This window comes from Mustela lutreola, chromosome 18, assembly GCF_030435805.1.
Source record: "Mustela lutreola isolate mMusLut2 chromosome 18, mMusLut2.pri, whole genome shotgun sequence".
In the NCBI taxonomy this organism is placed as follows: domain Eukaryota; kingdom Metazoa; phylum Chordata; class Mammalia; order Carnivora; family Mustelidae; genus Mustela; species Mustela lutreola.
This window is the reverse complement of record NC_081307.1, coordinates 17993741-18065829: the sequence shown is the minus strand read 5'-3', so window position 1 is coordinate 18065829 and position 72089 is coordinate 17993741. Positions and strand designations below refer to the sequence as shown.

At 36.6% G+C, this 72089-nt stretch overlaps 1 pseudogene; it reads left to right on the top strand.

Annotated features, from left to right (window-relative positions):
• Positions 1-42819: 42819 nt before the first annotated feature.
• Positions 42820-43581, top strand: LOC131820676 (nascent polypeptide-associated complex subunit alpha-like; annotated as a pseudogene).
• The last annotated feature ends 28508 nt before the right edge of the window (positions 43582-72089 follow it).

Genomic DNA, 72089 nt, shown 5'->3' with positions numbered 1-72089 from the left:
AGAATTGCAGCCTGTTAATAGATTGAGTTTTAATGGCCATTGTCCACTATTCAGCTTCTGGGAGGAGTCTGACAACACTGAGAGCACAGCTTTGATTCTAAGTCTTAAGAAAACTTATGCCCTCTGAAACATGTGCATTACCATAATGTCCACTTTTAGTTCTTCACACGCTGCCTTTCAGGATAATTGTATCACACCACATTGATTATCCAGTTGGTGGATTATCCAGCCCTTGTATCAGACTTGGTCTTCTTAAATGTTGTTTCTTCCATTTCGTGATCCTACATTGGAAAGCGCTGTGGAATAGGGGGCAAAAGAAACTGAAATAAGTTACTTTTACAATAATTTGCTGTATTTCAACATTATATATCAAAGGCTTAATTAGGTAGAAGTGAAACGTTGTAGTAACTTCTGATTATCTATTGCATACCACCCCAAAACGTTGTGGCCCAAAGCTACAACAATCATTTATACTGCTCATGAATTTGCAAAATGGGCAGGGCATGGTAGAGATGGTTTGGTTTTTTTCCAAGAGTCATCTGTTGGGACATCCTGACTGGGAACTGGAGGATTCACTTCCAAGATGGCTCATTCATGTAGTTATCACATTGGACTTTCTCTTACTTCATAGTGGCTGGGTTCTGAGAGTGAGTTTTCCTAGAGCAGAAAGTGGAAGCTGCCCGTTTCTTATGGACCAGGTCATTATCAACTGTACACTATTTTATTAATCAAGCAGTAATAGCTTGGATTCAAGAAGAATGAAGTAGGATGCTTACCGTGAAGTAAGAGAATTATCAAATATAAGTGGCAGTTTAGGGGAGTAAGAAGATGTATGATTTTTGCATAGTCTAGTTCACTTGTGGAACTCATTACTTAGGGTAAAATATAAATTTATGTAATAAGGGTATGATAACAGATACCCCTAATTGTATCATATGAGTATGATACCCATAAGGAAAGTGGGATGTGATCACAGATATTTCTCTAAGCTTTAAAAAGAGATACACGGTGAGACACAATTCTATGTATCACATTAGATCCCTTAGACATTTCTAAGACTAGGTATAGAATTTGAATGGCCATTCCTCTAAAAATACTAAAAATAACTAAGATTAATTACATTCTTAAATCTGGGGGACAGTTTATTGTTCATAGGGTATTACTTATTATTTATCGTCATCGTGGTTTTTACTCATGAAACTTTTCTCTAAATACTCAGCCTTTGAAATTCATAATCAGGTCCGCAATTGTCAAATTTGTTTAATATAATGAATTGCTTATACTGCACATTTGCATGTTGGATACACAATTTAGTTTCTAAATTAGAACATTCTGGGAAATCTCAAAAAAAGGCACTAAATTTTAAAGTTTCCTGGCCTTCTGAAATCTTTTATGAGCTTTATTTCAGCAAAAAGTGCCATTTAAGCCTTGGACCCAACACATTTGTATTCTTTGAAAATGTTCCCTAAGTCTATATCAGTATATTATGTGTACATTTGAAATGAGGTTCCACACTTCATAAACCTATGTTCTGTATTAAACTTCATCTGGGGAAGTCTGTATCAGTTTTCTAGGGTGTAAAGTGATGGAAAAAATGAATCTTGTTTGAATTGATGTTAGCTTGCTTATGAAATGGCCTCTTGGGGCCTGAAGGAGAGTGGCTGGAAATTTGTGTCTGCAAAGTAGGCTGGAATCTGTTAAAAATTACCTCCAGATAAGAGGAATGAGCTGGGTAATGAAATGATTTCAATAGTATGAAACATTTGTTTTTAATGTAGAAGTCATTGGACATAAGGATTGTCTGCCTATAGTTTTGCCCCCCCTCCCTGACAAGGGATTTCCTGCTCTTAAAATACCCTTTCTAAATTTCTGTTCAATTGTTTGCCAATGCAATCCAGAAATCTTGTTAGTCTAAGGTGAGAAAAATCAGTATTAACTTTCCTTGTGCTAACATTTCCACTATTGACCTAGGATTAAAAAGCCAAAGGGGTTCAATCCTGAAGACATACTTGAAAATGAGTGACACCTGTGTCCAGAGGAAGAGCTATTTTCGTAAATGCTAGGTACCAAAATCCAGCTAAAGTGTGAATACTTGATTTGATTATCATTGTGAACATCATGGGTTTTCTTTCATAGCCTAAATTTAAAGCATGCAATATTGTCACTCTACACAAAATACAGGTAACACTGTCAATGCACTATAAATGTACTTTTCTTTCCAGCATGTACATTAAAGAAATCACTGATCTCTGAAAGAAATAGATTGATTTCAAGACCTATAACTTTACCTTCTGTGTCATTCCTTTATACTATTTCCCAATGATTCTTTGTAACATGGCCTTTATTGGTTTAGAATCTGGTTAAATTTAAATAGAAAAAAAATGCCTCAGTTATCACAGGAATATTTTAAAAATATTTTGAAGTCTAACTGGCAGCTTCATTTGCAATTAAATTTCATTTTTCTTTCCTCTGTATAATAAATTCAGAAGTTGGCTAGTAAAAATATTTTTATGTACCATTTACATATAATTTACATTATGTGTAAATTATAATTTACATTATATGTAAATTATAATATATAATATATTTATATATAATATAAATTATATGTAAATACCATTTACATATAATATTTCTTAATATTCACAGTGATTTTATGTTGAAAACATCACCAGCAAATGAAAAATAGGCAACTTCCAGTACTAGTGTTTAGAAATCATTTTGTTGGGGGCACCTGGGTGGCTCAGTTGGTTAAGCAGCTGCCTTCCACTCAGGTCGTGATCCCAGCGTCCTGGGATCGAGTCCCACATCAGGCTCCTTGCTTAGCCTGCTTCTCCCTCTGCCTCTGCCAGCCGCTCTGTCTGCCTGTGCTCGCTCTCTCCCCCTCTCTCTCTGATAAATAAATAAAAATCTTGATTTTTATTTATTTTGTTCATCATTTCATCATTTCTTTTCCTTTTCAGAAGAATCCAAATGGCATCACCTGGCATTGTAGATACATTGCTTTCCCCTGTAGGCTTGCCCAGGAATAAAATCTTTTATTTCTACTTTCTTAAGTTGGAGAGCTATAATCACTAACTCAATTTCAAGCTCACACTAAAGGATCTTGCCAGAAAATTACAATTGTCAGCCAAAATCTTACCATTAACATGATCTTTCTATACCAATAAAGGTACTTCTGATACGAGTTTGTTTTTAGAGAGAGGGAAGAGGAGGGAAGGAAGGCAGGGAGCAGGAGCGAGCAGTGAAGAGAGAAGGAGAGGAAGAAGGAAGGAAGGGGGAAAAGACAAGAGAAGAGAAGAAAGAAGGGCAGAGAGTTAGAGAGAAGGAAGAAAGGAAGGAAGGAAGACTGTGTCTGAGTTGAAAAGGACATAAGAACAGCATTTCGATATAATAAAGGAAACAATAGTAAAAGAAATCATAGAGAACCCAAAAGAGACTCCATAAAGCATTTGTTCCTTAAATATTGAATTCTCTACATTTGACCCTAAAAATCTTTCCTTCGCTAGTGTGGGTTTGTGGGACAGGCTAGTTGTTTGTTTGGTTTTGTTTCTTTAAGACTTTATTTACTTGACACAAAGAGAGGGACTGAGAGGGAACACAAGCAGGTGGAGTAGGAGAGGGAGAAGCATGTTCCCCACCTAGCAGAGATCCTGACACAGGGCTCAATCCCAGGACCTGGGATCATGACCTGAGCCCAGAGCAGAAGCTTAACAAGTAAGCCACCCAGGCACCCCAGGACACATTGGATTTTTAGGCTATTTCATGCCAACTTTCTTTGTGCTCTGAGTGCTTAAAGCAAAATACTAATCAGGGTGCTATATCTGTCAGTTAGCTTGTATTGCTCCTTGGTGTTTATTTAGGTGTCATAACTGATTTTTTAAAAAGAGTTCCTTTTCAAAGGGACATACACTATTTTTTTTTTAAAATTTCTTTTCAGCAAAACAGAATTCATTGTTTATGCACCACACCCAGTGCTTCATGCAATACGTGCTTTTTTATTTATTTATTTATTTATTTATTTATTTATTTATTTGACAGAGAGAAATCACAAGTAGATGGAGAGGCAGGCAGAGAGAGAGAGGGAAGCAGGCTCCCTGCCGAGCAGAGAGCCCGATGCGGGACTCGATCCCAGGACCCTGAGATCATGACCTGAGCCGAAGGCAGCGGCTTAACCCACTGAGCCACCCAGGCGCCCCACAATACGTGCTTTTAAATTAGATGGAGTATTTGAGTAACATTGAAGGTCTCATGACCTTTTCTTTGAACTTCCAGTGTTCAATAAAATGACAGTGGTTCTGAAACTTTGTAGCTACATCAACATCTGATTAGTTGTGCCTTTTATTCTGAAGCCCCAGCAAACTCCTTTGCTTATCCAGCAAACTCCTTTCCTATCTTCTTCAATTAGTTCTAGCCTCTGTCCTTGATGGCTAGGGTGTTTGCCAGGGTCAAAGATGGAAAGCTTGAAAGATATTTTAACCATAAGGACCTAACACTGCAGTTTCTGGCTAACCCTTTCATAAAGCTACCGTTCATTATACTTCATTTGTCTCTCACTCTCTCTCTAGCACAGAACTTTCATTTGCCAAACATGTTCATATTTTCTCAGCTGCACTTACTGATTTGGGTTCTATTGATTCCTTCTCTTGTAATAAAAAAAAAAAGGAAAGCCTCCTAATTATTATAAATTGATTTTTTTTTCTTCTTAAGAAAGACCCTTGTTTGATTTAGGGCACTCAGGCTGCTAAAATTATTTGCTTTTCTCTATTCTTTATGCCTTACCTTCCAAAATCGCAAGGATTTTTTCATGATCATAAATGTTTGGACACTATATTGTCATATATTCCTTTTCAAGTCCCAGTGTTTAGCTTGATTATTCTTTGGGCATCAGACATGCCAAACTCATAATAGTTTTCACAAATACTTTTTTTTTGAGAGCGGCTTTTACTACTTATCATCTCAGTATGTGATTATTTTGTTTAGCTGACTCACTCGAAAGTGTATAAAAGGAAATTAACAACTTCCAAAAAGGAACAATAAAATGTGTTACAAAAGAAATGATAATAACACATTTTGACAGGAGAAGCTTGTCTGATTGTATCTGAGCTTAAAAATATATAAATGCCTTTGTAAAAAAAAAAATCAAACAATCAATCAGTTCTGAAAAATAACAAATATTTTCCACATAGGGCCACTTTTTCCTTAAGTTTTTTTTTTTTTTTATAGAAGATGTTTTTCAAAAATATTTGCATGGATTAAATGGCTCAGTTGCAGGCTTCCTGATAAAGAGAGACTTTAGAAAAAAGTAGCAAGAGGATTAATGTGTGAACAAAGGTGGAAACAAACAAAGGCCCGATGAAAGGAAAATGGCTAAAAAATGATGATATAACCAAACAATAGAGGTAAGGCAGCCATTAGAAATGTTATTTTCAAAAAATCAAATGTCAATGGAAAATGCAAATAAAAAGATCACATTTTAAAGAAGTGCAGATACACACACACACACACACACACACAAAGAGGGACAAAGCAGGTATAAAATGTTAACAGTGATGTTATCTGCATAGTAGCATTACCAGTGGTTTCTCTGTGGTGCTACTTTCCCTAATTTTTCTAGCATAGCTATTTTTCTTTTAATAATCAGAAAAAAATATCATTTGAAATGGGGAAAATAGGGGGGCCTGGGTGGCTCAGTGGGTTAAGCCACTGCCTTTGGCTCGGGTCATGATCTCAGGGTCCTGGGATCGAGTCCTGCGTCGGGCTCTCTGCTCAGCGGGGAGCCTGCTTCCTCCTCTCTCTCTCTCTCTCTCTGCCTGCCTCTCTGCCTACTTGTGATCTCTGTCTGTCAAATAAATAAATAAAATCTTTAAAAAAAAATAAATGGGGAAAATAGTAAGAGAAGAAACTTAACATATTCTTGGTATTTCTGTTAGCCTTAAAACTAAGCCAAGACAAAGTAAAACAAACCCAAACTGCTCAACCACTATTTCGAGGATGAGGAACAAAGTATGGCTTGATTGAGTGACTTTGGATTTTGTCCTTACCTTTGCAGACCTCATGTGACAGCCCAATTCTTCCATCTTTCCTTGTATGGTCTTGCCTGAGGTGTACTTAACATTTCTGAATCTTGGTTGCTTTGAATATTAGTGAGTCGGGAGTGGTAATTCTTGTTTTTCAAATTGTATTTTGGGGGGTAGTAATTCTTTATGTTTCATTTTGGAAATGGACCATGCTACAGCTGTCTCTTCCCAAAGCAGTTCTACCTCTTTTGTCCCTTCCTAACATTTGCTGAGTAATGACTGAAAGCTTCGTTTGTTTAGCAAAGTTATGTGCTCAATTAATTGCTTTTCTCTGCTGGTAAAATATTTTATAGTATATTTTGCTATATGCAACTTAAATAGTGCAAAAAAGATTATTTTTATATATGCCTTATAACTTTGAAAGTCTCTTACTAAAACATACTTGCTAATTTCACAACCTGAGGCACAGCATATTTCCTATATTATAATTTTAATATACACTTATTTTAGTAATTTATGCCTTAAGGAATTAATGCCATCATACTTCTGTTACTGGTATCATAATCTTAAACTATTATTTTGTTTATTAAATCAAAGAGTTCATCTTGCCTAGAATTGAAATATTTAGCTAACAGGTAGGAAAGATGGAGGAGACAAAGAAAGGAAAAGGGCTCAGAGTTCTTTAATCCCTCGTATTACACCATCTTGGTGGCTAAATATTTTACCTTATATAAATTAGCATGTGAATATTTCTACCACTGTCTATAGGAAATATTTTATAAGTATCATCGATTTTCCCTCTGCCTGTAAAAGTGTCTGTGTACTCATTATTTAGGATTATTTGCCAATATTTGAACTAATCTGTTGTATAATAAAAATAATGTGGTGCCATTAATTACCATTAAAATATCTTGACCAGACATTATTTTCTCAGTAATCAATACATTAATTGATTTCACAAATACCTATAAACTGTCTACTCTGTTATAGACACTATACTACTTCTATATCTTGATTAAACCAAAACAGAGAAATATGGTCATTTTATCAATATATTAATAACTAATAAACTCTCCTATTCTTACTCTTACTACTTATATTTGGTAATAGTTGACAGTAAAATATATATGTTACTTAACTTTGATTAAAAATTATGAACTGACATTAGTGTCAGAGGCAAGGTCAAGTAGACCAGGCTTTGATAAAAATTCCATTTTTGGGCATTTCCAACTTGTAGCAATGCTTTATTTATTCTTAGACACTCCTCTACTTTCACATTTTCTTACACACTGAAAGGCTCTTACGTGTCATGTGAGTGAACTTACTCTTCACAGATGTTTTAACCAATGGTTGGTATTCTGGAATCTGTTGTCTGTCACTGCCATGGAAGAAATCTCTTGTGCAAACTTAGATTCCTGTAATAGACAGCACTTGGACTCGTGGGAGTCAAGCATGACCTTATAAATAACAGTCAGATGATGAATAGTTGAGTGAAGTATCTCCAAGGAATAGATCTGTTGAAAGAAAGAGAGAGAGAGAGAGAGAGAGAGAGAGAAAAGTGAAAAGAAAGAGAAAGGAGGAAGAAGAAAGAAAGAGAACACAAGGTAGGTAGACGAGAGCATTTTTTTTGATTTAGGAGAAAAAAAATTTGGCTTTTAGGTATTGGTCTTTAATAATGTAGATGATTTAATATTAGGTTTTGATCCCACAGTTTACTTTGTGAGTTTGTGGGTATAGGGCATCTTAAACCACAATTAGAGCCATGGATTGGGTCATGGAAACTAATATATTCAATTCTCGTGTTCTAGCACATTTTCACCAGGTTGACCTCCTTTGAATGCAAATGAGAAATTAGTGTAAAAGTAATGGTGATATTAATGTATTTTTGTTTACTTAATTAGCATCTCTTTTTAAAGTGTTTATTTCCTGGAATGCAGTTAACCACAATTTAAATATAGTAGAATTTAAATTAGGTCCATAAATAGAAATATACCTTTTTATAAAGCTTATAGGGATAGAATTATTTTATTGCAATGAACCTATTTCACATAGTATAATTCTTGAAAGAAAAGAATTAACTCATTATAGCATAGGCATAGTGACACTATATAACTCTTTGATATAACTAGCAATATTTTTCTCTTAAACTTGCAGACATAATAATAATAACAACCTAAATGCCATTCTTTAACTTTTTAATATTATTTAGAGATTAAAATGTATCCATATAAATTTTAAAATAATTCTCTAACACTTTAAGGCGTATGTGTTTAAGTCTTTATTTTGGTGGTGAGGAAGCTGAGATCTCAGAGATTAATAAACGTCCCTATGACCACATAGCTTGTAGTGAGAGAGTCAAAACTTATTCTGTTTGGTCAGAGTTTTCAGCCTGTTCTACTTCTTGAATTAATGCTGTCCAAGTTGGGAGGGTTTCCAGAAAAAGGCAGCCCAATGGGATCACTATCCATGTAAATCACTATCCACATTTCACTATTGATGGAATGGATAGTGATTAAGTCTGGTACTTTGCCTGCTAAAGCAGCAGGGAAATCTTGATATTTTTTTCCTTTGATACTTTGTGCACTACGTAGAGTGATGGCAGATTGGTTAATATAAGTACAGGGAGGTCAAGTGTTGCTATTTGTTCTGCAGTTTCCAATGACAATTTATCTGCTAGGATTCTCTGGCAAAGTGTAAATTAGTGAGAAGGACTTGCCGAAAAAGTTTCCATGGAGACTTATCAATCAGCCTTGGTTTAATATATTAATAAGGAAGTAATTCTTTCAAGCCTTTTGATTAATTCCTAATAGACAGGGAAAGGAAGAGTAAAGTGAAGCCCAGAATTCATTAATATGACTAATATCTGATATACTGTTGGCCATTGATATGTCTGAAAGTTAATTTAAGAGCTTCTTCTATTTAGAAAATGATTTTAACACATGGTTCACTTAAAATGAAGAATTTGAAATGTGTTTTGATTTCACAAAACTATTGAATAATATCAGTTGGGCAAAACCAATGTACATATATAAATATAGGTAAAAATAGGTTAATTGCATAGAAATAATAATCTATTTTTAAGAGAACATAAATACAAATATATTCTTTTTATTATTGTATTCAAGGTTGAAAACTTTTGTGCCTAGATTTTATTTCACTCTAGTTCTAGAGGAAATTTATTTGTGCCCCAAGCCCTCTGCTTAGTCTGAGAATGAACCAGGTAGATTATTTACTTTTAAGTGAAACATGGATGAAATTTATCATTTTTATTTGTGTAGGGACCATTAACTATCCAATACACTTAGTTTTGCTGCTAACAAGAAGTAAGGCAAAGGAATTCTGATAACAAAGCATATTAAATTGTATTTCAATATTTAATTCCAATCAGAAAAGATTTTACAGCCAAAAAGGATTAAACCAGTACATCACGATTTGTTGTAGTGAAGTTAGTGTATATCATGGAAGTTGATAGTACGTATCTGGAGGTTTTCTGGGATGGAACAGGATACAGAAGGTTTGCTTCTATCTCTGGTTCCATTGATATGCAGGTTTTCCTAAACAAGACAGCATGTAATAATTTTTTCACTTATGTAGTGATAACATTTTATCCTTTTACCTTATCTTCAAATGTAGAGGATGGGTGGAAAAAATCCAAACTCCTCCATTTGTTCATGTTGCTGACCAAGAAAAGGCCATTTTCATGAATAAAGCAATATTTAAATATGATAAAGCCTTTCACTTTTAGCTATGATGAGTAGCATATAATGTATTAATGGTCTTTCTGAGAATAACTAAAGAACCTGAATAAATTATTAAAGTCCATCTTTCTGAAGGTACAGGGTGTGGCTGAGAAGCCAGACTTTGAGGAACAAGGATCCAGACAAAAAAGCTCTTTGAACATAAATTCAACATCCCATATACTTCTTTCTCTCTTTGGGCCATTTGCTAATGGAGATGGGGATGGGGAGATAGCGGGATGAAAAGTCATGAAGAGAGTGGTTGCTAAGAGATTGAAAAGTTAGTATGGCTTTAGGCAACCTCATGGAAATGAAATGAAGAAATGATAACTGAAGTTTCAGGTTGCCAAGGTAGCCAGAAATAGAGATGCCAAGAGCCCTGAGAGAAAGAAACATAAAGAACTAAGTTTGACACTTGTTTTCTCCATTGATGCACTTGCTGAATTTTAAACATGTAGGAGAGGGGGGAGAAAGCCAGTAATAAAGGACAGGAACGTGGAACAGAGTTTTTGTAATCTCAGGGTACTGAGAGAACTAAAATTGGAATTCAGAAACTTCTGAGGAGAAATACATTAGGAAACACTCAGGCTCTTATTTGGGATCTCTGTGGAGTTCCGTAAAGAGACTGAAACCGTATCTTAAGATAGTGTGATCTGCCTGTGATAAAGTTGGTGTAGTATGTTCTATGTCAGCTCTCTGCCAAGGTGAATGCTCTCTGGTGGAAAATTTCCAAAACTTTGACTGTTTTCTAACATAAAAGATCTACAGTGAATAAACAGCACAGTTCAATGAACACAATGAGATTAAAAAAAATAGACAGAAATATATTGAAAGGTGATAAAAATATTAGCATATTAGACATGAACTTTAAAATAACTGTGATTGACATGTTCCAGAAAAGAAGAAATAAGATGGAGAGTTTTACATGAGAACCTGAATTATTTAAAAGGATCAAATAGAAATTCTATAACTGAAAAATACAGTAACTGAAATTGAGACCACCAGAGATAGATTTAATAACAGATTGGATACAACTAAAGAGAGAAATAGTGACTTGGAAGATAGGTTAATTAGAAAAGAAAATCCAGACTCAAGCAAGGAGAGCAAGAAGAGATGATTCTAAGGGATATATATGAGACATGGTAGAAAAGTCTAAAATATAAGTAATTGAAGCATCAAATGGGGAGGAATGAATATGTGGCAAAATCAGAATATTAGGCAAAATGCCTAATAATTTTCAGAACTGGTAAATTGAAAAATTAGTCACAGATTCAAGAAATTCTGTGTGCCTCAGGCAATATAAGCAGGAGTCTCAGCCTTCGCAGGTTAGTGAACTACTGAAAAGCAAAACAGTTTTAATGAGCAATCAGAGAATATGAGTGACATCATCAAAAGGACAAGATTGACAGTTAACTTTTTAATAGAAATGAAAATGTGTTTTATTCTAAAGAGATTAAAGAGAACAACTGTCAACATAAAATTCAGTCTCTAGCAAATATTCTTTAAAAGTGGGAATAAAATCAATACATTTCCTGAGAAGCAAAAATGAAGGGGCTTTCTCACTACTGGATTGGTGTTAAAAGGAGTTCTTAAAGCAAGGGGTTTTCCTTAGCCGAACAGTAAACAGGAAGGAAGGAATTAAGAGCAACAAAAATTGTAACCCTGTGTACAAATAAAAGACTATTGACTATATTAAACAATAATAATTATGCCTTGTGAAAACATTGTAATACATCCCAGTATTGTAGACCATCTCTGGTATCAAACTGAGTGGCAAAATTACACAACAGAGGGGAATGCATTGATCTGTGAAAGAATTTTAAGAACTCAGACGTGTCTGAGAAGTGGTAGAAGCACTAATTTGTAGTTGATCCTAACAAGGTGGGGATGTCTGTTATCTCTAGGGTAACCAATGAAAGAATAGTGGAAGAATTTATAATTCTTGTATTATAATGTATTTGAAAATTAGATAAAAGAAGAAAACCTGATTAGGAAAACCAATGGTGCTAATCGGGGTAGGACAAAATACAGGAGAAAAAGAACAACAACGAAGTTGTACAATAATAGATATAAGTCCACAAACAGCCATCATTACAGGCATATTAATGGTTAAAAATACAAATTACAAAATAAAATTGTCAGATTAAAAAAACCTCAATTATTACATTTTACAAGAAGCAGATAAAAAAATATAAGGATCACATTTAGGGGTGAATAACAGATCATCTTTGTTAGTGAGTTACAGATAAGCTGAAGAAGCAGTGCCTTATAAATACTGGAGAAGTTTTTTCCCCCCAAGTATCAAGTGTCTTGAAAGGATGGTTGGTAGCCTTATTTCAGAAGATTGAGGATGTCAACACTGTCATACCTGTGTTTTGGTCTATTTATTTATTTATTTATTTAAGCTTTTCCCTTATGATAAGTTGGTGGTTGCAGTTCCAGCCAAACGTCTGACTGCAGGCAGCAAGCAGGAGGAGAGAGTGGTATCCGAGTCAGGAATAATGACATACTAAGGTAGGGGGGAAGGTGGCTCTGTGGCGCAATGGATAGCACATTGGACTTCTAGTGACGCAGGTAGGGGGGAGTAGTGGAAGTTGTCTGCCTATGTGCAATAAGGGGTACATTGCATAAATGTAAACAATAATAAATCTGACTACAAGCCTCTTGGCTTTCATTATCACCGTGAGCCAGCCATTCAAAAAAAGAAATTGTTGGTAATAAAATATCCTCTCTCATATTCCCTGTTCTCCATCCCCACCCCCATGGTATTTATCAGAAAAGTGAAATCTTTCACAGAAATTTCCAGATGTTTACATAGATCTCATTGGTAACACTTATATCACACAGCCAGTATAAGGAGTCTGGGGAGGTGTATTTTCAGCTTTCCAGTCTTGACAAATGAGGAAGAAGGACAAAGGGGATTTGTCTGGATGTTGAATTGGGTATTTGCCATGGACAGGAGGGGCAGGACAGAAGGATTCACTCTCCATGATACCAAGGTGCCTGGGGGCTTGTTTAGCTACATCTAAACCTGGCATAAATATTTTGTTGAGGGTTTGCTGAGATGGTGCATGTGTAAAAGTTTTAAAGAATTGGCCAACATTTCAGACTTCTGAGTTCTTCAGTAGGAGGAGGTAATCTGAGAGTTTAAGTAGAGAAGAGTTATTATTACAGAGCAGATTTAAGAGATAAAAATGAAAATGCTTATCATCCATGTTCATATTAGCATAGATGGATATTTTGAAAAAAAATTTAAAGCAGGATATTTCCCTTATTAACCAAAATAGTTGTGAAATGATCCATCAAGATCCTTTCCAATGTAGAATTTGTCTTAGTCTTACTTTTTTTCGTTGATACCAAATAGAGTCCTGACTCGTCTTCCTTACCTTGCATGCGTACCTGTGTTCCTTTTCTCTGTGATTTCTGGGAACCTGTTTCTACTCTGTCCATTCATTCTTATCTGTTGTGTTTCACAGATCAGCCTGTACCTTGTGCCAGGGGTTGGTTCCAAACTGAGCTGCTTTAACAAGTACATGCTCTTTATTTTGCCATTGTGGGCTGTGGGCTGTAGGAACCAATTATCTACCCCTGAAGTCCCTGCTTCTATTTAGTGGAACTTATTAAAACTGAAAATGTATGTTTTTACGGGGGTGTAGAATCTAGAATATGTAGTCACAGAGACCACATAACACATGGGAGAGAGCTTGAGAGATAAAGTCCTCTGTATTTGAAAGTTTCCTTACAAGGCTTCACAACTCAGGAGCTGTAATTAAACAAATAGAAAACAATGCCAGACCCCCTTCTGCCCAAGAGAAGAATGTTCACATTTCACGGTCATTCAGAATTTGCTTGAAATCATTTAATACACTTGACAGAAGTAATGAGTTATTCCCTTCACTAAGTTAACCTATTCCTTTTCTGTATGGAGAAACATTACTTATGATCAGAAACTGTTATTTTAAGGTCAAAAATAAATATGGATGGACATGGACTGAACATCCTGAATTTGCACACAAATAGATCTGAGCTTTTGCAAGGGCATGCCATTGACTCATTAGGTCTTGGATGGTCTCAATCAGGGCTTTGATGTGATACTTCTCAGAGGAAGGTCTGAGTGGAATGGTATGTGGTTTATATTCCATGGTCCTCTCCAGCAACAAATATGATGAGTAATATTGCCCTTCCCTGTTTCATTGTGTCATGCTGAACGTAGCCAAGGAGACATCCTGCCCATGTAGATGTGGGCCCATCAAGTCCACAGGAGACTGGGTTTGAGATCCTTAAGGTGTTCATGGTATATTTAGTGGCATTCTTTTGGGTGTAGTGGGATTGGATGAAGCACTGAATCTCTGCCTCTCCATGAGTGAGGTAATCACATCTGTTTGTGGCTGATGTTCATGTTTAATGGTGTCCAGTCTAGCTTCCATGGGACTGCCCTCCCAGTGCATGCATATTCTAGAATGTACAATGTCTGTGTATTATTTTAAATACTTGACATGAAAAGAATTGACTGTATTAGATATCCATTTGTCCTATCACATTTGCCTTCTTTAGAATTAATACAGATCTCTGGTCATTCTTTTGTCTCCATATTAGCTTTGTCATAATACATTTTCTTATTTTATTGGCTATCTCCATTTATTCAAATCTACTTCTTAATTTTTTATGTTTTAAACCACACAAGATGCTTATCATCATTGTTTTGTACAGTCAATATTTATATCCATCCACACATTTATTCTTTCCATCTTATTCCTTTCTTCCAGAATTTCAGTGTTTCTCTTTGAGATAATTTTTCTTTAGCTTGAACGCTCACCCATGTGTGTATGTATGTGTGTGTATTGTCTGAAAGCATCTTTATTTCACTTTCATATTTAAGAAATATTTTTATTTTTATTGGATGCTAAATAACAATAATGTAGGTTTTTTTTTTTTAACAAAGCATTTCAAATACTCTGTTCTTTTCTGATTTCTATTAACTTCTATTGAGAAAGCAGCTATAGTCTTTTTAAAAATTTTTTAATTTTTTCATTAACATATAATGTAGTATTAGCCCCAGGGGTGCAGGTCTGGGAATCACCAGGTTTACACACTTCACAGCACATAGCACATACCTTCCCCAATGTCCATAACCCAACCACCCTCTCCCTACTACCCTACCCCTGGAAACCCTCAGTTTTCTTTGTGAGATTAAGAGTCTCTTATCATTTGTCTCCCTCCTGATCCCATCTTGTTTCATTTTTTCCTTTCCTACCCCCAAACCCTCCATGTTGCCTCTCAGCTTCTTCATATCAGGGAGATCATATGATAGTTGTTTTTCTCTGATTGACTTATTTCGCTAAGCATGATACCCTCTAGTTCCATCCACATCATCACAAATGGCAAGATTTCATTTCTTTTGATGGCTGCATAGTATTCCATTGTGTATATACACCACATCTTCTTTATCCATTCATCTGTTGATGGACATTTAGGCTCTTTCCATAGTTTGGCTATTGTGGACATTGGAGAAAGCAGCTATAGTCTTATGTTTCTCTTTGAGAGTAATGCATCTTTTTTCTTTTGCTGTTTAAAACTCCTCCCACCCTTCTGTTCAGCCATTTTAGTGTGATCTAAGGGTGCTTCTGTTGAATCTGTCCTACCTGTTCTTCCTGGATCTGTGAGCAGATATCTTTTTTCCAGTTTTGGAAAATTCGTGGCCTTCTCTTTAAATACTGCTTTTTCCTCATTCTCGCCCTGACCCTTCCTTGAATTTTTTTCATGTTGTCTTATTTGTCTCTTATTCTCAGTCCCATTTGTCTTTCCCCTTTCTCATTGTATTTTAGCTTAGTTTCTAATGGCCAGTGTTCCAGTTTACGAATTCTGTTTTCTTCTATATCAAATACACAAATGCATTGATTCAAGTGTTCCATTAGTTATAGTATTTTTCAATCCTAGAACTTCTATTGTATACTTTACAAGTGACTCCTGCAGTCTTAAGAGATTCTCCATCCTTCAATTTATTCCTGTCATATTTTCCGTGCATAACATTCAGTGATTTTAGATTTCTCATCTTCTTTAAAGTCTAGTATCCCATTTGCCTGTAGCTCTGTTTCTCTTGTCTGTTTTTATTTCATTTGATTTTAGTGAAAATATTCTGTTCTTTGCTAGTTTTTTTTTAATTGAATGCCCTTTATTACACATAAATCTTGGCTCTATATGATGTTATATTCCTCTAGAGATGGTTATTTCTTCTGCTAGGTGAAGTGGACTGAGATAGTGGCAAGAAAAACCTTGATTCAGGATATTTGCTAGTCACAGGGTCAGCCAAATTTGAGGATACATGGATGATGATTGGGAGTCCAGGAGTGAAGGAATGTGAGGAACCAAACCTGATGGCCAAAATTTTGGCTAAGCCAGTGTGGTAGTTTGTGATGCCTTTGCCTGAACCTGGAACATGGAGGAATAAACTTGTTTGAAAGGTGATGTGAGCAGGAGTTTACTTCTGTATGTGTGAATTTTATGTGGACTTCTCTACATGTGCCTGTATCAACTTGCAGTGAATTGTGTTTTGCTTCCCAAAGTTGCTTATCTCTTTCAGTCTTCCATCTGAGGAAGGGTAAATAGTGCAACAATTAAAAGTTGCTATATTTTAGCAAGTATGTCTTCCTTCAGTTAGTGCAATCTGGCTCCTTGCCCTCATTTTAATGTTTATAGGGGAATCTGTTAACTACTACCATCTGTGTCCTCACATGAAGGCATGAAGACTGTTGTTTGATTTAAAATAAGGATCTTACTGTCCACCTCTATTATCTGAGTTTGCAGTTCTTATATTTGTCTTACCTGATGTTGAAAGCTGTGTCTGTGCAATAAGCTTGGTTCAGCTATCCATGGGTATAGCATAATCACTCTGGGTCATACGGTTTCTTGGATGGACCAGCTTGTGTTTTAATGATGCCCCCACAGCTTCTAAGGAACCTGAAGGCTTTCTCTTTGACATTTGTCTCTGCAGGAATAACCATGAAAACACTCCCCAGATTTCAGTGAACTTATCACATTTTACGGATAAATAACAATCTACCTCATGCTGACACCTATCTGTTGATAGAATACTGCTTATTGTTTTAGAAACTTTATTGAAGAAAATAGTTCTCAATTCATTAAAATCAGTAATATTGAACATGTTTCAAATACTAAATCTCGTAGTGTTTAGCCTACTCCTGAGCTATTATCTTTATGGATAGTATTCTGATTGAGGCTATTTATTCCTTATAAAATGTAGAATTGGCTTACCCCCAATACGATTTTTTTCTTTTTTGTGTTTTTGTGCGTTCCATTTTCTTAGAGTTTCTTTTTGCCATTGTTACTCTTTTACTTGGAAGAAGAAATCCTGTCTGCTTCTCCTTTCCAAGCTCTTTTTTCTATTTTTTTTTTTTTTCCTGTCTGGTAAGCCCCAAACTTCTTAGAATTTTTTAAGAGCTTAAACATCAGGTCCATAAAACTCTGTTCTTCAAGGCACAGTGTATTAAAAAGCCAAACCTCCTTTTTTATTTACTGTGTATCCCCAGCCCTCATGGCAGTGCTGATCACATAGTAGACATTCAATTTCTGAATGAGTGAGTAAATGGGCAAGTGTATCTACTGCTTTTTGATTGCTTGTTAATGGAGGGAAAGCTTCATACTCAGGTAGACCTCCCAGATCTGAACCAACGAGTTCCACCAGCTCACACTTAGTCTATTTTTAATCCAATTACTTGCAAAAGACAGGAGATGAATCTGTCTTCAAGTTTAGAGTGAAGAGTTCCTGGAGCATAAAGATAGTGACAGAGATTACAGGCTAGTTCAGGACGGCGTTATTCTGTTTGTTTGTTTTTTTTTATTGCACATATAATCTGGGAAAAGAAGCATGCTTGGGCCACCATCTACATGGAAAATATGTTTTTCAGTCCCACTCTTGACAGGTTACAGGCTTCCCCTGAATCAACCAGAATCTCTGGGGTAGGGAATCATTTTTGGGGCAGTTAAGGCAAACACTTCTCTGACAGTTTTGCCTCATACGTATTAAATTCTGAGTAAACTGTCAGCTGAGAGGTATTGCTTGGGATCAAAGGTGTGTGATTTAAAAAAAAAAAAAAAATTCTCTAAAATGTGGCCCAGTGCCCTTGACTGGGTTAATGGCCCAGATTCTCTATTCTTTGTCAGGGAAGGCACTTATAGGGATTAGTAAAAACTGCAGGAGCAAATCTGACAAGGAATGAAGGCCACAGTCAAAGTACACACAGAAATACTCAAAAGAGAAGTTATTTTACTGCTGAGTGGAGAAGCCCGTGCTCTGAGAAAAACCAGGAAAAATAAAAATGTACTTTGAAAACCAGGGTTTTTTGATTTAAGCTTCTTGGTGTGGCTTGTAAATGATGCCTCCTTGATCACAATATTAAAGGAAATAATGGCTGAAAACAAGAATGTTTCTATATGATCAAGATTCCACTCAACATGTCTGATTGAAACATAAGGATTAGCAAGTTGTTTATTTAATATTGTTTATTACATACAACTGTAAATGATGGGCTCTTTTCCATATTAACCAAAGTTAAATAAAGACAAAATGACCAAACAGCATTTACTCTTTCATTCCTTCTCTAGCTAAGCAAGGGGTACAGCGAATCTAATACTTAATGCCAATAATATTAATAATGCTAATTTGCTGAAGACTCAGTATGTCACTATCTTCATGGACTGATCCTTACAGTAACTGGTATGGTAGGCACTCTTTTTTATTTGTTTGTTTTTTTATAAAAAGATTTTATTCATTTATTCATGAGAGACAAAGGGAGGTAGAGGCAGGCTCCCCATAGAGCAGGGAGCCTGATGCAGGACACAATCCTAGGACTCTAAGATCACTACCAGAGCCCAAGGTAGATCCTTAACCAACTGAGAGACCCAAGTCCCCCAAGGCAGGTATTATTTTAACCACTTCACAGATAAGAAAACCAAGGCAGCCTTAGTAACTTGTCTAAGGATTCACAGCTATGCAAGTCAGAGTAGAGATTCCAATCTAATCTTAACTGTGGAGCCCAAACTCTCAACAAGCAAGTTATAGATCTTTTGGCCTCCGTGTTACCTTTTCTTTCTTTTCTTTTCTTTTCTTTTCTTTTTTTTTTTTTTTTGCAGGGGTAGGGAGGATGCTAACTTAAAATACTTATTGTGAGTCGCAATAATCTTGAAAACTTCAAGTCATCAATCGAAAGACATACTGCTATCTTTGCTAGAAAAATGGCCCCATATCTGGCATAATATCAGTGGATGGGGAAAGAGAGCCTTATAACTTTTGGATTTCTGCTTGTTTCTAGAACATGCACCTGTCAGATCTGAAGTCTATTATTAACTAGGTTCTATAAAAGATTCATTAATTTGCCAGTGTTGCTACTTCGGGGCTCAGCCTAAATGATTATTTATTCAACTACAGGCTGTTTATTATGGAGTCATTAATTGGCAATATTTATATATTATTCAGTGTTTATTTGTTTGTTCCTAAAGCTAAGTATAATTGTTAGCTATTTTAAATCATTTTCTAAGGGATACAAATTTAGGTTTTAAAGAAATAAGTCCTTAAAAAATGTATCCTTATATAACACTGGAGCCTCCTTGCCTGTTAAAGCTTTTCTTGCAAAGTAAGTCTGTAACCTAACTCCTCTAGAGCCTTTTCTTCCCATCTAGCAGTCACAAAGGCTTTGCAGTTGCCTTTTGTGTGGGGTTTAAAATTGGAAATATCTGGGCTGTAAAAGACTGAGGCACTTTTTTTTTTTTTTCTTTTTAAATTCATGGTCACATCCCCTAGTCTAGACCAGTTTTTGAAGAGCAGTTTTAGATTCACAGCAAATAGAAGGAAGGTACAGATTTTCCATATACCCGGAGCCTCTACACATGCTTATCTTTCCTCATTATCAACATCACCATAGTAGTATCTTTGTTCCAATTGATGAACATATGTTGACACACCATAATCACCCGAAGTCTGTAGCTTATACTACTGGTCACCCTTAGTGTTGAACGTTCTGTGGGTTTGGATAAATGTATGAATGTACTTATCATTATGGTATCACAGAGAGCATTTTCACTGCCTTAAAAAAATCCTCTACGCTCTATTTATCCTTCCCTCCCTCCAAACTCTAACAACAAATGACTTTTTTTTTAAACTGTGTTCAGAGTTTTGCCATTTTAGAAAGTCACATATTTGGAAATGTACTATATGTAGCTTCCACTCACTTAGTAATATAAATTGAAACTTCCTCCATGACTTTTCATGACTTGATAGCCCATTTCCTTTTGGTGCCAAATAATACTCCATTATCTGCTTGCGTAACAGTTTGTTTATCCATTCACCTACTAAAGGGCATATTGGCTGCTTCCAAGTTTTGGAAATTATGAGAAAAGCTGCCTCAGACATCTGTGTGCAGGTTTTTGCATGGACATAAAATTTTAACGCTTTTGCCTAAATTCTAAAGACTGTGATTGATGGGTCGAATGGTAAGAATCTATTTAGTTTAGTAAGAAACCACCAAACTGTCTTCCAAAGTAATTGTATCACTCTGCAGTCTCACCAGCTCAACCTTCTCAGGCAGGACCTCTTTGTTCCTTTTTTCTTGTGCTGTGCTTTGTTGAGGCTGACAGGCAACTTCTCTGCCTGGGCTCATACAGATCCTCTTGTTAGGCTTATGGAGGTACCACAGAGGGTTCCCATTCCATATCAGTGTGAATCAGAGAGTCGACTCCTAGGAGCAGTGGGGGCACTTGCCTCCCATTATTAATGAGATGGGCACTTGGATCACCTTTAGTAGCTTTCATCTGTCTCTTCTCTTCCAATTAGGTCCAAGCAGATTGGACAATGTTTTGGCTATCTGGATCCCCATAAATCTTAGAAACTCCTCTTAAGCAGTAGTATGGGTCCTTATTTAAGGCTGCTATAAATTCCTTGTGGGCTAGGATATGTAGCCCACAAAGTCTCCTGAAACACTTTGTGCCCTGTTCACTGTAGGTATTTGATCTATTCAACTGAATAATAGTAGCCTACACATGCTGAGTTCTTACTATATGCCGGCCACTGTTTTAAAGGCTTGATTATGCCACTTTATAGATGAGGACACACAGGCTCAGAGAAGTTAAGTAACTTCCTCAAGGTCATCAAGTTAGTAAATGACACAGCCCACATTATAAAATTAGACAGCCTGGCTTCAGAGTGCAGACCATAGATAGGGCCTTCAAAGAACAAAATAAAATTGGAGATAGCAAAATAACACTTGAAAAGTACTTTCCATTTAGTCTTTTAAAATAATGAATTCTTAGTAAAAGATCATTTAATGAATGGTTGGAAGAGGTCTTGAGAGACCATTTAGTCAGGTTATTTTCAAAATGGATCTTTTGGACCTCCTCAGGAATTATGGTGTGTGTGGGGTGTGTGTGTGTAGGGAGTCCATTACAAAACTGAGAGGAGAATGGGGTGCTTTGGGCTCTGATCTTATTTTAATCAGTTCTACAGAGTGCATTCCTGTGTGTGATTCCAACTGAAGAAAAGACTAAAGGGAGTGTTTAAAAGCTCAACAGAACAACACCCAAATTGCTTAGAGGGATTGGAATTTTAGTTGTTTAATGACTTTTTAAGGTGAATATTTTAATTCTCTATTCTAAGTATACAAAGAGATTGAAAAGCACTGTGTTGTTTCTTTAATAGCTATATAACTTAAAAATTAAAAAAAAAATTAGGTTGGATCCTTTTCCTAGGATCCAATCCTAGGAATCTACCCAATTGTCAGTAGCCTAGAAATACAACGTGCAGAAAGTGTTTTCAAAGGAAGGCAGTTAAGATGCCAGATATTAGCAGGGAAGGTGTGTTTTGTGGTGGCTACAGATTGCAGTGCTGCTTTATCTTCCGTACCTTAAATGCTTAAACCATAAAAATCAGGTTATCTCCTTTCTAGTTCCTTCAGCTTCCATAGATCAGAACTTATAGTCACATATTTTCTTTGCATCCATGACCACTTCAAGGTTCTTCTCTCTTCTCATGCTTTGCCTGGTGTTATTTGGACCCCTTCAATAGAAAACCCATAACTTTTGGTGCATTATATTTACCACTTCTGTTTCTGTAATGTGGTTGAATGTAATATGGGGATAATGACCATCTTTTTAGATCTTGAATTCATAGGCTCATAACAAATACAAGTCATACCTTCAAGGTCAAATGAATAGTTTCCTAGATGCCTTGAGAGAATTATAAGGCAAAGTGTAGGAAAAAAGAGGCACTGTTTAATAGCTGGATAGGTTTAGTTTCAGAACAGACAAGATTTCAGAACAGATTTTTTGTTTTACTTCAAGAGGCTGAAAAGATGAAAAGGATAGAGAATAAATTACTTAAAGATTAGAAACAAGATAAGCATCAACAAACATATATGAATATACACTATTCTCAGTAATAGCTGAGCCCGAAAGTTCTGTAATATTCACTTAATTTATGTTAATTGCAAATCATCACAAAATAGGTTTGACAGCTTTATTTCACCTTCTAATTTTCAGTTCAAATCCACTTGTGTATGGGAAAATAAATCAGACATAGATTGTTGCTTCTGCTCTGGGATTTTTTTTTTTTTTTTAGATTTATTTATTTACATATTTGAGAGAGAGTAAGCTGGAAAGAAAGCAAGGGTGGTGGAGGGGGAGAGGCAGAGGGAGCAGACTCCCAGCTAAGCAGGGAGCCCAACTCAGGCCTTGATCCCAGGATCACAAGATCATGACCTGAGTCGAAGACAGATGCTTACCCCATTGAGCCACGCCACTGCCCCTCTGGGATTGAAAGAAATGTTAAATAAGTACCTAACCAATTAAAGAGAGTTATTCGTGGAAGAATGAGCTCTGAGAGATATTTGAAAAAGTATTTTTTAAAGCTTTATGTTCTAATAATTTTATGGCTATTTAATTTGACATTTGTATATATATGTTTATACTAAATTTCAGGAAATTATGATGAGCAATACATTAATAGTTTCAGGCTGTAGGAACCTTTCTTCATCCATCCCAAGTTGATTGTTCAATAAATAACACTGGGAGTATGGGTTGGGTTTGACACATTAAAATCATCAACAACAAGAGAATAATTTTGAACCTAATTCTTTCATTGCTCTGGAAGACTGAGTCTAAATTTTTGGTTGAAAGCAAAAGGTAAACACGGATAGAATTGGTTAAAATGATATTTTTCAAAGTTGGCCAATTTTTCTTTAAGAAAGAAAAACTTTGTTTTATGAATAGGATTATCCGTATGGATTTTACCTTGGCAGTATATGGTTTGTCTGGAAATTGACTTATGACTGAAGGTAGACACAACCATTTTGTTACTTTCAAATTAGCCGGCATCAGATAATGATTAGTAATTGAGAAAGAAAGGTCATTCCTATGTCTATCTTATTTCGTGATGCACTAATTTTCCAGCCATCTGTTCTTGGGAATATTTATGTGGAGGAAATGAAGAACTCTGAGATTTATGTAGAAACTTTAGAATCCATCCAGAGCTCATCCATAAGCTTCAGAGTACATCAGACAGACATCAGATACCCCAGGATGAAGGCAGACCAGAAACACCCCAGAAGGAAGTGCTCCAGACAGTACATCTCCTCTTAATACCCAACTGCATTCTTATGTATCTAATCTTTGACAATTTCATTCTATAGGGAATTGTTAATTATCATAAATTAGCTGGTGGAATCACACTATTAATGATAATCCAGCTAGAATCCTAATCCTAGATGAAAACCCAGCCAATTTAGAGAATAGAAACTCTCCTAAAATGCTAAAACATGATGAAGAATGAAATAAAGAATTCCTATTTTTCCCAAGGGTCAAAAAAACAGGAAAAGGCAAGTTCAGACAACTGAAACTTCTTCTGGAGCTAATTTTTGTGCATTATCTTGTGTTTTATGGTCAGCAGTTCAGACTGGGGGTTGACAAAACACCACTTACCCAAAAACACTTGGCTATGTCAGCTGAAACAGAGGTTGCTTGAGAAATTTTGGATTTTGGTATGCTTTGAATCAACATTTGGCCAATGTTGAAATGCCAGGAGGGAATGCAGCTGTTAGCGAGGCCAGTTTTGCTGGTGCTTCCGGCAGGCTCATAAGCTGTGTTTTTATGGCAGGGCCTGGGTTTAATTTTCTTGGTTTGACAAAATCTGACTGTCTCTGGCAGAGCAATCTGTCCATTTGACACATTTTGGCCTCAGCAGAATATGAAGAACAGGTAATGTAGCAAGGGAATTGACAGTTCTAGAATGCTTCAGTAAGAACTGATCTTACATCAAAACGTGCAGCATTTTGAGGAAGAGGATCTTTATTTTGTACTTGATCAGAGAACATACAGGGTGTTTAAGGTGAGTTCTCAGCTCCCACTAATTCACATGTTGGTGGTAAAGGGGTCTGGGAGCACACAGAAAAATGAGTCAGGGTTCTTCACAAATACCATACATCAAACCTTAGCAGTTCTCTATTAATCTCAGTCATTTCTTCACTCTGCAAATCTGAGAAGTCACATGACTTCAAGAAAGAGTATTGTCAGTCTTTACAAAGGGATCATTACTTATGAATTTATACTAAAAGTGTTTTGCCAAAGAGTATGCAAGTAAATAAAATACAAATTGAGAGTAGATTGTTTTTAGTTTTGGAAATGAATTTGAAGATTCAGCATTCCTATTTGTTCTGATTCCTTTTTGCAGTGTCTAGATTCTGTTGAGTTATGCAAGAAGGCTTATGATTCTCATTCTCATAATGAACCCAAGAAAAATGCATCATTTGAACAAGTGAAACTAGACTGTAGGGGTTTAGAAGCTTTGAACTAGTATGACTGTGCTAGAGAAGATTAAAAGAAATTGTGTTCACCAAAACCACGAGATCTGAAATGAAAACTAAAACAAGAACAATCCTGTTCTCATTGCCTGTTGCCTCTAGTAAAATTTTCTAAGTGTTTTTATATATGTGATAAATAAAATGTAAATTATTCATGCCTAGTGTCCCTTTCCATATGATTTACTGCTTTGACTCTCAAAATTTCATGTCACAGGTAAGTTTCCTTTTCTGAAACCTGTGCAGTGAAATATTAAAAATAGCCAATTGATTTAATTGTAGATTTTTTTTAAAGATTTTATTTATTTATTTATTTGACAGAGGGAAATCACAACTAGGCAGAGAGGCAGGCAGAGAGAGAGGAAGGGAAGCAGACCCCTGCTGTGCAGAGAGCCCAATGTGGGACTCGATCCCAGGACCCTGGAATCATGACCTGAGCTGAAGGCAGCGGCTTAACCCACTGAGCCACCCAGGCGTCCCTTAATTGTAGATTTTTAACCTACATTATCATCCCCAAATGTCAGAGGAGTGTGCCCTTTGGTTAAATACCAAGGCAGCTCTTATTGTGATGAGGATTGTAGTGGGGAAGAAGGATAAACTGGATGTGGTCTTGAATGTGGGTTGAGAAGTTATCAGACTGTCTCCCGCTGATGCTAGACTCCTTTCAACTTACGCCTTCTCTGGGATTTCAGTTGGAGGGATTCGAACACACAACTTAGTTTAAAGATTATTCCTGTTGTTTAAAAGTTCCAGGAATAGGTTAATCATTAGAAGATTTCAGACACAATTCATAATCCACCTCATTCTTTTTCCTTCCCCCAGATGTTTGATTTTCTTTTTTTTAGGTTTTTATTTTAATTCCAGTTAGTTAACATACAGTGTTGTATTAGCTTTAGGCGTCCAGGATAGTGATTTAACACTTCATTGCATCTCCTCGTGCTGCTTACAACAGGGCACTCCTTCGTCCCCATCACCTTTTTCACCCATCCTGCTACCCAGTTCCCTCTAATCACCATCAGTTTGCTCTCTGTAGTGAAGAGTCTGTTTCTTGACTTGTTTCTCTCTTTCTTTTTCCCCTTTGCTCTTTTGTTTTATGAAATTCCAATATGAGTGAAATTATGTAGAATTTGTCTTCCTTGACGGACGTACCTCACTTGGTCTTATATTCTGTAGTTCCATCCATGTCATTGTAAATGACAAGTTTTCACTCTTTTTAATGGCTGAATAATATTCCATTATATATATATACCACATCTTCTTTATCCAATTAGTGGATACTTAGGCTGCTTCCATATCTTAGATATTGTAGATAATGCCAAAATGAACATAGGGGTGCTTATATCCCTTTGAATTAGTGTTTTTATATTTTTGGGGGGAATATCTAGTGTGCAGTTGCTAGAACAAAGGGTATTTCTATTTTTAACTTTTTGAGGAAAACTTCATACTGTTTTCCACAGTGGCTATACCAGTTTGCATTCCCACCAACAGTGCATGAGTGTTCTTCTTCCTCCACATCCTCACCCAATACCTGTTATTTCTTGTGTTGTTGATGGTCTTTATTACGTTGGGGTATGTTCACTCTAAACTTACTTTGTTGAAGGTTTTTTTTTTTTTTTTTATCATGAATGGATGTTGTATTTTGTCAGGTGCTTTGTTTGGCGTGTATTGAAAAGACCATATGGTTCTTATCCTTTCTTTTATTGATGTGATGCATCATATTGATTGATTTGCAGATATTGAACCACCCTTGAAATCTAGTAATAAATCTCACTTGATTGTGGTGAATGATTTTTTTTAATGTATTTTGGATTCAGTTTGAATATTTTGTTGAGGGTTTTTGCATCTGTATTCATCAGGGGTAATTTTGTTTTTAAATCACTCCCTAGGTATACTGAAAAGTACAATGCTATGAACTGGGGGTGTCCTGGACAGAGATATTTCAGAAAAGATGCTCTATTTGTCCTTTGTAACCAACAATATCAAATGCTAAGTGACCTGTCAATAGGATAAGCCTCATAAACTCCTAGTTAAGAGCAGATTAAAGACTCTTTTTTTTTCCAGAAAGGACAAAAGTGCTACCAAACCCAGGAGAGTTCTTAAGAATCATGGGGATTGGGGTGCCTGAGTGGCTCAGTCATTAAGCGTCTGCCTTCGGCTCAGGTCATGACCAGGGTCCTGGAATCTAGCCCCACATCGGGCTTTCTGCTCCATGGGAAGCCTGCTTCTCCCTCTCCCACTCCCCCAGCTTGTGTTCCCTCTCTTGATGTGCCTCTCTCTGTCAAATAAATAAATAAAATCTTAAAAAAAAAAAAAAAAAGGATCATGGGGACTACGAGCTTGGATGGGCCTTGGAAATGATCCTTGTGTTCATTTGATAAACCAGAGGCCCAGAGAGGTGGAATAAATCGCCTGGGATTAAACAGATAAATTGTGGAAGAGATCTTTTTTGTCTCAGCCAAGTGCTCTTAAGAAGTTTCAAGGTGGGTGGTGTCGGGCTGTGGAGCAAAAGTGAATTATACTAGTTGAAGTAGGCAGAAAACATGCAGATATGATATCAGAAGCCATCTCTGTTGACCCACAGCTCAAACTAGACCATATGCAAATCTGATAAACTGGTGTGTGTTCATGCACACGTGTCTGTGTGCATGAAAAAACATTTTTTTAAAAATGTTTCTAATGGCATATACCTAGGAATTTCCTTTTGAGGTGTTATGAGTCAACTAATTACTTTCTTTTGGGAACCTGTTTCAAATTTCTTAATCTTATGCAAGTTATAATATAGAAGACTTCTGAATTTTCGTCTGAGATCAGCCAGTTGTGCCAATCTGAGAAAGCTAGCTTACAATAAAATTGTGTTGCTTTCAGTGATTATTACTAAAGGCTCAAGAATTGTCCTTTCCCAAGCTTCTTTGAAATTTGGAAAGGAACATCCAACTCACTAGTCTGGTCTTTGATTCTTTGGTCGCCTTTTTTGGCTATAGAATATTTTTATTTCCTCTTCAACTTTTTCTTGAAGAACTCCTCAAAGTCCCCTGAAAGCAGCTCAAAGTTCTTACCAATGATCTGGGCACAGTGAGGAGTGGATTGCATGGGCGGGCTGGCCTACACTCTGCCAGACAGACAGGGAGACTTGGAGGAATCAAGGGAGGAAACTGAGGCAGTGTCCATGTGGGGAAACATGGCTGGCTCTTACAACTGTGTGTTGAACATACTTGGTTCTTTTGGAATGTTCTGGTTAGAGGTTCAAGTATCAGATCCCTGAGTGGTGACCAAAATTGGTCTCCTGGCTGTGTCAGAGATTCTGTAAGCCATCTAGTATCCTATAATAAAACAATTTCTATTTGTGTTAATTTGCTCTGGCTGCCATAACAAAACCATAGACCAGGTGGCTTGAGGAACAGAAATCTATTTGCTCATAGTTCCAAAGGCTAGAAGCCCAAGATCAGGGTCCAACAGGGACAGTTTCTGGTGAGAACTCTTTTCTGGCTTGCAATTGACTGACTTCTTTCTGCACCCTCACATGGCAGAGAGGAACAAGCTGTCTAGTGTCTCTTATTAGAAGGACAGTCCTATTGGATCAGGACCCTGCTCTCATGATCTTATTTCTGTAAAGGCCTGTCTCCAAATATGGTCACATTTGGGGTTAGCACGTCAACATGTGAATTTAGGGGGTATACAATTCAGTCCATAGTGCAATTTAATCTATCAGAATGGATTCTGATTTTGGCAGTGAAGAATCTTGACCAAAATACATGGGATAAATTTCTATTTTAAAACTTGAATTTAGAAGAACCAGATGTTACTGTATAATCTTTTTACCACATTTGATCTTGAATCTTTACTATTTAATGTTTAAAACAGTAAGTATGGAAACAAAACAGAAGCTGACGACTCCTATTTCGTTTTTTTTTTTCTGTTAATGTATTATTTCAAAATTTTAATAAAACTTATTGGGGTACAATCCACATACAATAAAACTAAAATATACTAGTTTTAAAAATATAGGAAGTTTGACTAATGTATATATACATGGAACAACTATCACGTATTAGATGTAGAACATTTCCATCACTACAAAACATTTTCTTATGTCCTTTTCCAATGAAAAGTAAGTTTATAAATTTAAGGTATAGATTGGACCATAACCCAACTCAGGCAATCCCTGATCTAATTTCAGTATAGTTTAGTTTTGCCTATTCTAGAACTTCACATAAATGTAATCTTACAGTATGAAACTTTTATCCTGGCTTCTTTCACTTAAATATTTTTGAGGCTCATCTATGTTGTAGAATGTATACGTAATCTATTTCTGTTTTTTCTTTTGAGAAGCATTCCATTGTTGGCCATAACTTGTTTATCTGCTGACCTATTGATGGATATTTGAGCTGTTTTCAGTCTGGGGCCGTCATAAATAAAACAGCTGTGATCATTCAAATGTAAGTCTTTTTGTAGATGTAAGTTTTATTTTTTCTTGTATAAATACCTATGAGTGGAATTGGGTCATAATGTAAGTTATGTATAACTTTATAAAAAATTGCAAATGTTTTCCAAAGTGGTCATACCCTCTTACCTTCCCAGCAGCAAAATTAAGAGATAGATATCCATTTCTTCACTGATGCCTGCTATTCTTTTAGCCATTTGTGTGGACACATAGTGATCTCAGTACACTTTGTGTTTTCTTTGTGGCTAATGCTGTGCACTTAAGATCTACTTATTTCATATTTCCTGTAGTTCCATATTCAACCTAAAATCCTTCTCTCCTTCATTTTTAGTATTTATATTTTTCATTTATTCTGGCTTTAGTGGGTCTTAGGTGATACCAAATTTTTTTCATATGTGTCTGTAATTATGTGTGAGTCTTACATTTATTAATAACCTTTTGAATTGAAGCTTATTAAAAAGATCCTCAGTATGACACCCTGACTTATGAAGGTACCTCCTTGTTATCTTTCTCATGGTGTAAGTTATAGTAAAAGCCAGAATTCCTTGCCATGTAGAATCATCTTAGAAGCTGTTGCTTTTTCTATTATTTTAAAATTTGCCTTGTAAATTTCTAAACTCAAGATTACAAACTGGACCAAACACAAACTTTTAATTCTTTCAATTATTTCTTTATAAATTCAACAACAACAACAAAAAAACCAACCTGCTGTTTACTTATTCTGTGCTAGGGATCTTTCTAGGCAAAAGCGATGCAACAATGAACAAAGCAAACATATAGTGTTGGGGAAGATTCTAGATGCCATACAGCCTAGATATTTTCTATTAGGTTTTCTGAGTGTATGTTTTCTTGTGTTTTTGTTTTTTCAATTTAATTGACTAGTGATGGATTGCTTGAACATATTTATTGAGCACTTACATATGCAAGACACCACAGGGAAACAAAGGGAATGAATAAATTCAATGGATTTTGGTCTTATGTGGGGAATAGTTACTAGTTGAGTAAAAATGACATAATAGAAATGTCACTAGGTGCTAGGAATACCCTTCTCAGGAAAACAAGACATGGTCCTGGTCTTTTTCTAGATGTGGCAATGGGAGGCAGACATTACTCATTACTCAGACATGGACTATAACAAGAAGATCCAGTATGATAGATGGCATGTGTTGTTCATGGAAGACCTTGCAGAGGAAGTAAAATCCGAGACAACTGAACTTAAGAGAGAATCAACCATATGAAAGGAGAGAACATTGAGGCCCTCACCCAGAGGGAACATGACATGTTTGAGAAGCTGATAAAGGCCACTGTGGCTGGAGTTGGAGGGAAAAAGCACACAAACATTAGTTTTGCTCTTCAGTACACTGCAGTCTGGCTTTTGCCTGTGATTATCTACTGCTGTTGCTCCTGCCAAGTTCAACAATGATCTTCTAGCTGTGAGCTCTAATGGGTGCTTTTCATTCTTCATACTACTTGGACTCTTTCCATCACTTACCACTCCCTCCAATATGAAGCTTTCGCCTTGATTTTAGGATTCCACAACTGATGATGCCCTTCTCCATGACACCTTCTGTCTGCTCTTCTGTAAAAGAGAGATGAGCCTCCCAGATTTTGACTGTTGTCAGTATTTTTGGTGCTCCACCTGTCCCCATTTAGTCATACGTGATGTCATGGTATGTGGTGTCTGTCCAACAGGAAAACAGTGCACTCTGCTTTGGTAATTGTGGTGGCTGAAATGGGTCTCCAAAATTTTAGAAGTAATTGTATCTCCAAGTTTCTCTTAGGTATAATTTTTTCCTCTATTTTATGTTTTTAACCTAAGTAGACCTTGCTAATCAAAGCTCTATTCTTATTGTTGGCTTACCACGTAACCAGGCACTGTATTAGATACTTTTGAACAAGACTACAGTTTTCTGCTGTAATTGTGCTTCTAGCCTACAGGCTATCTTTTCCTGGACATATTTCCTGAACCTTGATACTTTGCTAAGTACCCTCATTATGAGGCATTATTGTACCATGTGTACAGGCGTACAGGTGGGCAAAAGAAAAGGGGGTGTGGTAATAGCATGTATATCACAGGTTGGGTGTTTTTCTGCCTTATGTACTGAAAATTGATCTAGGGGTCAGGCACATAAATATTCAGGATTTTCTAACATAGGCATGGGTAAGCAGCAGGCAGGGAAGTTGAAAATTCTAGAAGGGATATTCACATGGAGAAGGCAGCAGTTGGGAAGAACTGTGAACTCAGAGGGGAACATGGAGGGATGGGGAAATGATGCCTCAAACTCACTCCCCTCCCTCCATTTGAGGTCCTGTCCCTTGTTGAATCCAACCAGAAGCCAGAAGGCAAAGAGAAATTTTGATTTAGTCTATTTTCCAGGGCATAGGGGAGGATAGAGACTGGTGAAGAATGGATCTGAAATCACTGACGGGAAGAATACGCACATACATATTATATAGATGCTATAATACGTCTAAGCTATCAAGTTCCTTAAAATCCATTGCACAGTATAATGTGCAGTATAATTTAGCTTACTTTGATAGGCCAATAGTCCAGATTTCTATTAATGGCTATTACTAATTGCTGAAATCAGTTTTTAAGATTGATGAATCTAATTCCCTTTAGATTTAAGAGAACGGTTAAATATCTGTCTTCAGTTGTTTAATGCTAAGGCTGCCTAAAGGTAGAACACTTGGCTCTTAGAATATATTAGTTCTGTGTTCCTTTGGTCCTGGATAAGAGAATGGCACATTCTGGAAACTGTTCTGAGTGAGGAAATTACCAAGTGAAAATGTTCTAATGCTTAATCAGGAGACTTCCTAATATAGCTTCCCCTGATATATAAAAAGCTTGGAAGTCAACACAATAGAGAAATAATGTTAGCTAAGAAATGGAAACTCAAATAATCAAAGAAAGTTCAAGAAATCAAAAATATAGTAACAGAAATGAAGAATGCCTTTGATGGGCTTATTGGTAAATAAAACTCACCTGAAGAAAAAATTAGTGAGCTGAATATATGTCAATGAAAGCATTCTCAACTGAAATGCAAAGAGAATAATAATAATAATAATAATAGTAAACCAGAACATTCAAGAGTTGTGGGACAATTGCAAAAGATATAACATACATTAATTAGATTGTCAGAGAGAGGAAAAAGAAGAGAGCAGAAGAAATATTCAATGATGGCTGAGAATTTCCCCAAATTAGAGATATCAAATCACAAATCTGGTTAGCTCAGAGCATACCCAGAAGGATAAACATAAAAACAAACCTATCCCCAGAGTCATCATTCAAATTTCAGGAGACAAAGAGAAAATCTTAGAAGAAACCCAGATACTGAGGGTATTCATGGCCAAAAGACAGGCTCTGAAACAAATATGGTAAGTAGTTCTTTAGGAGGAGGAAAGTGAGGGTCAGAAACTTGGACCTACCTTAAGAAAGGTAGAGGATTGGGTTATAGTCCTTAAAATAATACTAATAACAACACTGTATCCAGGTGATTATTGCATATGGTTACGTGAAATGAATGGTAAAGTATTAGTCTGCTATAAAGAGATACCACCTATTGGGTGGTTCTTACAGTTCTGGGGGCTGGGAAGTTTAAGAGAAGGGTGGTGGCCCATTGGCTTGGTGAATGCTATAAAGAGATACCACCTATTGGGTGGTTCTTACAGTTCTGGGGGCTGGGAAGTTTAAGAGAAGGGTGGTGGCCCATTGGCTTGGTGAAGGTCCTCTTCCTGGAGTCTGGATGGCTGTTTTCTTTCTGTGTCTTCACATGGCTGAGAGAGAGAGAATGCGCTCCACTTCTCCCTTTCTTTTCTTTCTCTTCCCATCATAAAACCATACCCCATCCTATGATTCCTTCAAAATGTAATTACTACGCAAAGGCCCTATCTCCAAATACCATCACATTGGATGTGAGGGGTTCAACATATGAATTTGTGCAAGGGGTGTGGGGGTGGGTACACAATTCAGTCGATAGCAGAGAGCAGTGTCATAAGGGATACAAGGGAACTATTAGAAATACTCTGTTATAAAGTACTTGAAATGGTATAGTGTTATTTGAAGATAAAACCGGCTTAATTAACAGCGTACATTATAATAAATCCATGAGCAATAAAATAAAGGTATAATTGATATGCTGGGAGAGTTGATAAAATACTATCATGTAAAATGCTCAATTAAAATGAGAGAAGACAAAATAAAGAGGGTAAGCAAAAAGGAACAAAACACAAATGTAGGGAATAAAGTAGTTACAAAAAGCTTCATTATTAGTCCAATTGTATCAGTAATCACTTCAAATCTGAATGGTCTAACTACAGTGATAAAAAGACAGATTATCAGAACGGATAAAAAATATCAACTATATGTTGCCTATTTAATCCCATTTAAATATAAACTCAGGTGAAAAATAAAAAGAAGCAGAATGTTGTACAATGCCAGCACTTAATGCTATGTGTATGGCAGAAGTATAAGAAACAGAAGCACCTGGGTGGCTCTGTCAGATAAGCATCAGACTCTTTTTTTTTTTCTTTTTTAATATTTATTTATTTGACAGAGAGGGAGAGAGATCATAAGAAGGCAGAGAGGCAGGCAGAGAGAGAGAGGGATGCAGGTTCCCTGCTGAGCAGAGAGCCCGATGCTGGACTCAGATCCCAGGACCCTGAGATCATGACCCGAGCTGAAGGTAGAGGCTTAACCCACTGAGCAACCCAGGCACCCAAGGATCAGACTCTTGATTTCAGCTCAGGTCATGATCTCAGGGTGGTGAGATCGAGTCTTGCACAGGGCTCTGTACTCATCAGGGAGTCTGCTTGAGATTCTATTCCTCCCACACCCCTCTACTCCTTCACTCTCACTCTCTCTCAAATAAATACATCTTTTCTTTTTCATAAAAACAAGAAGGAATGGAGTCAGATTTACATGCTGTTCCTTTTATAATTGGAAAATCTAGAGAATCAGCATTCACCAAAATTCTGGGTTTTTTTTCATTCACCAAAATTCTGATGGTGAGAAGAAATAGAATAATTGCCAGTTTTAGCGTTAATTAAGTGTTAGGGATGGTGATTTCATTACTGCACATAAAAAGAAAGCATCAGAATACATTAGAGTAATTCTTCAGAGTTATCCACAATTCATGTTCAGTGATATTTTAGATCACATTTGTCTTGAAGAATAAAAGAAAGCTAATGTGACAAGTAAAGGGAATAAAATCCTAAATAGGTTGACTACATAATTTCCTCCTCCCTTTGCTCCTTTAAACCTGCTATGTTAGTTGTGAGGCCCTCTCCTTTAAAATTAGTGACTTCCTTTAGATATCAAAAGTAAATTCAGTCTATATGATAAGGAATCACAAAGACATTTATTCTGACTCTTCAAGAAGTATAGTTGGGGAACATTCTAACAGCTGACATGATGTTCTTTTTTATGACACTCCTCTGATTATCATTTTGAAGTGCCACCCACAGATTACTCTTCTCTTTGTCTTGTCAAGAAATGATGTTGAAAATATGAAAGGTTGCTAAGTGCTTTTGTGGAAATAACAAGGCAAAAATACACTATTTAAAAAATTTCCATGCCAAAAAACAAAAGAACACATCATGTCATGTCTCTCCATTTATATTCTTACAATGCACATCTTGTTAAAATGTACTGAATTGAAAGGATTCCTTCTTTTAGAGGAAGTAGCACACATATTTTGTACCTTGACTTTAATACACATACAATTTCCTTTAAATAACATTTTAAGAATTTAGAATATTTTTATATGCCAGACTGAATTTTGGAAAACTGTTTAATCAGGCTGTAAGAACATTGAGTTTTTAAGCACAGCTTGAATTCAGGAGGTTAACTACTTTTTAGCTCGTTATAAATTTCTCATAAGGATGAGAGCCTTGGGATGCCTGGGTGGCTCAGTGGGTTAAATCCTCTGCCTTAGGCTCAGGTCATGATCCCAGGGTCCTGGGATCGAGCCCCACATCGGGCTCTCTGCTCAACAGGGAGCCTGCTTCCTCCTCTCTCTCTCTCTTCTTCTCTGCCTACTTGTAATCTCTGTCTCTCAAATAAATAAAATCTAAAAAAAAAAAAGATGAGAGCCTTATATGTTCCAAAAGAACACTAAAGAACATTTCAGATATATAACATACTTTGTGATTTTCTGTACATGTATTGTTAATACAAAAAGATTCAGAAGACATTTCTGAATCCTTGTGCTCTGTAAGTAAAGGAGTATGATTGCACCAAGAAATTCAACCTGTCTTACTGCAGGTGTCCTTATTCCCAGAGTAGAGATAATGTATGGAATAGTTTCCTTACCCATCTGACAGAACTATTTGGTGATGAAATAAGCATGTATATACATTGTATATTATAGACATAATAAACATATTCATTCTCTCTATATATTTATATATTTTATATATGTATATAAATGTCTTCTATTATTGAAGTAATTATTGTTGTTATAGTGCCTTAATTCTAGCCTTTTTAGTGTGTTGTTGACCAAGTAGTTCTAGGTAAATACAGCTTGGCTTGCAGAAAGTCCAACAATAACCAGATAAATTTCTCTTTGCTTCCCTCTTCCAGGGAAAATATAAATAAAAACACAAGTTAGAATTCTGCATAGTACTGTTTATTTTATGTACCTACTAGTAGGTTTCCATAGGCACTTTCATTTCATTTCATTTCATTTCCGGGATAAGTGACTTACATCTACACTGTAAACTTTTCTAGGGTCTCAAGGGCCAAAACTGTTATATGAAAATGGTATGTTATTCAACTGAAGATTTTATGAGAGAGCAGCATCTGTAAATTTACAAACACTGACAAAGGTTAAAAGCAAGTGAGAAGGGTGCTGCAAGCTTATAGCTAATCATGGTTTGTACCAATAGGGAATTGACAGTCTCAGCTGAAGTTGTCCTGAAACTAAAGGTTGCTGACTCTATTACTAGAATTCAATGTAACTGCTTAGTTTTCTGCTGGAGGCATGGACATTTCTTTTAAAGATTTTGTTTGACAGACAGAGATCACAAGTAGGCAGAGAGGCAGGCAGAGAGAGAGGGGGAAGCAGGCTCCCTGCTGAGCAGAGAGCCCGATGTGGGGCTCGATCCCAGGACCCTGGGATCATGATCCGAGCCAAAGCCAGAGGCTTCACCCACTGAGCCACCCAGGTGCCCTATGAGCATTTTATTTTTAAGGAGAGTAACTATCTCACATAACTCTTTATCTTGGCTATTTGTTTAATCAATACTTTATGAAACTGTGCCACTATCTTTACTTACTATGGTTCTGTGAGGTATTAATAGGCGAGTTCTCTTTATCATTCCAGACAAGCAAAACCAAAGTCTTGAATATTTAATATTTTGTTTGGCTTTGAAAAGTAAACCACCAAAACAAGATAAGTCTGGGACATCTTGTAGTACCAGAAAGTAAAGAAGTACTCAAAAAAAAAGAGAAGGAAAATATAAATAAATAGATAAATAAATAAATAAATGCAGACATGTCCTAGAGACACAGGGGCCAATCTGAAAGAACTCTCAATTGGCAAAGCTGGAAAAATTTAAACGACAAAATAGATAATGTATTGAATCATAACCCAAAATATAAATATATGTGTCTATACTGATATTAAAATGATTAAGAATAAGTAAATGAGGGAGAATTTATAGAAGAATTCCAAATAATAAATGTAGCTATTTCACTTTACAGAAGGTACAGCTTCAATCTCCCACATCCATTCCCCACTCTCCATGGGCTGGTATTAGTGACTCAATTCTTTAGATTAGAGTAGGGAACACACACACACACACACACACACACACACACAGCCAGGCTGGGAAAACCCAGCATAAATTACCTTAAACCAGTGATGAAAGTTTACATCTGCAGTAATGTTATGTGGACATCATGTATTCCTGATAGAATGTGACAATAAAAGTATTTCATCCCTGTAATTTCTCCAAATCTGTAAACCAGTTTAATCACGTGAAAGGCATTAGGCAAACCCAGACTGGGGGTTTTCTGTGGAATAGCTGGCCAGAGTATCGCAAGATTCTCCAGGTCATGAAGAAGAAGTTAAGGCTAGGAACTGTCACAGATGAGAGGGAATGTGGGAGACATGGCAATAAATGTGTTGTGATGCTCTCAATTTGGTACTGGAATAGAAAGATAACATTGACACAAAAACTGGAGTTTAGTTAATTATAATCTGCAATAGGTTGAATGATTACCCACTCAAAATATATGTCCATGTCCTAATCCCTGGAATTTGTGAATGTTATCTTACTTGGAAAAAGTATCTTTGCAGGTATAATTAAGTATCTCCAGATAAGATCATTCTAGACTATCTGGGTGAGTTAAATCCAATGACATGTTTCTTACAAGATCAGCACAGAGATGAGAAGGTGGTCATGTGATGATGGCGGTGGAGATTAGAACCACAAATCAAGAAATTCCACCAAGCACCATAAGCTGGTAGAGGCAAGGAATGAAATCTCCCTCAGAGTCTTCAGAGAAAGTGCGGTCCTGGGAATATCTTTTTCTTATTCTCTGGCCTCCAGAACTGTGGGAGAATAGGTGTGAGTTGTTTTAAGCTACAGGTTTGTGATAGTTTATTACAGCAGCCTTAGGAAACTAATGTATGTACCAACGTCAATTTCTTGTTTTGAATCATGGACTGTGGCAATGTAAAATGTTAACAAGGGAAACTAGATGAGAGGTAGATAGGAACTCTCTGTAGTATCTTTGCAACTTTTCTGTAAATCTAAAATTTCTCCAAAATAAAAAGTTTATTAAAAGAACCCTCATAGTTCCACTCCAAGAAAGGTATAGATTCTACTTCTACTTTGTTAGGAGTTAGACTTGATATTTCTTTGAATAATGTGACTACTGTGCCATTAAATATCTTACAAATAAAGCCAAGCATTTCTAGAAAAGAAATCTTTCAAATGGGAAACATGGGTTTGGCCAATGTCATGTTATGTTTGCATATTTGCATTTCATTGTGTTTCAGAGATAGGGTAATTTTTCTCTGGTTTGTAGTTGATTAAGTTGAGTGGTCGTAACCAGTGCTACAAATGATGTTTAAACAAGTATCACTTGACCTTCAGTAGGCTACATTTACTCTATCTTCTTTCCTTATTCATTAATAACCAATCAGGATTTACCTAGAGATCCAAATCAATTAGCTTTTCTTATGTCTTCCTTCTAACTAAAAGCGCTTGACTCAAACTTGCAAGGAAAGCAAAACCCATTGTACAAGTTTCTTTATTTTAATTTAAAAAATGTGAAAATTGTCATTATGATCACCTTACACTGCTCAACCAAAGAAGAGCCATTTGGGCATCATCAACCAGCCTGAGAAATGTCCATTGAGTTAAGATTTTTCTTTAATTATATGAACGGCTCCAGGCAGAATTTGAGGATTATTGCTGTATTTCATAAGGAAGTGATGACTTAAGGAAGGCATGGCTAACAATCCCTCAAGAAAGTCAACCATTTGGTTTCTCTGTGAGTGAACCTTAATGAACTAAAAAGTAAAAGGGGTGAGTTAAATACCTAGAAACAAGTGCTTAATACTCAGGAAAAAAAGAGAATCCAGTTTTTGACAGCATATTTGTAACTATAAAGCACAATAGATAGCCTTTCAGCTCTTTTGGAATTATCATTCGTCCTTCATCGATTACTTCATTGAAACCTCTGTGGACTCATCATGCTTTCAGCTCCACTTACTGCTTCGATCACAGTAAATTGTGAAATTCTATATAGTGAATGCAACATAGCATTTTTTTAAAGAAAGGATTTGGGTGTCTTAGGTAATTAATTCATATCTAATAAAAATGACCAGATACAGTTATAACAAAATTTTTGTCAAAATTTTTGTATAATACAAAACTAAAACATTCAAGTCTATAAGTTTTTAGAATAATAAATAGGCTTTTTATTTTTTTATTTTTTATTTTTTATAAACATATATTTTTTATATACATATATTTTTATCCCCAGGTCTGTGAATCACCAGGTTTACACACTTCACAGCACTCACCAAATCACATACCCTCCCCAATGTCCATAATCCCACCCCCTTCTCCCCAACCCCCTCCCCCCGGCAACCCTCAGTTTGTTTTGTGAGATTAAGAGTCACTTATGGTTTGTCTCCCTCCCAATCCCATCTTGTTTCATTTATTCTTCTACCCACTTAAGCCTCCATGTTGCATCACCACTTCCTCATATCAGGGAGATCATATGATAGTTGTCTTTCTCTGCTTGACTTATTTCGCTAAGCATGATACGCTCTAGTTCCATCCATGTTGTTGCAAATGGCAAGATTTCATTTCTTTTGATGGCTGCATAGTATTCCATTGTGTATATATACCACATCTTCTTGATCCATTCATCTGTTGATGGACATCTAGGTTCTTTCCATAGTTTGGCTATTGTGGACTTGGATGGGAGGCTTTTTAATTTAGTAAATATAGAGCAATGATTTTATGGAAGAAAACCTAATAAATAACACCATGATTCATGCTTGAACTGTCTTTTTTTAAAGTTTTCTTCGTTCAGAAAATTCAAACTAAGCCCTTTTAAGGATGCATCTCTTTGATTTATTATTTGTGGGAATACTAATTTTTAAATCTATAGACTGTCTGATTATTATTTAAGTGTATTTGGCCAAAGTACTCTTATTTCCAAATAAAAATCCCTATTTGTGCTTTAAGAGAACAAAGGACTCTCAGAAACAAACAAACAATCAACAAAGCACTCTAAAGTGATCGAGGCTGATAGGGAAAAAAAAAAAAAAAGCCAAATCTGTTATTTTAATTGTTAACCTTTGAAATGTATATAGTAAACCTATGGCTAAGAAAAAAGTTCTCCCATGAAATATTATGAAATTAAATAAAACATACTGGTGATATACCTCTCTTAGTGGTCACACTCAGGGCTCACTTACTATTAATCAGTGATATTTATTGAGTTTACCCACTATTCTCTAAGATCTTCTAGTGGGACCTGAGAGTGGCTTAAAGAGAGAGTATATCACATTTTCACCTTCAGGGTGTCTAAATTCTTCTCTCTTTTCCTTTCCCTCCTCCTTCTCTTCCTTCCTTCCTTTTTATTATTTATATTATTGTTACAGGTGCTATATTTATATAATGCTCATTATAATGTCCTTATAATCTTCCCAGAAATTGAGACCAGGCTTTCTCAACTTTAGTGCTAATGATGTTCTGGGCCAGATAATTTTTTCTTATGGCGAAATGCCTTATGCATTATAGGGTGAGGCCATGTGATGGTGAATTTTACGTGTCAGCTCAGCTGGGGCATGAATGTCTTTTTCTGTGTGCAAATAACATTTGAATTGGTGGTTTTTGAATAAAACACATTGGGGTTGGATCTCATCCAATCAGGTAGAGGCCTCAACAGAATAACAGAATAAATACTGACCTCTCCCTAACAAGAAAGGATTTGGATTTGAACTGTAACTTTTCCCTGAGTCTCCAACCTGCCAGCCTACCCTATCATATTTTGGATTTACCAAGCCTCCAAAGTTGTGTGCGCCAATTCCTTTAAATAAATCTCACTTTCTCTCCCTCTTTCTCTTTTTCTCTCTTTCTCCATCTCTCTCTAATTCATTCTATTTCTCTAGAGAACCCTGAAAAATCCAGAATTTGGTACTGAGAAATGGAATGCTGCTATAATAAATAACCAAAATTATAGAAGTGGTTTTGGAACTAGGTGATAGGCAGAAGCTAGCAGACTTTTGGAGTGCATGTTAGCAAGAGTCTAGATAGCATTCAAGAAGTTGTTGGTAGAAATGTAGACATTAAAGATGTTTTTAGTGAGATCTCAGATGGAAATGAGGAACATGTTATTAAACATTGGAGGAAAGTGGCAAAGGATTTAGTTGAATTGTGTTCTAGTGTTATGTGAAAGGTAGAATTTGTGAATGGACATTTAGCTGAGGAGATTTTTAAGTAAAACATTTGAAAATGTGATCAGTTATTGAACCTTATGACCTAATGGATCCGATTTGAATGGAATGATTTGATTCAGACCCCTGGTCCCTTTTTCTTTCTTATTTCTGCCTTTTGGAATGAGAATATCTGTCTTAGCTTGTCCACCATTATATTTTGGAAGTCTATTACTTGTCTGTTTTCACAAGATCATAACTGGAGAGAAATCTCTGCCTCAGAATGAATAATATCTTGCATGATACTAGATAAGATTTGGAACTTAGAATTGATGCTAGAATGGGTTAAGAATTTGTGACTGTTTGTGGGTAGGAGAGCAGAAAAGAATGAGTTCAAACTTAAATGACCATCAACTTAATATAGATTGCCATTTGCTGAAGTAGTTATATACAAACTTAATGGTAATCATATATAAAAAACCGCTAATAAACATGCAAAGGATAAAGAGAAAGAAATCCAAATATATCACTAAATAAAATCAACAAAACAAGAAAGGGAGTAACAGAAAAAAGAATCAGAGAAAAATCTTGAAAAACAACCACAAATGAAGTAATAAAATGGCAATAAGTACATATCTATCAATAGTACTGTGACTGTAAATGGGCTAAATGCTCCAAAAGACATAGGTTGTCAGAATGGGTAAAAAAACAGACTTACCTATATGTTGCCTCTAGAGATACATTTGAGACCTAAAGACATCTGCAGATTGAATGCAAGGGGATGGAGAAATATATATTGTACAAATAGATAAGAAAGTCAGAATAGCAAACAAAATCCAAAAAACCAATACTCTGAAAAGACCACAAATAATGGAGATTATATAATATGCTACTAAGCAATGAATGGTCAGCCAGGAAATATAAGAAAAAAAAGTTCATGGAAGCAAATGAAAATGAAAACACAGTGGTCTAAAGCTTTGGGATGGAAAAAAAAGTGGCCCTAAGAGAGAAGTATATAGCAATACAGGCCTACTTCAAGAAACAACAAGAATCTTGATTAAACAACCTAACCTTAAACCTAACCTTACACCTAAAGAAGCTAGAAAAAGAATGACAAAGCCTAAAGCCAGAAGAGAGAAGGAAATAACACAGACTACAGCAGAAATAAATGCTATTGCAACTAAAAAAATAAAAAAAAGAACAGATCAATGAAACCAGTAGTTGATATTTCAAAAAAAATAATAAAATTGATAAACCTCTACTGAGAGTTATCAAAAAGAAAACACAAGGGACCCAAATAAATAAAATCACGAATTAGGAGAAATACAAAAAATTATGAGATTATTATGAAAAGCTATATACCAACAAATTGGACAATCTTAAAGAAATAGATAAATTCCTAGAAACATAAATGTACCAAAACTGAAATAGGAAGAACTAGAAAACTTGAACAGACCAATAACCAGCAGTAATAGAAAATCTCCCAACAAACAAAAGTCCAGGACCAGACGGCTTCAGACAAATTTTACCAAACATTTAGAAAAGAGTTAAAACCTTTTCTTCTCAAACTATTCTAAAAAAATAGAAAAAGGAAGAAAACTTCACATTTCATTCCAGGAGATCAGCATTACCCTACAAAATACTAACCAACCAATCCCAACAAAATATTAAAAAAAATTATTCACTGCAATCAAGAGGGATTTATAATTGGGTTTCAAGAGTGGTTCCATATTCACAAATGAATCAATGTGATAATCACATTAATAAAAGAAAGGATAATCCCTCTGCAACAAGCCTGGCTACACTCTCTCTTGCTCCCTTACTGTTGCCATCTTGGTTTCATGTTTCCTGCACACAATGCCAGCTGAACCCACAGAAACCACCCCTGGTAAAAATTAGGAGTTACCATAGCCCCAGACTGAGACTGGGTCTGGAATGGAATCCAATGCTGATGAATCAAAACTTGAGGAACAAGATTCTATGCTGGCAACCACATAAGCCCAGCTGGCAGCAGCAGCTGAAATTGATAAAGAACCAGTCAGTAAAGCAAAACAGAACCGGAGTGAAAAGAAGTTATGGAAATAGGTCTACGACAGGTTAAAGGAGTCACTAGAGTCACTATCCGGAAGTCTAAGAATATCCCACCACAAAACCAGATGTCTGCAAGAGCCCAGCTTCAGATACCTACATAGTTTTTGAGGACGGCAAGATCAAGGATTTGTCTCAGCTGGCACAACTAGCTGCTGATGAGAAATTCAAAGTTGAAGGTGAAGCTGTCTCAGACATGCAGGAGAACACACAGAGGAAAATGGAGGAAAATGAGGAGGAAGAGGTTGAGGAAATGTATGCAGAGGTTAAGGACAGAGAATTGGTCATGTCGCAAGCAAAAGTGTCAGAAGCAAAGGCATCTGAGTCCTGAAGAACAATAGGGATGACACTGTAAATGGTATTATAGAATTAACAGTGTATCCATCTGAAACTAAGGGACATTTTTGTGTGTGTGTGTTTCAAAAGAATAATTGCAGCTTCGTTTCAAATCTTTATTGTTTCTACATTAATAACATTATGTCTTCTTATAGGATGAAAAATGAATTGATCAACAGAGAGATAAGAGGATAAGAACCTTATGACCATTTCAATAGATGCAGAAAAAGCATTTGGCAAAATACAACATCGATTCATGATAAACGTCCTCAACACCGTATGTTTAGAGGGAACATACCTCAACATAATAAAGGCCATATATGAAGAACCCACTGCTAATATCCTTATTGGGGAAAAACTGAGAGCTTTTTCTATGGCCAGGAATGAAGGGGGATGTCCATCTTCACCACTTTTATTCTACATAGTACTAGAAGTCTTAGCTATAGCAGTAAGACAAAAAGAAATAAAAGGAAGCCAGATTGGCAAGGAAGAAGTAAAACTTTCACTATTTGCAGATGGCATGATACCATATGTAGAAAACCAGAAAGACACCACCAAAAAACTGCTAGAACTGATATACAAATTCAGTAAAGTCACAGGATACAAAATCGATATGTAGAAATCTGTTGCATTTCTATACACCAACAAAGACACAGCAGGAAGAGAAACAGAAAACAACTCCATTTACAGTTAGTTGTATCCAAACCAACAAAATACCTAGGAGTAAACCTAATCAAAGTAGTGAAAGACTCCTTTGCTGTGCAGAAGCTTTTGATCTTGATGAAGTCCCAAAAGTTCATTTTCGCTTTTGTTTCCTTTGCCTTTGGAGAAGTGTCTTGAAAGAAGTTGCTGTGGCCAATGTCGAAGAAGTTACTGCCTATGTTCTCCTCCAAGATTTTGATAGATTCCTGCTTCACGTTGATGTCTTTTATCCATTTTGAGTTTATCTTTGTGTACGGTGTAAGAGAATGGTCAAGTTTCATTCTTCTACACATAGTTGTCCAAATTTCCCAGCACCATTTATTGAAAAGACTGCCTTTTTTTCCACTGGATATTTTTTCCTGTTTTGTCAAAGATTATTTGACCATAGAGTTGTGGGTTCGTATCTGGGCTCTCTACTCTGGTCCACTGGTCTATGTGTCTGTTTTTGTGCCAGTACCATGCTGTCTTGGTGATCACAGCTTTGTAATAAAGCTTGAAATCAGGCAATGTGATGCTCCCAGTTTTGTATTTCTTTTTCACCATTTCCTTAGCCGTTCGGGGTCTCATCTGATTCCATAAAAATTTTAAGATTGTTTGTTCCAGCACTTTGAAAAATACCAGCATAATTTTGATCAGGATGGCATTGGAAGTATAGATTGCTCTAGGCAGTAGCGACATTTTAACAATGTTTATTCTTCTGATCGATGAGCATGGAATTCTTTTCCATCTTTTTGTGTTTTCTTCAGTTTCTTTTATGAGTGTCTATAGTTCCTTGAGTACAGATCCTTTACCTCTTTGATTAGGTTTAATCTTAGTTCTTTGTGCTATAGTAAATGGAATTGATTCCTAATTTCCCTTTCTATATTTTCATTATTAGTGTATAATAAAACAACTGACTTCTGTGTATTGATTTTGTATCCAGCCACATTACTGATAAAGAAGATATGGTCCATAAATAATATGGAACATTATGCCTTCACCAGAAAGGATGAACATCCAACTTTTGTATCAACATGGATGGGACTGGAGGAGATTATGCTGAGTGAAATATGTCAAGCAGAGAGAGTGAATTATGTGGTTTCACTTACTTGTGGAGCGTAAGGAATAACACAGCAGACATTAAGAGAAGGAAAGGAAAAGTGAATTGGGGAAAATTGGAGGGGAGACATTCACGTGAGAGACTGTGGACTCTGAGAAACAAACTGAGGGTTTTGAAGGGAAGGGGGTGGAGGGTTAGGTAAGCCTAATGATGGGTTTTAAGGAGAGCATGTATTACGTTGAGCACTGGGTGTGCTACATAAATAATGAATCTTGGAACACTGAAAAAATAAAATTAAACTTAAAAAACGTGAAAGACTCTGAAAACTATAAAACACTGATGAAATAGATGACACAAAGAAATGAAAAGATATCCCATGCTCATGAATCGGAAGAAAAAATCTTGTTAAAATATCTATACTGCCTAAAGCAATCTGCACATTTAATGCAATCCCTATCAAAATACCTAACTACCGTTCTTACCAGAACTAGAACAAATATTCCTACAATGTGTATGGAACCACAAAAGACTGTGAATAGCAAAGCAACCTTGAAAAAGAAGAGCAAAGCTGAAGATATCAGAATTCTGGACTTCAAGTTATATTACAAGGCTATAGTGATGAGGCACCTGGGTGGCTCAGTCAGTTAAACATCTGCCTTCGGCTCAGGTCATGATCGCAGAGTCTGGGATCAACCACTGCACCAGGCTCTCTGCTTAGTGGGGAGTTTGCTTCTCTCTCTGCATCTACCCTACTTATGTTCTCTTTCTCTCTGTCTCTCTCAAATAATTAAATAAACTCTTTTAACAACAACAACAAAAACCAACAAAGCTGTAATCATCAAAAGAGTATGATACTGGCAGGAAAATAGACATATAGATCAGTGGAACAGAATAGGAAACCCAGAAAGGAACATACAACTGTATGGTCAATTGATCTTCAACAAAACAGGAAAGACTGCCTGTTGGAAAAAAGACTATCTCTTTAGCAAATGGTGTTGGGAAAACCAGACAGCTATATGAAAAAGAATGAAACTGGACTACTTTCTTCATCATACACAAAACTAAATTCAAATTGGATTAAAGACCTAAGTGTATGTACTGAAACCATAAAAATCCTGGAAGAGGGGCGCCTGGGTGGCTCGGTGGGTTAAAGCCTCTGCCTTCGGCTCAGGTCATAATCTCAGGGTCCTGGGATCGAGCCCCGCATTGGGCTCTCTGCTCAGTGGGGAGCCTGCTTCCCCTGACCCCCTCTGCCTGCCTCTCTGCCTACTTGTGATCTCTGTCTGTCAAATAAATAAATCTTAAAAAAAATAATTTGGGCTGTTCGGTTGGGGTGAATATATTTTGCTTGTGAAAAGGATGTCAATTCTAGGGTATCTAGAAGGCAAAGTGTTGTGAAATGAATAGTTTTCTCTCTAAATCCATATGTGCAAGCCCTAACCCTTAGAATTCTGACTGTGTTTGGTGATAGAGACTTCAAAGTGTTAATTACATTGCCATAAGGTCATTTAGGTGGGCCTTAATCATTTTGACCCATATCCTGGGTCAGAATCAGGACATCCAGAAAGACATGAGGGTTTGTACACACAGACTACACAGGCCAAGTGAGTACATAGCAAGAAACCTCCATCTGTAAGCCAAGGAGAGATACCTCAGGAGGAACCAAACCTTGAAGGCATCTTGTTCTTGGACATCCAGCCTACTGAGCTGTGAGAAAATAAGTTTGTGTTCTTTAGATCATCCAATCTGTGGTATGCGAGTTGGGGAGTCTTAGCAAATTAATACAGGTGGCATCTCTGTCACCTGCCTACCATATTCTAATAGCATCTCTCCCCTCACCCCATCTCTACTCCCCTACTTGTGACAAAAAAAAAATGTCTTCAGATATTGTCAAATATTTTTTGAGGGACAGAATTGTCCCACATTGAGAACCACAGCTCTAATCATAAACAATAACAAGAAATAATAGTATAGATTACTCATCTTTACAACCTGTGATTTGAGCATTGTCCTCTCCATATATCTTTCAAACCCACTGCCTGCTCCTTCAAATGGTTAAATGCAGGTACTTCCTAAGGTTCTTTCTGCTGCTTTCTTTTCTCTTTTCCTACATTTTTCCTTAATATTCTCATCCTTTAAAAAATGTGCTACTTCTGGGGCGCCTGGGTGGCTCAGTGGGTTAGGCCGCTGCCTTCGGCTCGGGTCATGATCTCAGGGTCCTGGGATTGAGTCCCACATCGGGCTCTCTGCTCAGCAGGGAGCCTGCTTCCCTCTCTCTCTCTGCCTGCCTCTCTGCCTACTTGTGATTTCTCTCTGTCAAATAAATAAATAAAATCTTAAAAAAAAAAAAGAAAAGAAAGTGGGGGAGCTTTTCACATTTAAAAAAAAAATGTGCTACTTCTAAATAAATAGCTAGAGCTCACATGTAATCTCTCTTGTCCTAGCATCTTTCTTGATCTCCAAATGTGAATTTCCATGTGCCAATTTTCCAAACGGTTCTTGAAATTTCCCCCTGAATATTTTACATCTACTGAAAATTCAACATATCTAAGCTGATTACACATCTTCCCCAAAACTGTCTCTCCTATAGTCTTTATTTGGTTATATAGTTCACTTTAGTTCAATTCAAAAACTGTTTTTTGCATACCTCAAGATTTTGTGATTTGGTACAGAGAAAATCTTTTAATAGATTTAATGTAATGTGATAAGCACAATGATAAAAAAAATATGCAGAAATCTCTATGGGACATCAGAGAAGGAACCTTGTATCTTGTCTGGGATGTCAGGAAAAGCTTCCTAGAGAAGGTGAGAAATGAGCTATGTCTTAAAGGAGAAGCCCAAGTTAGGTAAGGAAGAGAAGATACGAAGGTATTTTAGGCAGGTTAAACAGTATATAATATATAATAGCATATAATAGTATATAATAACAATAGGTGGAGAGGATAACAGAAAATGTCCAGTTTGTTTTTTGTTAATTGAAGTCAGGCAAAGGCGAACATGTCTTGTATGTAAATACTTATGTGCGTCTGTATATCCTCTAGGAAATTTCTAAATCTTGGGGTGCCTGGGTGGCTCAGTCATTAAGCATCTGCTTTTGACTCAGGTATGACCCCAGAGTCCTGGGATCCAGCCCCGCATTGGGCTCCCTGCTCAGCGGGAAGCCTGCTTCTCTCTCTTCCACTCCCCCTGCTTGTGCTTCCTCTCTGCTGTGTCTCTCTCTGTCAAATAAATAAATAAAAATCTTAAAGAGAAATTTCTAAATCTTAATTTATTGATTCAAAAACTATGGACAATATGAGGTGCATGGCTGGCTCAGCTGGTAGAGCAAGCAGCTGTTAATCTCAGGGCTGTGAGTTCAAGCCCCATGTTGGGTGAGGAGCCTACTTAAAATTAAAAAAATACATATATTGTATGTGTGTGTGTACACATACAATATATGTAGTTTTTAACTTTAAATTTATATGTATATACATATATATGTGTGTGTGTGTGTGTGTGTGTGTGTGTGTGTATTCAAAGGAAAACAGAACTACAAACAGTTCATAGGCCAAATTTTCTTCCACAATAATTTTCCTTTCCTATCTTGATGAGCAAGAATACCAATTTCCCATACCCTCACTAGCACAGAATATTACTAACTTCTTCCATTGCTCTTAAAACTATTGATGTTAAGCTCAAAAGGTCCTGGTATTATTTTCAATGAAATTGTTCTGATCAAGATCTTTAAAAACTCCCATATTAATAAATCCAGAGGTAAATTCTCTAAGCCAGTCACAAGTTGTGGCTCTGCCTGAAGAGTATCATCTACACCACGTTCTGTGTTGTCTGCACAATGGAGATGCCCGTATGGTCTTCTGAATACCTGTTGGCTGCATGTTTTTGTGCATACCTAACCTACTAATCGCATCTGCCTGCAATTTTGGCCAATCTTCAGAATTTGCAAGGATTCTGAGTAGTGTATTTCCTGACTGCACCAGGGGCAATAGTATTTCCAACCCCACTTGCTGGGGATGGTAGGTATGATTTTAAGAGGTTCAATATGGAGTTCCCAAAATACTGAGCTTTCTCTTTGGGGCAGGAGAAAAATCTACTTTTCTAACTTGTTTTATTTTTAATGTTTGTATTATATCTAGCAGATATTGATTGATTGATTGTACCTGGCTTGCATTCTTTATTGTTTACCAGCCCAGATAACCATTGTACTCAATTTTTATGTCTGTCTTATCATTTCCTTCAGATCCTAGGGGCAGAGTTGAATGCTTTTTTTGATTTCCATATAGAAAAGAAATTGACATGTACTTTCAATTCTGGCCTTCTGTAGTATTTAAACACTCAAACACGTCTCTAATCTCCCTTGGTTCTAACTCTAGCTTTTTCACGTCTTCTCAGATTCCAGGAGGTACCATATCTAACTTTAACCCATCTATCCTAAGCCTTGCACTGAATCTTCTTTCAATGAATATTTAAAATATATTCTTAGAAATGAACAGTGTTTCCCCTTAGTGACTAGTATTTTAGTAAAACATTATATTAATTCTCTAATTCTGATAGAAATTCTGCAGGGTAAACATTATTTCCATGTTTTGTCATTGAGGTAATTGAGACTTAAGATGCTTGAACAACATACCCAAATTATGGTAAATATATGCCAAATCTGGTTTTTAAATCAGTCAAACCAGTGTTTCCTCTTCTTGATGGTCTAAGCATTCTTGACGTGATAGATCTTCAAGTCACTTAAAGCTTGAAAAATAAAATTTTAAAAATACATTAAGATATTTCAGAACTTGGGCTATCAGCTGAATGTAAAATATTTCATTTTTGTGTGCAGATAAATTCTTCTTTGGTGGAGTATTATGTTTTTGGCAGTTGATTTGTCTGCAAGAGCCAATTTAGCAAAATAATTAAGATCTCTGTGACATTGTCCAGGTATCTATTTTTCTGTTGTACCTCATGTTCATTCAAAAAAATGAGAAATAAATTTGTCCAACTATATTAGCTTCAAGATAGTCATGCCAAAATTTGTAATTTCTACTTCAGGAAAAACATCAGACTATCGTATCAGAAAAAGTAACCTGATAAACTTAGTGGAGTTGGAAAGAGAAGCCAATGAGCATAATAGCTAACACCACAAATTTCTATTTAACTTTCTTTGATCCCTAAAGGCTATGGCAAGAGGATAGTCCCAGAGTCACTATTTGTACATGATAGGGACTTGCCCAGTCTAGAAATCTTTGTTCTTGCTCTGGCTCTGCCCTTTTATTCTCAGGTCTTACATCATCAGTTGGGAATAATAATCAGTACTAATACTTAATAAGCTAATTTTATAAGCATCAAACTCTACAAGTTATTTCAACCAAGCTCAGCTCCAAGAAGACTCAGTCTTAATATTAGGGAAGAAATCAGGGTCCCTTCCCTACCTGCCCCCAAGCTTGCCACAGTTTTAGAGGCCCATTTCCCTGCAACTCCAGGGAAATTTGATTAATTGTTGTTTTTGTTTTTAATAACTTGGGCATTGCCTTAGAAAATTGAAGGCGGAGATCCCATTATTTCCCATTTCTTCCTTCTGCAGGATAAAAGACTTCTCAAGATTAAATTTGCTGGGATGTGTATGTGCTATGAGAGGGGTCTAGAGTTGGACACCTGAGGAATTTTTGACTCACTATTTTAGTCCTGGTGGTAATTTTATATTTCTTTATAGGTATATCTGAAGCACAGAACTTTATATAAGAAAATATAACTAAAGCAACTATTTGCATAAATGCCATCTTCAATTTTTTTCTTTTAATGTGCATTTCAGTTGTTTTTAAGAATAGACGTTAGCTTATAAAGGAAAGTACAAAGAGAAGAGAGGGTCAATTCATGAGTCATGAATAGTGACAAGTGAAATTATATGGAGAAAGGAAATCAATCCTGCCAAATGAAAAAGGGTAAAGGAGGAGTTGAAATAAATGAATCATTACCCACAAGAATCCAATTTCTCTACATTTGTGAGCTAGAATCTGAAAAAGGTCTTAATGTACTATCAATAATGAAATATTATCAATAGATTTCTAACCAACTTCAGAGACAATGACTTGTAACTGCTCAGGGTTTGTGCTTTGCTTTGTTGGGAAAGAGGGTGTGAAATTTTATCTTCACAATTTTCAAAATCTTCATAATTTTACTTTTTCTTTTACTTTTACTTTTTCTCCTCCTTTATGTTTATGAAACTTAACTGAATAGAATTCAGTTCTGTAAATTTTATTTGTATGTATCAAACATATAACTATGCAAAGTAGTAGCACAACTCTAATTTGAGTTAAAAGATTGCATTTGAGTCAGAGCATCGCTTCTGATGATCTATACTCCGGGAGAGAAATTCATCTTCTTGGTTCTCCTTTTCACTTCCAGACACTGAGGCTGAGATCAGCTTCCCTTTCATATTTGTTGCAACTAAAATTCTGTGAGGCAGGAAATGATAGTTAATTCCTCTATTGACTATATGGAAGAATATTATTTCCTTTAAAAAATGTGATATCTGTTACCTATTAGAAATGTGAGGGGAAATTAAATAGAGGATCCAGAAACTTTCCAAAGTTGACTAATGGTGTAAAATTTACCCCAGCTTTTAGAAATCTAAACTAAATTAAAAGATTTGCCTTTGTAATATAACTTACTCTGTTTGAATTAATCAAGGCTCTTAGGAGAAACAGAACTAATAGGGTGTATATTTATGCACACACAAATAATAGTAATAAAGCAAAGGACTTATTTAAAGGATTGGCTTGTAAGATTATGGAGGCTGACAAGTCCCACAATCTGCAGGGTGAGTCAGCAAGCTGGAGACAGAGGAAAGCCAATCGTGTGACTATAGTCTGAAGGTTGGCAGGCGAGAGACCCCGAAGACCTGATGTTTTAGTTAGAAGTGGTAGTGAGGAAAAAGTTGATGCCTCTGTTCAAAAGCCATCAGAAAAGAGAATTTATTCTTATACTGGGGAGGGTCAACTTTTTTGTTTTATTGAGGCCTCCAACTGATTAGATGAGGCTCACCCACATTGTGGAGGGCAATCTGCTTTACTCAACCTACCAATTTTAGTATATGTGCTGCCAAAGCAAGCACTCAGTCTACCAATTCAGATGTCCGTCTTATCCAAAAACATCTCATAGAAATACTGAGAATAATATTTGATCAAATACCTGTCACCCGTATCTTGTTAAGTCGACACAAAAAATACATGATCATACTATCCAAAGAGTCATAGCTGTTGTGTTTTGTGTTCTCATTTTATTTTGTGGTATAGGTGATTTAAATTTGGCAGAGAGGCCAATGTGCTATTTCCTAGATTCCTGTGGAATTCAGAATTGGCACTTTGCCATCAGAAATGCCTAATGCCATTACACATATGTGTTTTTGGTTAAGTTAGTTAATGAGATCCCATTTTCTTGGAAGGGTTTCTGTTCCTTAGAGAAATAAAGTATGCTCTCTGAGAAATTATTTGCTCACCCACAACACAATAGGATTTTTCCTCTTGTTACAATCATGATATAGAAAGAATTGTAGACATTAAATAGTATGGTCATGTCTATACAACAGCAAATAATTCAGCTGGGAAAAAAATTATACATGAGAAATGGGAGGCCCTTTATTACAGATCTTTAAGTGACTCATTTCAGAATGAAAGGGTGAGGGAAATAAAAATGAAGTGTAAGGATCAAAATGAAGGTATTAAAAAAGAAAAGGGATAGGAAAGGAATTTTTTAAAAAGGAAGAAACTAAAAAATTAAGGTCTACTTATCTGTGTAAAATGTTCCTGACATTTCTCTTTAGAGCAAGGTTGTATTGCTCTGCACTGAGGAACAGGAGATGGCTCACAGTGAGCACTCTGGTCACCTCAAGCCTGACTACTAAGGATTAAAGGTGGTTTTTCTGAATGATCTTTCCTTCATCCCTCCCTCTTCTAGACTCTTATCTTCCTACGGACCCTACCCCTGCATATTTCATTCAGTTACATTCTATTTTCCATTCAAGAGCTAGACCATTAAAAAAGAGTAACAGATTATAGAGCTAAGAAGGGAGAGTAAGACTGCCTCTAAGTGTAGAAATTGAATATTCCCTTTCCCCAGAGATACTTCCCAAGGATAAAGGATTAAATTCTAGCCCACATTTCTTTAAAAGAAAGAAAAAAAATGATAAAAGGGTTCTTTTAAAAATTTAATTCAGCTCTCTTTTTTGGTGGGATCCTTGTCTGGTTTTGGGATCAAGGTGATGCTGGCCTCATAAAATGAGTTTGGAAGTTTTCCTTCCATTTCTATTTTTTGGAACAGTTTCAGGAGAATAGGAATTAGTTCTTCTTTAAATGTTTGGTAGAATTCCCCCGGGAAGCCGTCTGGCCCTGGGCTTTTGTTTGTTTGGAGATTTTTAATGACTGTTTCAATCTCCTTACTGGTTATGGGTCTGTTCAGGCTTTCTATTTCTTCCTGGTTCAGTTGTGGTAGTTTATATGTTTCTAGGAATGCATCCATTTCTTCCAGATTGTCAAATTTATTGCCGTAGAGTTGCTCATAGCATGTTCTTTTTTTTTTTTTTTTTTTAAAGATTATTTATTTATTTATTTATTTGACAGAGAGAGATCACAGTAGACAGAGAGGCAGGTAGAGAGAGAGAGAGGGAAGCAGGCTCCCCGCTGAGCAGAGAGCCCGATGCGGGACTCGATCCCAGGACCCTGAGATCATGACCTGAGCCGAAGGCAGCGGCTTAACCCACTGAGCCACCCAGGCGCCCTCATAGCATGTTCTTATAATAGTTTGTATTTCTTTGGTGTTAGTTGTGATCTCTCCTCTTTCGTTCATGATTTTATTTATTTGGGTCCTTTCTCTTTTCTTTTTGATAAGTCGGGCCAGGGGTTTATCAATTTTATTAATTCTTTCAAAGAACCAGCTCCTAGTTTTGTTGATTTGTTCTATTGTTTTTTTGGTTTCTATTTCATTGATTTCTGCTCTGATCTTTATGATTTCTCTTCTCCTGCTGGGCTTAGGGTTTCTTTCTTGTTCTTTCTCCAGCTCCTTTAGGTGTAGGGTAAGGTTGTGTACCTGAGACCTTTCTTGTTTCTTGAGAAAGGCTTGTACCGCTATATATTTTCCTCTCAGGACTGTCTTTGTTGTGTCCCACAGATTTTGAACCGTTGTATTTTCATTATCATTTGTTTCCATGATTTTTTTCAATTCTTCTTTAATTTCCCGGTTGACCCATTCATTCTTTAGAAGGATACTGTTTAGTCTCCATGTATTTGGGTTCTTTCCAAACTTCCTTTTGTGGTTGAGTTCTAGCTTTAGAGCATTGTGGTCTGAAAATATGCAGGGAATGATCCCAATCTTTTGATACCGGTTGAGTCCTGATTTAGGACCGAGGATGTGATCTATTCTGGAGAATGTTCCATGTGCACTAGAGAAGAATGTGTATTCTGTTGCTTGGGGATGAAATATTCTGAATATATCTGTGATGTCCATCTGGTCCAGTGTGTCGTTTAAGGCCTTTATTTCCTTGCTGATCTTTTGCTTGGATGACCTGTCCATTTCAGTGAGGGGAGTGTTAAAGTCCCCTACTATTATTGTATTATTGTTGATGTGTTTCTTTGATTTTGTTATTAATTGGTTTATATAGTTGGCTGCTCCCACATTGGGGGCATAGATATTTAAAATTGTTAAATCTTCTTGTTGGACAGACCCTTTGAGTATGATATAGTGTCCTTCCTCATCTCTTATTATAGTCTTTGGCTTAAAATCTAATTGATCTGATATAAGGATTGCCACTCCTGCTTTCTTCTGATGTCCATTAGCATGGTAAATTCTTTTCCACCCCCTCACTTTAAATCTGGAGGTGTCTTCGGGCTTAAAATGAGTTTCTTGGAGGCAACATATAGATGGGTTTTGTTTTTTTATCCATTCTGATACCCTGTGTCTTTTGACAGGGGCATTTAGCCCATTCACATTCAGGGTAACTATTGAGAGATATGAATTTAGTGCCATTGTATTGCCTGTAAGGTGACTGTTACTGTATATGGTCTCTGTTCCTTTCTGATCTACCACTTGTAGGCTCTCTCTTTGCTTAGAGGACCCCTTTCAATATTTCCTGTAGAGCTGGTTTGGTATTTGCAAATTCTTTCAGTTGTTGTTTGTCCTGGAAGCTTTTAATCTCTCCTTCTATTTTCAATGATAGCCTAGCTGGATATAGTATTCTTGGCTGCATGTTTTTCTCGTTTAGTGCTCTGAAAATATCATGCCAGCTCTTTCTGGCCTGCCAGGTCTCTGTGGATAAGTCAGCTGCCAATCTAATATTTTTACCATTGTGTGTTACAGACTTCTTTTCCCGGGCTGCTTTCAGGATTTTCTCTTTGTCATTGAGACTTGTAAATTTTACTATTAGGTGACGGGGTGTGGGCCTATTCTTATTGATTTTGAGGGGCGTTCTCTGAACCTCCTGAATTTTGATGCTCGTTCCCTTTGCCATATTGGGGAAATTCTCCCCAATAATTCTCTCCAGTATACCTTCTGCTCCCCTCTCACTTTCTTCTTCTTCTGGATTCCCAATTATTCTAATGTTGTTTCGTCTTATGGTGTCACTTATCTCTCGAATTCTCCCCTCGTGGTCCAGTAGCTGTTTGTCCCTCTTTTGCTCATCTTCTTTATTCTCTGTCATTTGGTCTTCTATATCACTAATTCTTTCTTCTGCCTCATTTATCCTAGCAGTGAGAGCCTCCATTTTTGATTGCACCTCATTAATAGCTTTTTTGATTTCACCTTGGTTAGATTTTAGTTCTTTTATTTCTCCAGAAAGGGCTTTTATATCTCTCGAGAGGGTTTCTCTAATATCTTCCATGCCTTTTTCGAGCCCGGCTAGAACCTTGAGAATTGTCATTCTGAACTCTAGATCTGACATATTACCGATGTCTGTATTGATTAGGTCCCTAGCCTTCGGTACTGCCTCTTGTTCTTTTTTTTGTGTTGAATTTTTACGTCTTGTCATTTTATCCTTGATGAACACAGATGCGAAAATACTCAACAAAATACTAGCCAATAGGATTCAACAGTACATTAAAAAGATTATTCACCACGACCAAGTGGGATTTATTCCAGGGCTGCAAGTTTGGTTCAACATCCGCAAATCAGTCAATGTGATACAACACATCAATAAAAGAAAGAACAAGAACCATATGATACTCTCAATAGATGCTGAAAAAGCATTTGACAAAGTACAACATCCCTTCCTGATCAAAACTCTTCAAAGTGTAGGGATAGAGGGCACATACCTCAATATCATCAAAGCCATCTATGAAAAACCCACCACAAATATCATTCTCAATGGAGAAAAACTGAAAGCTTTTCCGCTAAGGTCAGGAACACGGCAGGGATGTCCATTATCACCACTGCTATTCAACATCGTACTAGAGGTCCTAGCCTCAGCAATCAGACAACAAAAGGAAATTAAAGGCATCCAAATCGGCAAAGAAGAAGTCAAATTATCACTCTTCGCAGATGATATGATACTATATGTGGAAAACCCAAAAGACTCCACTCCAAAACTGCTAGAACTTATACAGGAATTCAGTAAAGTGTCAGGATATAAAATCAATGCACAGAAATCAGTTGCATTTCTCTACACCAACAGCAAGACAGAAGAAAGAGATATTAAGGAGTCAATCCCATTTACAATTGCATCCAAAACCATAAGATACCTAGGAATAAACCTAACCAAAGAGACACAGAATCTATACTCAGAAAACTATAAAGTACTCATGAAAGAAATTGAGGAAGACACAAAGAAATGGAAAAATGTTCCATGCTCCTGGATTGGAAGAATAAATATTGTGAAAATGTCTATGCTACCTAAAGCAATCTACACATTTAATGCAATTCCTATCAAAGTACCATCCATCTTTTTCAAAGAAATGGAACAAATAATGCTAAAATTTATATGGAACCAGAAAAGACCTCGAATAGCCAAAGGGATATTGAAAAAGAAAGCCAACGTTGGTGGCATCACAATCCCGGACTTCAGGCTCTATTACAAAGCTGTCATCATCAAGACAGCCTGGTGCTGGCACAAAAACAGACACATAGATCAATGGAACAGAATAGAGAGCCCAGAAATAGACCCTCAAATCTATGGTCAACTAATCTTCGACAAAGCAGGAAAGAATGTCCAATGGAAAAAAGATAGCCTTTTCAATAAATGGTGCTGGGAAAATTGGACAGCCACATGCAGAAAAATGAAATTGGACCATTTCCTTACACCACACACGAAAATAGACTCAAAATGGATGAAGGACCTCAATGTACGAAAGGAATCCATCAAAATCCTTGAGGAGAACACGGGCAGCAACCTCTTCGACCTCTGCCGCAGCAACATCTTCCTAGGAACAACGCAAAAGGCAAGGGAAGCAAGGGAAAAAATGAGCTACTGGGATTTCATCAAGATCAAAAGCTTTTGCACAGCAAAGGAAACAGTTAACAAAATCAAAAGACAACTGACAGAATGGGAGAAGATATTTGCAAACGACATATCAGATAAAGGACTAGTGTCCAGAATCTATAAAGAACTTAGCAAACTCAACACCCAAAGAACAAATAATCCAATCAAGAAATGGGCAGAGTACATGAACAGACATTTCTGCAAAGAAGACATCCAGATGGCGAACAGACACATGAAAAAGTGCTCCATATCACTCGGTCAGGGAAATACAAATCAAAACCACAATGAGATATCACCTCACACCAGTCAGAATGGCTAAAATCAACAAGTCAGGAAATGACAGATGCTGGCGAGGATGCGGAGAAAGGGGAACCCTCCTACACTGTTGGTGGGAATGCAAGCTGGTGCAGCCACTCTGGAAAACAGCATGGAGGTTCCTCAAAATGTTGAAAATAGAACTGCCCTATGACCCAGCAATTGCACTCTTGGGTATTTACCCTAAAGATACAAATGTAGTGATCCAAAGGGGCACATGCACCCGAATGTTTATAGCAGCAATGTCCACAATAGCCAAACTATGGAAAGAACCTAGATGTCCATCAACAGATGAATGGATCAAGAAGATGTGGTATATATACACAATGGAATACTATGCAGCCATCAAAAGAAATGAAATCTTGCCATTTGCAACAACATGGATGGAACTAGAGCGTATCATGCTTAGCGAAATAAGTCAAGCAGAGAAAGACAACTATCATATGATCTCCCTGATATGAGGAAGTGGTGATGCAACATGGAGGCTTAAGTGGGTAGAAGAAGAATAAATGAAACAAGATGGGATTAGGAGAGAGACAAACCATAAGTGACTCTTAATCTCACAAAACAAACTGAGGGTTGCTGGGGGGAGGGGGTTTGGGAGAAGGGGGTGGGATTATGGACATTGGGGAGGGTATGTGATTTGGTGAGTGCTGTGAAGTGTGTAAACCTGGTGATTCACAGACCTGTACCCCTGGGGATAAAAATATATGTTTATAAAAATTAAAAAATTAAAAAAAAATGAGTTCAAAAAAAAAATTTAATTCAGGCAAGTATGATATCTGAATCTCAATAAATCCCACAGTCTACATTAGGATTCAGGAACTTTCTGGTTAACAGACATCCCTTGCTAATATAAGAAAACATGCCTTAGACTTAAGGGATTTATGTACATATAAAGCAATATTTATTTACACATAAATGTATACTTCCTTATGTAGTACAACAAGTCATATATTTACAGACTTTTCTTGGGTCTGGCATAAGACCTAGATTCACTGTCAGAACAGCTGAGAAAATCCTGGGAAAGAAGGGGAGGGAAATTGAGATATTTAGTATTTATTAATTAGTGGTGCTCTGAGGGTAATGGTGATTCTGCCTGGCTGTCCCCAGCCAGCCCTTTATAAGCTCTGGAATGCAGAAGGTAAACTTTTCTTAAAATTCTACTGCACCCTTAGGGCGCCTGGGTGGCTCAGTTGGTTAAGCATCTGCCTTTGGCTCAGGTCATGATCTCAGGGTCCTGGAATCTAACCCCATGTCCAGCTCTCTGCTCAGCTGGGAGTCTGCTTCTCCCTCTCACTCTTCCTCTGCGTTCTCCCTCTTTCTTAAATAAATAAAACCTTTTAAAAAATTCTACTGCACCCAAGAGCAGATAACTTAAAATAATATTGGTTATATCTTAGTGAAAATTATAATGATCCAGAATAAGGACTAAAGGATCTAAAGGAAGATTGGGTGGGCACTAAAGTAAATTCTGCTGATGTCTTGATGTTGTCTGTTTGTATTCAACAAATATTTGTTGATAGTCTACTATGTTTCAGGCACAACTCTAGCCAGTGAACAAGAGATCTGCTTTCATGGGCTAGTATGTGTTCTTGGTAGTGGGGAGACAGTAAATATGTGTGTGTGTGTGTGTGTGTGTGTGTGTGTATGGAGAGAGATTATCAAGTAGTGATACCAACAGAATGATAAGTAGAGCTATAGATCATTGTCAGGAAAGAGCTCACCAAGTGAATTTGGGACTGATGTTTGAAGGATCAAAAATGGCAGGCAGATAAGAGACTCTTACTCTCATGAAACAAACTGTGGATTGCTGGGGTGGGGAGAGATAGGGTGGCTGGGTTATGGACCCTGTGGCAGGTATGTGCTATTGTGAGTGCTGTGATTGTGTAAGCCTGATAGTTCACAGACCTGTACCCCTGGGGCAAATAATACATTATATGTTAATTTTTAAAAGATGGCATGTAGAGCTCACACCAGACACTTGTCTCACTTCATCCAGTCTGCTGGATCACACAGTGGGATTTAAATTTCAGGAAGTATTAGATTAGATAAAATTAAAAGATCACTAAGTTGTGTAAAATTCTAAGATGAAGGTAGCCCTTGCTTTTTTGGGGTGGGTAGGGGCAGAAATACTAAAAAAAAGTGTGTTTTCACTGACAGAATAATCATAACTTTATTGAACTCTTACTCTATCCCAGGTACTGTCCATTATTTTGTTTCTCACAACCATCCAATGGGTTAGGGCCTATTGGGGGAACGCTGGCACTTCTCATTCCTCTAATTCCAAAATTTTGGTACAGAGCATTTCTGCAGTAGGAAATGTCTTTACATGGCCTTCAGTCTGTCTATAAGGTTCTATAATTTATCACCTGTCACCTGTCTTCTGAAATAAAAGCTCATGAAAGAGTTTTACTCTTCCATAATGCTTTCTGGTAGTTTCTATTTGAGTCTACTCTATTTCATGTGTTTTAATAAATACTGATCAGTAGTAATTAAATTGATTTACGTCTCAAATTTTTCCAGATTTACTAAGGTCTCATCAACAAATAATGTTGTAAGCTATTTAAAGTGTACAACATGGGGACACCTGGGTAGCTCAGTCGGTTATGGCTGAAGTCATGATCTCAGGATTGTGGGATCGAGCCCAGTGTCTGGCTTCTCTCAGGGGGGAGTCGGCTTGAGCATCTCTTCCTTCCCTCCCTCTTCCCTCTGCCCCTCCCCTTCTCATGCACTCTTACTCTCTCTGTCTCTCTCAAATAAATAAATAAATCTTTAAAAAATTAAAAAATATATAGCGTACAACATGCTGATTTGATATGCATACATATTATGAAAGGATTTCCCCAGAGTCTGGTTCATTAATACATCTATCACCCCACATATTTACTGCATATTTTATTCATCCATCCATCCATCCATCCCCCATTCATTTATTGGTGAGATCCTTTAAATTCTACTCTTAGCACATTTTAGTTATGCAATACTATACTATCACTTATAGTCACCACGTAATCATTAGATCCTTAGATCTTTCTCAGATCTTTCTGACATTATTCATGTCATAACTGAAGGCTTATACCTTTTTTAACCAATTTTTCCCTAGTGCCCTTATTCTGAAGCCCCAGCAGCTGTTTTTCTACTATCTATGATTTTCACTTTATTTTGAAATTTAAGGAAATCTGCATATAAATAAGATATAAGTAATACCATGTAGTCAATATTTGCCTTTCTCTGTCTGGCTTATTTCATTCAGCATAAATCCCCTCAAGCTTCATCCATGTTGTCACAAATTATTTTTTCTTTTGTCAGACTGAATGATACTTCATTGTATATATAGGCATATGTATGGAGATATATATATATATGTTTTATATATATATATTATATATACATATAATATATATATAAAACATTTATATACTTGTCTGTGTATATATACATGCACGCATATACTCACGTCTTTTTAATCATCCTTTGGATATATATCAAGGAATGGAATTGTTGGATCATCTTATAGTTCTGTTTTTAATTTTTTAACCTTCATACCGTTTTCTTTAGTGACTCCTCCAGTTAACCATTACTGCTATGAGTCACAAGGGTTTCCTTTTCTCCACATCCTCACCACTAGTTGCTCTCTTGTCGTTTTAATAATAGACATCCTAGTAGGTGTGAGGTGATAATGTCCTTGTAATTGTGATTTGCATTTCTCTGATGATTAATGATGTTAAGCACCTTTTTATGTGTCTGTTGATCATTTCTGTATCTTCTTTGGGATAAGATTTAGCTTCTTTTTAAAATATTTTTAAATTTAAATCCAATTTAATTAACAAATAGTATATTATTAGTTTCAGAGGTAGAATTTAGTGATTCATCAGTTGCATATAATACTCAGTGATCATTTAATCAAGTGCAGTCCTTAGTGTCCATCACCCAGGTACCCCATCCCTCCTTCACCCCTCCAGCAACCCTCAGTTTGTTTCCTATAGTTAAGAGTCTCTAATGGTTTGTCTCCCTCTTGGTTTTCATCTTATTTTATTTTTTTTTTTCCTTTCCCCTATCTTAATCTATTTTGTCTCTTAAATTCAACATATGAGTGAGATCATGTAGAATGTCTTTCTCTGACTTATTTCACTTAGCATAATGATGGAACCCTCTAGTTCCATCCATGTCATTGCAAATGACAAGATTTCATTCTTTTTGATGGTTGAGTAATATTTCATCACATATATGTGTGTGTATATATACATGTACATTTGCTACATCTTCTTTCTTCATCTGTTGATGGACATCTGGGCTTTTTCTATAGTTTGGCTATTGTGGACATTACTGCTACAAACATTGGGTGCAAGTGCCCCTTTGGATCACTTCATTTGTATCTTTGGGGTAAATACATGGTGGTGCAATTGCTGGGTCTTAGGTTAACTCTATTTTTAACTTCCTGAGGAACCTCCACACTGTTTTTCAGAGTGGCTACACCAGCTTGCATTCCCACCAAGAGTGTAGGAGGGTTCCCCTTTCTCTGCATCCTCCCCAATATCTGTCATTTCCTGACTTGTTAATTACCAGTGTGAGGTGGTATCTCATTGTAGTTTTGATTTGTGTTTCCCTGATTATGAGTGAGGTTGCGCATTTTTTCATGTGTCTGTTGGCTATGTATGTCTTATTTGGAGAAGTATCTGTTCATGTGTTCTGTCCACTTCTTGATTATTTTTGGCTTTGGGTGTTGATTTGGTAATTTATTTATATATTTCTTTGTTTTTTTATTACTTAATATTCTCCCATTGGTATCTAAGTATGTATGATATTTGGTTCTCAAACATTCAAAAAATGATTGCCAGTGATCCAAACATCAGTCTATTGTCCGTTAGTGAGTTGAAGTCTGTCAGTGACTTAAAACACGCTAAATTATATCAGGGAGTACTAAGTTAATTACTAAAGTAAGCATTCTGGTTTCCTTTGATCAGTCAGATGATTTTGAAAAATGAACTCCAGAGAGTGTGTTTCCATGTGGATAGCTTTTTTAAAAAAAATTATTGCCTTAATGCACATTCAGAAACACATATTTAAGCTTCCAAATAGCAAAATATTGATATGCTTACAAAGTATTAATAAGGTTTTATGTTAAATGTAAAACTACAAAAATGTAATTCTTATCCAAAATTGTTTATGCTTTTATGACTAGAGGGTATAAAGAATTTCGTTGTACCTGGAGATTCATTTTACTCACTGCATATCCTTTTCATTTATTCATTTCTTTCCTTTCTCTCAGTAAACACTCCCAGCTCCTTGTGAACTTACCAGGTGATTAATGGGTTACTACATTGCTTATAGCACATTATTTATTTAATACTAACATTAAAAAAAAAAGAACTGTACCTTGCTAAAATGTGTCATGGTAAAATCTATTTGTCTGCTCTTTGAGATGACCTTCAGTTGTGGGGTAAAAGTCATATAATGACATGATGTAGTGGCCTGTGGGCTACTCCAGTGTCAATGGGCTGAGGCTAGCCTATTCAGCTTCAAGGCAAGAGATGCACAATGGCATGATTAATGTTGAAAATCATGAAGTTCTTGAATAGACTCTCAAGGTAATAGCATTGATTCCTCAACACAATAACATTCATTTTTGTTCTCTAGTTGTCATACTGAGTAGTCAGGAATTATTTGTTGTTCCATGAAAATTTTATTTAGAATGTTCACTTCTGCCTGGCCCTTTTACAAAAAGTTTTATGTTAAGGATTTTATCCAGTGTTTATTTTAGAATGAATTCCTGGTGATAAGTCATTAGCACATATCTATGAAAATAAAAAAACATAGCATATCTAGTAGTTCGGTTTATTATGCTTAGTTCATGAGTGAAATAAGTTTAATACTGTCATACTTTAAATTAACCACTATTACTAAAAGACCAAGCATTATTAGAACTAACTACAGTTGTGTAATGTCTTGGAATTGGCAAATATTTTTCTGTGGATTGTATCAGTTGTTCCTGTAGCATCCCATGAAATATCGATCTTACAAAAACGATAAATGACTCATGCGCATCAGTTATTTTTCAGTGCCTTATTAGTGGTTTCTCACCACTAACTTATTGGTTATTTACTACCATTATTTATATACATTCTAGGCTTAAAAACATTAAATCAGTCTCCCAAAACCTTTTGTCTAGTAAGTGGCAGATATAGAACTTGAACTCCAGTGTATCTGATTTCAAAACTATGCTCTGAACCAAAATTCCAAAATCACTTTATTTAATTGTACTGAAAGAAGACTTCTTTGTGGGATGAGTAAATCTGAATGTTTAAGGAAGTGTAATGTCGGAGAAAAAAATAGTCTGTGTTGCTTTAAAGGTAAGATCTCAACAGGATCAATGAGGTTGAAAGTGAAGCAAGTTTCAACTCAGTGTAAGATAGAGTATTCTAATAACCAGTGCTTGTCAACAATAAATCAGGTTGTTTTTTTTTCCCTCAATATTTTTTATGGTGATGAAACACACATAAAATTTACCATCTTAGCCATTTTAAAGTATACAGTTCAGTGGTATTAGGTACAGTCATAATATTTTACAACCATCACCACCTTAACCGTTTTCATCTTGTAAAACCAAAACTTAATACCATTAAACAATAAGACCCCATTTCCCTTTTCCCCCAATGCCACTTCCTGACTGTGCATGGGAGAAGAATGAAGCACAGACTAGTCAGCTGCAAGGGAAAGGGAGCAGGGGTCGACAGTAAAAAAGATTGTCGCCCTGAACAACCCTCAGTCTCATATTTATTGGAAATTAGGTAACAGCCAACAAAGAAGCTGGAGTACGTTACACATTGATCATGAGTCTTGTAGATAAGAAGAAAGGCAAAATATGTCTGGCCACATAGTACCTGACCTATAGTGAACAAGCCCAAACAGAAGGATTGTCAGACTAACGTCAGGTACTCTGAATCACACCAGGTACATTGCTGCTTTCTTTTCCCTGAGAGATCGCATGCACCTTCCAAACACAAGGGAAAATGGACAAGGCGGCGTCCTACCCTGAGCAGGCCGGGCATCCTCAGCTTCTCAGCTTCAAGGACATACATCATCCTCTCCCCCAGAGGCCTGTTGCCTGTACATGGTTTTCTTAAGGCTATATCTAAGAATGCTTGATGGCTAGTATAATTTCTCATGGGTTATATTTTAAGTAGTATGTTGTTCTAGGGAATGGTTCCACCAAACCACTGGCAACTACCATTCTACTTTCTGTCTCTATGATTTTGGCTACTTTGGGTATATATGGAATCACATATGTAGAATCATATCGTATATGCTTTTGATTACTGACTTATTTTCCTTTGCATTATGTCCTTAATGTTCATTCATGCTATATCACGGGTCAGAATTTTCTTCCTTTTTGAGATGGAATAACCTCTCATTGTATGTATATTCTACATTTGTCTTAATACATTCATCTGCTCATGGGCCCTTGGGCTGCTTCTGCATTTTAGTGTTGCGAATAACTCTGCAAAATGAATGTGTACATATGTCTTGCAGACCCTGCATCCTTTTGGATGTATATCCAGGAGTGAAGTTTCTGGATTGTATGGCAAGTCTGTTTTTATTTTTTGAAGCCACTCTCTTAGAGGTACCACAATGTACCTGGTGTGATTCAGACAATAATCCTTGAGTGGTTTTTAAAGGTTTATTTATTTTTTTGGGGGGCGGCAGAGGGAGAAGGAGCGAGGGTCTTTTTCTTAAGATATTATTTATTTTAAAAAGAGAGTGAGTGAGAGGACAAGAATGGGGCGTGTCAGAGGGAGAAGCAGACTCCCTGCTGAATGGGGGGCTCTATGCTAGATTCTGGGACTCCAAGATCATGACCTGAACCAAAGGCAGTGGCTTAACTGACTGAGCCACCGAGGTGCCCCTTGGGGGAGAAAGGGTCTTTTTTTTTTTTTTTTTTTAGATTTTTATTTATTTATTTTTGTTAGAGAGAGAGTGAGCAAGCGAGCACAGGCAGACAGAGCTGCAGGCAGAGGCAGAGGGAGAAGCAGGCTCTCCGCCAAGCAAGGAGCCTGATGTGGGACTCGATCCCAGGACACTGGGATCATGACCTGAGCCGAAGGCAGCCGCTTAACCAACTGAGCCACCCAGGTGTCCCAGGAGAAAGGGTCTTAAGCAGACTTTGCTCTGAGCCCAGGGCCCAACAAGGGGCTTGATATCGTGACTCTGAGATCATGGCCTGAGCTGAAACCAAGAGTGAGATGCTTAACTGACTATGCCACCCAGGTGCCCCCTTAGGTGACTTTTAAATATTAGGTTCTATGTTGTGTACATATTGAAAATGGATTTTTCAGTACTAGGCATATTGAAATAAATTAACTACAGAAAGTAAATGACTATGGAGGCCACACTCAGGTCTCTGTTCAATATCTCTCGAAGTCCATAGTAGATAGTTGTGATTAAAGAAGCTATTCTAGGGGCACCTGGGTGGCTCAGTTGGTAAGCCTTTGCCTTTAACTCAGGTCATGATCTCAAGGTCCTGAGATGGAGTCCCGAGTTAGGATTCCTGCTTAGTGGGGGAGTCTGCTTCTCCCTCTCTTACTCCCTCTTAAATAAATAAATAAATAAATAAATAACAACTTTTAAAAAAAGAAAGGAGCTATCCTAGTAATTAAACATAATTGTCATACTTTTATCTCTCCTCTGCTATAAAATGTATAAGGCATTCCCTAGAATACAAAACTGAAAGAACTGGTGCTTAGAAGCTTGTAGGGAGAATGAAGGCACCTGCTGGAATGTACTGAGAGCCTTACCATCACGAAATATTACAGGTGTACACTACACAATGTGCAGATAAGCTGTGGTTTACAGTCAGAGGGAGCACTTTCATGCTGAACTCTGTACATAATAAGTAAATAATATATAATAGTTTAGGTTTCTTACCTCACATTATTTCCGTTAGCGGTATATGCTAAGGACAGTTTTACTGTTATTTCTGTCGCTGTTGCTTGATATGAAATAAACATCTTTGTGATTCTGTATATTTCTAACTCCAGTGTGTGTGAGGGACTTTTGAGCTTAATAGCCTTTTCTTATTATTTCTGTTATGAGAGATATATTAAACATCATATTCTTTTGGCAGTAAGATCAAGATGTTTTATATCTAAGAATATAAATATCTCTAAATTGCTTTTAGTTTCCCTATTTTCTTCAGGCTTCTCTTATTACTTCTCAGGACTGTTAGTTTTGTGTCTTCTCAATTTTAATATTTGAACAGAGTCAAATTCTATTTACTTTTTTGAATTATTGTTTTTCTTTTATTATACAAGTAATACACTTACTTAGTAAGTAAATAATTCAAGAATCTCAGCGTACAAAAAAGAGCAAATTTCCTCTGCTGAGCTCCTGTCCCTTTACACAGAGCTCACCTATTTTCTCTTCTCCCAGTGGTTCTATTTATATCCTAGATAATATATTTCCACATTAATTTGTTGTTATATCAACTGTGAGTTATAGATAATAGGAAATCTCTGTTACAACAGATGACAGGCTTTGGTCCAGTTACTATAACCTCGCCTTACTTCCCACCTCCTCTTACTATTGCCAGTATTTGATAGAATTTTAGTCAATTCCCTCCATTGATAGCTTTCTAATATTAATATTTCTTTCTAATATTAATTTCCAATATTAATATGTTTAAATTCTTATTTCCTTCTCCAGCAGCTTTAAGCAATATATCCTGATTGCTCCTTATGAATTCAGGATTTAGCATGTCTCAATGTCTACGTGCAGATATGTAAAGAAAAAACAGACAACTCAAAGATGAGTATTTCAAATTCCTAGATGAAATAAGTTCTTTTTTTTTACACTTAGAGATCTTCTAAAAATGAATCACATTTTTTTCATGACGACCATGTCTTTTCAGTACTGTTTTATTATTGCTTTCCCCAGAGATTTTCATCATATATTTTCATTCTTCTTGTGCAAAAGAATAATACACCTTTACATTATCACTAATATCATCTTGTTGTTTTGTCATAAATTGATTAAAACAGACCCACAATACTTTTGAAATTATACTTCCAAGAATCCTTTGTCTCTCTTTATATGAGGACTGCCTGGATTGGTATTGTACAAATAGGGTCCACTGTTTCTGATATTCCATATACCCTTCTCTCTTGGATACTCTTTCTATATGATTATAATAAACCATTGAGTAAAATTTTTTCCACCAAAAGTGTTTCAAAGATAAATATCAGGAGTTTTGAACATCCAAAAATGTCTTTAACCCCATAATCTATAATAGTATTTTGACTACGTGTAGTTTGCTAGATTGAAAATGTATTTTCTCATCGCTTGTTGCAGATGCCAACTTGATTTTAATTTTTTCAGTATCCTGTTTTTGTTTTCTTTCCTTTCTGGATACTTCTGTCACCAAATCAGAGACCACTTTTACCACAGTGTTGAGAATGGCCTGGGATTGATGGGAGCCAGAGAGGACCCTGAGAGAGCAGCTAGAGGTCATTGGGATAGGTTAGATGAAAGATTATGTTGGTTTGAGCTTGGGGACTAGGATAAAATGGATAGAAGTAGATGGATTCTAGAAGTACTTAAGATCTTTTGATAGACAGGGTATGGGAAACTAGAGAGCATGGTGTGAAGTACTAAGGTTTCTGGTCTTAAGGGACTATATGAATAGTGGTGCCAGTATCACCTATTAGAGGGTGAGATGGAAGACGAACAGGTGCAAGCAGAAAGGTCATGGTTTTATTCTGAATATTTTAAAGTTCACTGGAGATACCAAAGAGACTATATCAAATTGCATTAATCAGTCTGGAGTGGACTCTGCCACTGTAGTACTAAAGTAACCACAGATAATTCATAAATGTCTATTTTCCAATAAAATTTTATTTATAGATATGAATGTGAACTTCATATTTTTCTTACTTGTTATGAAATACTGTCCTTTAAAAAACTTTTTCCAGCAATTAAAAAATTGTAAAAACCCATCTTACCTCTGAGCCATACAAAAAAAAGCAGGGACCTATCCATTCCCTGGTCTATAAAGTGTAAGATATCTGGGGAGGTTGGTGGGACTGGGATTTTCAAAGAAGGAGTAGTAGTAGGGATTGTCTTAAAATTAAGAGAAAGGTTCGAATTCTGGCTTCCCTGCTGAGTAGCTCTGTGACCCTGTGAAAGTTATTTAGCTGTTCTGGGCCCAATTTTCTCATGTGGATAAAAAGTAGCTACCTCATAGTATGATAGTGAGAAATAATTGAGATAGTTTATGTAATATGGTTTGTGCAAGGCATAGCACATCAATCAGTATCATATAATAGGTTGATCTTTCTTTCAATACAAATGCTATTATAAATATGTTTGAACTTCAGCATATTTTATCAACTATAAAATTTTCATAATAAAACCAAAAGCTGTGACCTGAGTGATTTTTAGCTGTTGAGGTAAAGGTAGGGAAAGAGGGTTTTGCTTAAAAATATAGTAAATGGATTTCAAGAAATGAACATAGGTAATTTATGGGAAGAAAAAATAGAAATATATTTATGTGTATTATGTATACATAGAGGAGATATAAATTGAGAATTATTCTGAGTACATGGTTAATCATTTAGAGCAGGGCTCAGCAAACAAGACCCACACTGTTATGCCCACAAGCTAAGAATAGTTTTACATGTTTAAAGAGTTGTAAAAAGGAAAAAAAACAAACAAAACACTATAGGAAAGAGAATGATTGCCCTACATAGCCGAAAATATTTACTCTTCTGACTTTTTACAGAAAAATAGATCCCTATTCCAAGTTTAGATAATTTAATTTTGTCTAATCTCTTGAATCTAATGTAATCTCACTTTAAGTCAATTTCTATGTGTGGTCAGTTTACTATTGAAAAGAAACCCCTCATATTCACTAATTTACAGTATTTCCAAATAAAATAATATAAGAAATGCAGAGAAATCTTAGGCAATGTTGTTAAGCCATGTTTTTTTTCCTAGTCAATTTTAACAATTTGATATTTTTATAGTTAATCCCTTTTTACATAGACTGTCAATGTACAACTGCTGAAAAAATATATTCCTCAAGAACTGAATCCTGATTTTTTAATGAGTAATGGCAATATAAATTTATTGGGAACAATTTAGTCTGCTACTCCTCCGCCATCTTGCCTCTCCTCCTGATTTTTTATTGCAAGCACCACTTTTCTTATACATCCATATATCATCCTTTATATCATCCATGTTATTCTAACTCTTCCAAAACATATATATGACATGAACATGTATCTCTTCTGAATGTCAAGAAATTCCTAAATTTAGAAATGAATGAGAGGATATCTGGATTTTAGTGACTTTTTAAAATATTTTATTTATTTACTTGAAAGAGAGTGAGAGAGAGAGAGAGAGCGAGCAAGCAAGCACAAGAGAAGGGAGGTGAGGGAGAGGATGAGGAAGAAGCAGACTCCCTATTGAGCAGGGAGCCCGATGCAGGGATCCATCCCAGGACCCCAGGATCATGACCTGAGCTGAAGGCAGATGCTTAACTTACAGAGTCACCCAGGTCTCTCATTGGGGTGCAGAACTGGTCTCTATAAGGAGGTGACATTTGAAGAAAGACCTAAGAAAGTATACACGTAAGCAAGAACATTGCAGTGGAATAACACTAGTTGGAAATTCTGTGGTACTCCTCCTGCTGAAAGATGGAGTCTATTTTTGAAGGTAGAATTGGCAGGGTTTTAGGTCCATTCGATGTGAGAAAGGTCAAGTATGGCTTTAAATATCTTTTGCTTTCAGCAACTGACATAATCAGTCAATATATGTTATGTTGGATGTAGGGATAGGGGAAAATGAATGGTTTTGGTGTAAAACAGCTCTATTTTACTTATCTTTTGAAAGACTTGTTTATCTACTTGAAAGAGATAGGAGGGTGGGGGCAAAGGGAGAGGGAGAGAGAAATTCAAGCATATTCTGCGCTGAGCATGCAGGGCCCAATATGGGGCTCAATCCCATGACTACAAGGTCACCAGTGAGCCAAAACCAAGAGTCAGGTTGATGATACCTGTGAACACTGGAGGTGACTCGTATTAGTGTCACAGAAGAAGGAAGCCAGCAGGGACTACATGCACCTCACTCCACATAGTTCTGGTGTGGGAAAGTTTAATATGATAAAAGAAAACTCATTTAATAAGCCACTTCTTCCTACTGACCAACACATTTCTGAAGGATGCATGCTTGTGGCTGTTACTGCTAAACCCTGTAACTTACTGGTTTCAACCCCAAAGTGTGTGGACCTGGCTGCTCTCAGGAAACAGGAACCCTCCAAACACTTACAAACTTGCCTTCAAGTAGAGACAGTACTTTCCTAGTTGCAGCTGCTTGTTCCTATCCACAGTGAACCCTCCAAACTACATGGCAGGCAGCTTCCTGCTTCTCCTTTGAAGAATCTGGTCACAGTTTGTTCCAGCTGAATCCCACGAAAGTGGCAGGAGAGGGTTGAAAAATGTCCACAGCACCCTGCCTTTCAGCGGAGCTCTCATTTCTCTCACGGCAGGATATGTGTGAGGATTTGTTTTTCTTGTTTTCATTGTCAAGGGCTGGTTGATTACTTTAGAGAGGAACAGAGAAGGGAGGCAAGAATTGGACAGACAAGGGCAAAGTGGTCTGGGGGCAATGCATAAAAGGAATTGCTTTGGGAGGACAGTTGAGGAGCACAGGCAGGCCACCGGGAGTGACACAGCCCTAGGGGTGCTGGGCAGACCCTGGAGACCTATGGTTTTTCACTAACTGGATTTTTATTGCCTTGAGATTTTTTCAGCAAAAATGCACAATAAGCACAATTCAGTATACTTTTTTCTGAATTAAGCAAAAAGGTGAACTTATTGACATACAACCGTAGCACAGTTGAGAAGATAAAATAGAGCTCCAGGAATTCCCAGTCCTGCTTCTGATCGCTGTACCTCCACTGTAAACTCCTGACCAGTGGGAGCAGGGTGACTCCTACCCCCAGAGTGCTGAAGATAAGAGTCACTCAAAATTGCAGCCCTAAATGAGAACTGACATCAGATGCAATGATTAAGCACTGCCCATTTTTTCAAGCTTGGGAATGGCTTCCCTTTGCAGCTGCATGGCAGACTTTTGTATTTACGAGCACTTGGTGAGTACTGCGACAGGTTTATTATTTGTTGGCTTTCTCCAGCATTGCACAGT